At 43.1% G+C, this 72089-nt stretch overlaps 3 protein-coding genes across 4 annotated transcripts in view; 1 reads left to right on the forward strand and 2 right to left on the reverse strand.

Moving 5' to 3' along the window:
* Nucleotides 1-27243: 27243 nt before the first annotated feature.
* Nucleotides 27244-36801, reverse strand: cwf19l1 (CWF19 like cell cycle control factor 1). The gene is made up of 14 exons (XM_084038514.1): nucleotides 36718-36801; nucleotides 36006-36090; nucleotides 35844-35928; nucleotides 35281-35382; nucleotides 34991-35205; nucleotides 34235-34350; nucleotides 33382-33466; nucleotides 31476-31628; nucleotides 30896-31055; nucleotides 29226-29305; nucleotides 28935-29144; nucleotides 28426-28545; nucleotides 28253-28350; nucleotides 27244-28106 (listed from the first exon to the last, which is right to left on the reverse strand). Exons 1-14 carry the CDS (start codon nucleotides 36738-36740, stop codon nucleotides 27962-27964), a joined length of 1677 nt encoding a protein of 558 aa, XP_083894640.1. The 5' UTR covers nucleotides 36741-36801; the 3' UTR covers nucleotides 27244-27961.
* Nucleotides 36802-37649: 848 nt separating this feature from the next.
* dmtf1 (cyclin D binding myb-like transcription factor 1) lies at nucleotides 37650-47433 on the forward strand. Of its 2 annotated transcripts, none has more exons than XM_084038510.1 (17): nucleotides 37650-37726; nucleotides 39691-39806; nucleotides 40432-40527; nucleotides 40651-40736; nucleotides 40970-41081; nucleotides 41990-42066; nucleotides 42162-42319; nucleotides 42410-42442; nucleotides 42543-42652; nucleotides 42852-43080; nucleotides 43177-43328; nucleotides 43416-43598; nucleotides 43692-43774; nucleotides 45262-45450; nucleotides 45528-45737; nucleotides 46687-46792; nucleotides 47363-47433. In XM_084038510.1, exons 2-17 carry the CDS (start codon nucleotides 39698-39700, stop codon nucleotides 47395-47397), a joined length of 1968 nt encoding a protein of 655 aa, XP_083894636.1. In that variant the 5' UTR covers nucleotides 37650-37726; nucleotides 39691-39697; the 3' UTR covers nucleotides 47398-47433. The 2 variants fall into 2 exon arrangements, with proteins under 2 accessions (XP_083894636.1, XP_083894635.1); XM_084038509.1 differs by having other exon boundaries at nucleotides 37651-37726; nucleotides 39688-39806.
* Nucleotides 47434-53562: 6129 nt separating this feature from the next.
* cpm (carboxypeptidase M) overlaps nucleotides 53563-72089 on the reverse strand; it is a 22010-nt gene continuing 3483 nt past the window's right edge. The window contains exons 2-10 of the mRNA XM_084038520.1: nucleotides 71877-72059; nucleotides 69596-69693; nucleotides 65552-65724; nucleotides 60909-61008; nucleotides 60481-60586; nucleotides 59743-59913; nucleotides 58396-58548; nucleotides 56737-56885; nucleotides 53563-56222 (exon numbers count right to left, since the gene is read on the reverse strand). Of these exons, the coding sequence (XP_083894646.1) occupies nucleotides 55968-56222; nucleotides 56737-56885; nucleotides 58396-58548; nucleotides 59743-59913; nucleotides 60481-60586; nucleotides 60909-61008; nucleotides 65552-65724; nucleotides 69596-69693; nucleotides 71877-72045 (1374 nt within the window). The 5' untranslated portion in view covers nucleotides 72046-72059 and the 3' untranslated portion in view covers nucleotides 53563-55967. The remainder of the gene's footprint in view (nucleotides 56223-56736; nucleotides 56886-58395; nucleotides 58549-59742; nucleotides 59914-60480; nucleotides 60587-60908; nucleotides 61009-65551; nucleotides 65725-69595; nucleotides 69694-71876; nucleotides 72060-72089) is intronic.

Here is a 72089-nt window from a genome sequence, read left to right on the forward strand (position 1 = left end):
AGGAGCAGGAATCACCCACGGAGTACTATTGGCGCTTCAGGGCCGCCTATGCTCAGGGCCGTAACTCCCCAGGAGTGGAGGAAGAGCCTGCCTTCAAGGCCCTCTTCCTGCATAACCTACACGAAAGTGTGCGCTACGATGCCACCATACACTTCAGGACACATCGACTCTCCATGCAAGAGATTCGTAATTACGCACAGATGGCTTGGGAAACCCACTTAGCGCGCAAACTTAAAAGCCAGCCCGCTAACTTCGACACATCTGCGTCCGAAACGTCTGCCGCCTTAAAGTATAGCCCTCATAACAGCGCGAAAGGGGGTGAGCGGCCAGCACGCCCCAGGAATCAGACAAAACCAAGGAACGAGAGTAACTCCCAAACATCCGCCGCCTTAAAGCAGAGCCCTCATAACAGCGCGAAAGGGGGTGAGCGGCCAGCACGCCCCTGGAATCAGACAAACTCCCAAACTGACGAAGATAGGGATCTGTGCGACCCGATCGAGAAGCTGATAAAAACGATAGCGCTATGGCGTGACTCGACCCAACCATCACTAAACTCCCCCCAGAAGCCTGGTAAGAGACGGCTTGGGGATACTGAGCATCACCGACATGCCCACCAACTGCGTCGAGATGGGCATTCACACAGAAGTAGTAGGAAGCCCTACTCCGAAATTCTGTCCCAGTCACGTGAACCAGCAGTGTACAAACATGACAACTCAGATAATGACAGCGCCTCTGACATTTCCTCTCTTTCTGGCTACATGGAGCGTTACAGCCCTGAGCCACAACATAGTAAATATGGCTAACTTAAATCTTCTCCAGGAGTAAACCAAACGACCACTAACCCCTTCTCCTTTTCCTCGCTTTCCTTTTCCTCCTTCGTTCCGTTTTCATAGTTGGGGTGTGTCCTGTTTGAAACTACCTGAGTGTAATGACAATGTTGATGTTTGTGAAAATTGTGTCTTAGCAGATGTTTGATATAGGTTAGATGGTTAGAAATCTCTGCCCAGACCGTAGAAATCTCTGCCCAGACCTTGCCTCAATCTCTGCCCAGACAATGCCTCCATCAAAGTTATGGACTTTAACCTGAATGACTGTTTAACCTCTTTTCCATGGAATATACAGACTGTTTGGACTCCCACATGTTTCAAGGAATACATGGACGGTTCGGCCCTTATGTTGCTCCGAAGGTTGCGTCCCACACCTCAACCTTCAGACCAAAAGGGGGACTGTTGGGACCTAACCGTTAGGACTACACAATGCGGCCTACAGAAGCCTACACATGCGGCCAGGACAAAGGGACAAAGGGGATTAAAAACTACACCGCCATTTTAGTTTCACTTCTCACCCAGGTGAGGAATGTGACGTCACAACGGGCGCCCCAGGGGGTCCCCTGGAGCGGCCTGAGCTTTATAAACCGAAGCCGCCCGGAGAACGCTCTCTTATTCACTCTTACTCCGACTCCTACTCTGGCCTCTTCCTACAACCGGCGCAACACCACGTTGCAACGGGAGGCGACCCCCTCCTGCAGCGCACCGCTGCAACAAGAGGAACCAAGCCGGTTCCTGCCTTCCAGCTACCAGACGCTGTCTGAAGTAAGCTGACTAAATCGCCAAGCCGCGATTATATCGCCGCTCGTGGAAGGAGGAAACACCAACTGTTTCCTTTATTTGAGTTTGATCAACGAGAGGAAACCCGCTCCGCTCTCGTCTGGACGAAGCCGACTCATCACGTCCCCCGCTGACGCCGGGGACTCACGAACCACCGCCGTTACGGAACGCCGTCATCGTCTTACGCAACGATACCAGTAAGAGGCTATCAGTCTGGGCAGAGACATAAGTGATAGTGTAGGATATGCTTGTAATTCTTGTTAATGTGTTTTAAGTTCTGATCGCGGACCGCCGAGTCCGTTGGTTCATGTGCTGCTGTATTTGAATACTGATTGTGTACCACGCAGCTGGGTTGATTTCTGTAACAGTGTTTCCGACTAACCTCCGCCATATTCGCAAGCTCAGAAAGCCTCTACTATCAGTTAAAAGACCGGTCTCGCGGAATAAACGCCAGTTCATTCACGCGAGCCCGTGTGATAACGGCACGCTTTCTGTCCCTCCGAATATCGCTCGCGCATCCTCTCTCTCTTTGTTTGTGTCCCGCTAACACATACACACATACACGCCGCACACACGTGTCCTAAGCCAGCTGTTCCCGGCGGACGCTAGGGACATAGCTACATCTGGTGGCTACATACGGCTATCTCTCTCTCTCTCTCTCTCTCGCTACTCCGTCAGACCTCAGTGGCTCCGCCCCTGACCGCTGCGAGGAATAGCTCCACCTCTCTCTCTCTCTCGCTACCCCATCGAACCTCAGTGGCTCCGCCCCTGAACGCTGCGAGGAATAGCTCCATCCGGTGGCCGCCCATAGCCATCTCTCCCTCTCTCTCTCTCTCTCTCTCTCTCTCTCGACACGCACACACACACACGCACACGCACGCACACACACACATACGCACACACACACTCCACGTGTGTATCTCCCTTTGTTTAAGCTTAGCTTTGTGTGTTAGGTAATAAGGCTTTGTTAATTGCAGTGTTATTGATTGTGATCATTATTACTGATTTTAATAAATCTTATTATATTATAACTAGCGGTCTCTTGTGCTTGTTGTGTATATGTCACTGGATAACAGCAGGTTGTGAAGGCTAGTGCTTGAATTTCACGCCTTTTTAATTGTTCGATTGGTTTTGTACTCCTATGCCAATGATCACGATGATTGGCATGTGAGTATAAAACCTTCATATTGAGACTGAATACAGTTTTAGGTTATCTTTTCCCTGATCCCAGGGTGGTGCCCCGTTTATTCATGATTATATCATGATAATATATAAAATATAATTATTAATACCGATAATCATATTGATATTGATAGTTAACTGTTGATAACCAAATCTGCTCCTGCTACAACCCCAACACAGTCATGAAGATGAATCCTACCTGCTTTTCTTCGACTTCTGACGTCTTCAGGTTGTCTTCCAAAGGGGGAGGTGAAAGTACGTCAGTGCATGCTCTTTCCATCTCCTTGACTGATGGTTCATCATGGTTCACAAGGTGAACTATGAGGTTTGGTGTCTTTAATGAATTCTTCTCATGGAAGTCCTTGACTGTGGCCACTATGACATCAGCAGACAATGGTAGGGGCATGTTGAAGATTCCCGAGCTAATGGCTGGAATGGCGACTGACTTGAAATGGTTGAGACTTGTTTTAGTATACTGTGTATGGCTTTTCTTTTGCATTGTACAGTGCCTTTGTGGATGGAGTCAGATTGAGTCGTGGGCCGACAGCATGAATTATTTTTGTACAGGGGAGATAACCAGCGCCTGTAACAATGGCCTCTCCCGTTTTTAATTTTCCAAAGTTCTGAATGTGGAGGTCACTCTCTGCTTTGCTTAATGCCCGTGCAAGCCCGCCTTTGTGTTGCAGGTCCTCATTTGCAGCATTGACAACAGCATCGACAACAAATGCTGTTAGATCGGCCTTCCAGACACAGACTTCCATTTTTTGAGACAGTTTAACTGAAAACCTCTTCACTTGTTGAACCGGAGCTGTTTTTTGTCTTGGAGACTGCAGCGTTGGTGGTGGTGTTGATGCATCTTCTACCAAAGTGTCACCGCCTGCAACAACAGTTGGCTCTCTATCAATCTGTAAACATGTTATGTATCAGGTTATATAAATATTTTGTCTTTCAGAAGTCTTGCTTTCTACCATTTTGAGAATTTTTAACATACACAGAAATGTAATTCTTTGTTTAGCAATAAGCCATAATTTAGTTACAACGGTACATTTACTTTACGTTCTCCTTTGATTTTTGGAAGGTGAATGCTTGCGGATTGGAGTTACATATCTCCCCCTCTTTTTCTATTGCCGTTCCTTCCATTTCTCCATATCCACTCTGAATGTCACTGTCATGTACGGGCACAAGATCTTGAAAGGAAGTACAGTACTCCAGGCCAATGTTTACATTGTTACACAGGTGCACATAACTTTTTCAATTAGGTGAACTAGCAAATAATTTGTTTGCATACACATTTTACATTTCCCTTTCTTTTTGTCAGTTGGCACTTATTTATATTATTTAACATGGTTAATTGTTGACCAGAATAAAAGATAAACAGATAAACGTTTTCTTTCATGAAATTCCGGCACTGTGAAAAAGTCAACTTGTAAAGTGCTAATTACTAATAATCAACTATAATGATGGGGAAAGTCAGCTTGCAAAATTAAATAATGTACCTTACCTTCTACGTCATTTTACTCAAAAGAATCATCAATTCACACCTCCATAGGTTATCCAATAAATTGATTTAGATGTCAACATTTTGCACATGTGCCTGGAATGAGCTCACTCTTGAATTGAAATCTATAAGTGGTGCCAACCTTTCTTTGAGCAACTGTTTTGGAGTCTTTACAATCCTTCAGCAGAGCTATGTGGGTCGACATGCACCACAAAATCGTCCAGTCTAGTGAGCCCGCTTGACTGGAAACGGATATGTTTAAGATCCCACTGGCTCTTCTCCATAATACCCTGGGTCCTGTTGTCTTCGGTTATCTTCTGAAAAAAAAAAAGAATCACACAAAGACATTGTATGGACAACAACATGGACAGTCAAACACAAAGTTAACATTTATTTGAAAGAAAGACAGAATTACTTGTCTCTTCATGTTTCTCAGGACATTGTATCTCCTACTGCACTCTACATATGCCTGTCCTGTGCCATGTCTTCCAAGGTCACCTAAGCATTGAAATATAATACAAATTACATTAATTTATTTGCATAAAATTCATTGCACAAACAGTTTTTTCCATTTCAATTGATTTCTGACGACCAGTTCGTACACATAAAATGGAGGAGAGTCCTTTTCTTTCTTCTTGATGCTACCTCCTGGCATCACTCCTGGTATATCTCAATGCTCCTTTGGGACCAAAGGAGAACCCCTTTCGGATGAAGAAGTACTTTTTGTAGAACTTCTTCTGCAGCTTGGGTTCTTCTTTTTACCATTGCCTGGAGACTTAAAATCTCATTTTTGTGCAGGTGACTTTTCTTCCTGAATTCCAATGAAACGTTTTTCAAAACATTTGGAGTGGGAGCCTCATCCCTGCAGCCAGAAGCCAGTACGTCCTCCTTTAAAGGGCTGATATTTTCAAGGTACATGGCTCGAGGCAACTTTGACTGCAACTTTTCCCCTCCTGCCCTGACTGGTCTTATCTTCAGTTCTGTTTTGTTGTGGACACACATCCCCCCCTGAAAGTCCACTTTGGTTTTTAGGTCCTGCTCACTCTCTAAAGTGACTGTCACAGTGACCGGGCAGTCCTCAAAACTGCAATATCCCAGACACCAAAATTCTGGCCCTGGTTTTTGGGACCCCAAAACCTTGAGAGTGTGCCCTTTGAAAAAAAATTGAGCAATATGGATGGATGCTCCTGATTCCTTTAGAAATAATATTTGTCCATTCAAGACCTTTGAATCTTCTTCGTTGCCGTTTCCTTTGGATTTCATCCCACTCCTTTCTCTCAATAAAAAAAGGTGGGTTTCTTTGGGACTTCAATCTTTATGTATCCATCGCTCATGGTGTCGGTCTCGGTGCCCTAATGAAAATATACAGTACAATACTAGTACAAAATGTATTACATGACTTTATACACTTAATAAATAATGATATATTCCAGCACCCATCTTCATACTCTGTACTTCATGTCGGACCTGGACTAGAAGGAGGACTCAGGCGCAGAGTGAGGACAGTAGATCCAAGCTTTTATTAACAGGTTCACACAAATCCCAATAAACGAGTGACAACACAATGGCTATGAAAATTCACTAGAATCCTAACTTTAGGAAAGGGGGAGAGAGAGGGATGGGAAAAGGGTAAGGGGAGCGGGGATAGGGAAGGAGGCGGAAAAAACAAACACCACAAAGGAAAACGCTCCGCAGGGGAGGATACAAAACAAAAGGCTAACTAAATGTCTACTCTACCAGTGACTAAATTATAAACTTTAACAAAAGAAAAACGCTCCAAAAGGGAGGATACGGGACTGTGAAAAGATTATCTACACTGACTCTAAAGCTAATCGCAAGAACAGAAAACACTCCAAAAGGGAGGACACGAGACTACTACCGGAGGATCAAATAACGAACATGGGAAAAACACGAGAACAAAAAACGCTCCAACAAGGGAGGAAAGTAACAAAGCACTATAAGGCTGCAAACAGAAAACGCTCCCAAAAGAGGACAAAACTACTATGGGAATCTATCTATAAACTAGGAACTGAAAAACATTAACAAACAGAAAATCACTCGTCTAGAGGAATACCTGAAACACTGAACAAAGAAGACTTGGTCGAGATCGAGAGCTGTGGTCATAGGCTAGATTCAGACGTGGAACGAAATACTCTGGCAACGAGACAGGGGAAGACACAGACTATATAGACAACAGGGAGGGGAGCACAGGTGACAACAATCAGGGATTAGGGATGACGTCAGACTGGAGACACATGAGGAAGGGCAAGTGACCTGAAACGAGAGGAGAGTTACTTTTCAAAATAAAACATAAAATTCACAAGACAGAAAACCCAAGACAGGACACCCATCACCGCTGTGTGACACTTCACACAGTTTACACATTTTTGTCATAAAACTATATCTAATTTAAGAATCAGTTGACAATGAATCTTTGTATTTAAATAGAAAATTAGGAAAAAATAATTAGTAGCAATGTGTTGTGAAAAAGGTACGCTTGACATAAAATGCATATGGTAAAGAACATACAGTATATTGAATATAGTGTAAGATGAGATTTATTTTTAAATTTAAAGTTATTAGAGTATTTGTATTATTTTCCTTAATTCAGAACAGGAACTATATTTCAGGATACACTTTGCATTTAATAGGTGATTGTTAATATTGGCAGAGTGATATAATTTATCACATGTTGGTGAGTGCTCAGTTGTCCTATGGTTGAGACGGACATTAAAGTATTCATGCTACCCCGAAGAAACGGTCCCCGTGCGTTTGCTTGACCCACAGCCCATAACTAATTTAATTTAGTCAAAGTCAAGTTTATAGTTAACGCTAAGAGTAATCAGCATTACAATAGCATTGAAAGCAGATCTCGAAAAACAGCTATGAAAATATAAGGTGAATGTACCATCTGTAAAAGAAAATGTTATCAATTATTTATTGTAAATGTGTATTGTATGTGTGTGTGTAAAATGTATAGATGTTTATCAGAGAAGGGGATTTTGACTTAATTTGTAACTCTTAGTGTACAGCAAATCTTCAAAACAAGGACAAACATCTAGAGAAATAACAAAGTAGCAATGGGAGGATAAAGCTGTATAAATACATATTTGTATTTGTATTTGTTGTGGACTACTTTTATTATCAACTAAATGCCTGAAAGTATACACGACTGTTTCATCAACTGTAACTTATCATTACAAATGTCTCACATGCAGCATTGACTTAATACCTGAGAAGACTGTTGACCAGGGTCATCAGTTCCACTAGCTGGTGGAGATGGGGACGATGGATGTGTGCGCTTTGAAAGAAAGACAGCCAACATTTAGTGTAAGGCTTTGTGCCTGCTAAAATACGATGAGACAGTGTACACAGCATTGACTTAATACCTCAATATAAGTACACACCTTTTGAAATGATTGATGTGATCTTCGAAGTCTAGATTAGATCTAGATTTATTTGTCCCGTAGGGAGATTTGTCTTCACTTGACAGTACATTACACATCACAGACGACAACAGACACTACATGCCTCCAACAATATATGACATAAACAACAATAACAACAGACACTTTACATGACACCACAAGAGCGGACAGACAGATCAGCGGGGCCTGCTATTAAGGGCAGCAATGGCTGTATCGATCTGTATCGATTGCTAGCTCGGTTAGGAATGCCAAGTCCCGTACAAACTTGACCCCAGAGTCCATCTCTAGCCGAGGAATTTGAGTTTAGTTTAATGCCAGTCTTTTGCAGGTCCTCACATTTTTTAGAAATCTGTTTGTCCGAGATTTCTTTTGTTTTGTTCTATTGAAAAATAAACCATATGAGTTAAATCAAGAACATGTTGGACATAAATTGTTACTGTAAAATGTTTATAGAATAAAGTTGCTCACCCCAAATAACTTGAAAAAGTAGACTCTATATAAATGTAAAAAGAAGAACATGTTACGATAGCACCATCAATTTTCTTTATGTAGAGTGCATCCTGCTCAAATAAATTCCAGAATTAAATCAGCATCTAAGACAAAGTAAGGACTACAATAACACAGTTTTACAGAAGGGAGTGGGACATAGTTGGACAAAGGGTAGGCCTGCTGTTTGTGCTAAACCATGTTGGGCATAGGATTTACTTTCATGGGTTCTTGTCATCCAGAGCCATTCATTACTGCCCCAAATACTTAACATTTAATCCTACTGTTTTGTGTAGAATATTATAATACATTAAAGGGACCAAATTATTTGTCTTTAATGCAAAGATTAGAAGTATATGTAGGTCAGGATTTAAAAAAGTATCTTCATGAAAGGGATGTGGCACTAAAAACTAAAAAAAGGTTTATTTTATGTCTTTAACATGTCAGACTGCATTATATTCAGGAAAGTTTTTGTATCATGCACTTTTTCATTATTCACATTAGGACCAATATCTTAAATTCTGAACCATATGTTAATGTATGCTTTAATGCTTGCCAGGTGAACAATAATATATGATAAATAAAGAACGGAAGTTTAACTCAATTAAATTCACAAGCTTGCTGTGTGTGTGTGTGTGTGTGTGTGTGTGAGAGAGAGAGAGAGAGAGAGAGAGAGAGAGAGAGAGAGAGAGAGAGTGGGGGATGGGTGAAAAAAAGACTGCTTTTTTTGCACACCATTAGTTACTTCTCATTCTAAAACATTTACTTTGTGTTCCTCTGCATATAGTCAGGGGGCCAAAACTGATATTAAAACTTTGTCGGACACTTTTTGGTACAAGCATACAACCTATCCAGTAGCTATTAATATTTAACCCCTCAACATGTGTTCTAGCCAGGTTGTCAGCTTAGAAAATGTATTTTTGTCCATTTTAACACTATATTCTTAAAAGTGGTAAAATCGTGCTTCCATTTTCTTCCATGTTACCTACTGTTATTTTGGGCAAATGTGCAATATAATCCAATTTATGTGATAGCATGATCATTCAAAAATAATAATCAATAAATACCACAAGAGTATCACACCACAAGGGGCACTGTTGTGTCAGCACACCTGTGATTTGGCATGAGGCAGCAGATCCAGTGAAGGTGATCACAGTGTCAACAGTCTGAACAAACCTTTATAAAGGAGTGAATCACACAATCACACAACAGATTAACTTGGTCTATTTGTGGACACAAACAATGGGTGGATGACAATGATAGCACAATAGACAACAGTTGCTTTGAGTTGGCAGACGCACTCTCCGAACACATACGATGTGGAGAAATTGATGTAAATTGACATTTACCTTCTGGCGACAATACATGGACCTTGTGTCTATTCTCCTGGCTCTCAAAGGCACTGAGATGTGGTGACTGGAAGATTTACATGTCGGCCTTCAAAAGCATGATGCCCTGGTTTGCCGCATATGATCACACCCACTACACAAGATGGGGTGCTGTATTCATAGCAGACATGGAACATCTGGCACAGACGGCACCACGGGTCTACCAGGGCTTCCTAGATGGTGATTTTGTAGGCAAAGAGGCCAAACACAGCTTCAACAAGGTGCCATTTGATCTTTGCCTTGAGCACATCAACAAAACCGGAAAGGTTGCTGGAGGATTGGTAGGCATCACTCGAAATGAGACAGCTAGAAACCGTTGGTCCATCACCTACAATGAACGTGCATCTTTAGCACAGGACACTAGATCCCTGTTTGGACTGACACATGATGGAGAAGATGATGAAGACAACCATAAAGACTGCCTTCCATCAAGACTCAGAAGGGATAATGATGATGTCATTCAACTTGTAGACCAATTCCAGAGATACCATGTCTTCCAACTGGAGAATATGTATGAGTTGGTGTCTTTGACAACTGGTGATGTTGCTTCAGAAGATATACTGAATGACCTTACACATGCTGCAGAGTCTGGGAAACAAATGGTAACTGAGCTGCTGAAAAAAAGAATGAGCACAATGAACACAAACTTCCATAACAGCCTCACTAAGAGAAAACTCAAAACATTCTCAAATCTTTACAGAACTGACAGCAAACTTGGAAAACTCAAATCCAAGTGTGTGAAGCCTGACAGGGATATTTTCCGTCGCATCATTGTATCCATGGACAGCGGCAGAGACGTTATTATGGATGGGCTTCTCCAAGAGGAACTGTGCGCAGTCCCCCTTTCACTTGCCACAACAGAGTCAGTGCTCAGACCTACTAGCCACCATACTACAAGCTGGTGCAAAAGAGACGGGGCTAAGTCCATCTCTTGTGGGAACATGCACTATCATTGATGGGATGGCTTTAGTAAGAGCATTGGGAAAACCTCAAAATGCATCAACCTTTGGGGATTATGCTGACATTTTTGTACAGAAAGTGACTGGCAATCTACATGGGAACATTACTAGAGTGGATCTAGTCTTTGATCAGTACCTACAGAACTCCATAAAGGGTGGAACAAGAGCAAAACGCAGCACAACACAGCGAAAAATTCGCACTATTGTAAGTAATGATGTAAAGATGCCAGCTGACTGGAATAGTTTCATTGAAATGGACGAAAACAAGGCCAACCTGACACAATTCCTTTCAATTGAGCTTGAAAGGCATGTCAGTCAGTATGGTCTTGAAATTGTAATACGTGGGGGATTTGATGATGCTGAAATAGTGGCAACGGCAGCTGGGATCGATGTTTCCCACCTACGGGCTGCACATGAAGAAGCAGATACCCGGATCTTACTACATGCTGTTGATGCCACAACCAAAGGGTATGAGAGGCTCATCATTCAGTGCAGAGACACAGATGTACTGTTGTTGCTTCTGGTATTTGCACACTTTACACACAGAAATTTGGATGAAAGCAGGAACTGCCAAGAAACCACGCTACATTAGAAAAAGTGTAATATTTTGCAGTGGGGCATGTGGGTGTGCCTGTGCAGCTTGGTGCAAGAATACTCAGGTACTCACATCATTATTATTGAGTTTTGCCACATTACTGTATATGCAACTGTATTGTTTCAGATTATTTGGCATGATATTGTTTTTCCTGTTTTGTAGACTAGATTTATATTTTGCCCTTGGATGCATGCATGCATGTTTTGTATTGGAAAGGTATTCATTATCAAAACAGTAAACTCTTCTTTTGTGTCCCTGACCTGGACTCAGACTGAGCCCAGGGACATGGTTCCTGGGTGCCTTCTGTTGGCTGCCTACCTAAGTGCCACTACTTGGATGGGGAAAAAACAAACATACCTTTGCCATACTATTACATAGTTATTACTACTAACTAGTTACTAACCCCTAACCCTAAAGAAGTGAGAGAGCAGTTATGTTAGGATGGAATTAATAACTATAGTGATATGTCAATTAAACATAATTTGTGTTACAACCTTGTATATTAATGAAGTCAAATAGTACCATAGACCACCATCCAGAGTTCTACATTTCCGCCTGGATATTAAAGTATTATAACTTGTGCAGCATTGCACTGTCTCTCCCTACAAGCTTTAAATGTGGCATGACTCATTCCCATAGATAGGGGTACTGATTGATAGAGGTTTTGGGATACTATGTTATGTTTCCAAGCTGATATTCACATTGAAAACCGGTTCTCTTTAGGCGGAGATTGTTTTTTTTATGCTCTAGTTCTGTTTTCTCTTCAAGTGTACAATACATGTTCAATACTCTGACTTCAGCAGACATCCCATGAGTGTTAGCTTTCATTTGATACCATTTTCATGTAAATGGTCCTTGTGGTTGTGGAGATATTCAACATTTATTGTTGGCATGTCGTGTTGAGCAGGAAACCAAAAAGATGGCCTGAAATTGCTTGTACAAATCACAAAAATAAAATGTCAGCTTGACAACCACCCTAATATCTTACCTATGGGTGTCTTCTAAGAAAAAAAATAGGGTGACAGCTTGTACCAAAACATGTCCGCAAAAGTCTTAATGGAAGCCCTTTTCAGAATTGGCCCCCTGACTAATAGAAGAAATCATTCTGGCACAAATGGATTTGAATCTTGTAGGCTTACTACTACTAACAGGTCGAATTTCACCAGAACACGATAGCCTACTTTGTAATAATTATGCATTGTTTATTTATTCTGTGCATGACAGAAAAAGGACACAGACGTGTATATGTCAGAATGACTCATTAACGGAAAGACACTGAATTAACTTTTAGTTCACCTAATAAATAAAAATAAATTCGTTTTTTTGTAACGTTTCGGAAATGTTTTCTTATAATAACTCAAGGTGATAGAATGCCATTGATTGTATTTGTGATGTTGACCGAAAAGAACAAGTTCTGTTTATTTACTACTACTTAATCATAATTACGCATATGTAGCATTGTTTATTTATTCTGTGCATGACAGAGAAGGAACACTAATTGATAGAGTAACAGGTGGAACGTTTTTCTTATGACTCAAGGTGGAATAATGCCATTCATTGTATTTGTGACGTTGACCAAAAAAAAAAGTATGTCTTTGACGAGGTGTTTTAAAAAAGAACGGTTGCTCTTTCTTCGACATAATTCGACCATCCTATGAAGACATAGGTGTGCCATTGAGCCTTTACGGGGCCTTTCCTCTCTCTCCTCCTTGGCACTTTGCGGCTCCACTGTCACTCAACAAGCGCGTGCATGAGCATGCGCAGTGTGCATGGTCGGCTCATGTTACATGCCCGCTATATGGCTACGGTGGAGGGTCTGGCTGCAGCCCTGGAGACCTGCGGTTTTGAGCCCCTGCAGTTTTGGGCCCCACAGATTTAATTTATTTTTCCTAAGTGGGTATTGTTTTTCGGTGTGTAGCCCTGGTCTCTTTTTAAACTTTAAAAATGTTTTGTTGAGATCTGTCAGTCAGTTTTATTTATATAACCAAAAAACATAACAGAAGTCTGTGTTAGTTTCTGTGGGGACAGCCGCACCACTAGATAACAGTATAACACAGAACATACACCCATTGTGAGAATTACATTATTACAACAGGGGACATTTCATATTGACGTTTAGACTATGCAATCAGCATTATTTTTTCGTGGCCCTGCCCCTGACATAATTTTCACGGCCAGAGCAAAATCCTGACACGAGAGAAAAATCCTGACACGAGAGCAAGAAATTGCTTCGAGAGCAAAGGTTTTGAGAGCGAGAAGAAAAACGTTATGAGAGAAAATGTGTTCACACTGATAGCAAAAAAAATATTTTGAGAGAGATTTTTTTTTTCTCAGAAATAATTTTACAAATTTATATTTTTTTATGTTCTATGAGAAAATACTTTCTCTCAAAACTTTTTTTAGTCTCAAATATTATTATCTATAAATATTTTTTTTTCTCTCATCAAATGCTTTTTTGCTATCAGTGTGATAATTTTTTCTCTCAAACATTTTTTTTTCTCTCAGATCATTTATTTTCTCGCATGTAATAAAGACACAAATCTCCATACCATCCGAATGTTGCAGCAGAAATCGAGACTCCAGTTATAATGGATTTTAAATGTAAAATGATGGAATTTATGTAGAATCAACACAAAGGAAGTATTTAAATTCAAATACTATTGTTAAATAGCAGCTTTTTTAACTTTAAGCACAGATTCTCTCATGTGAACTACAGATTTCCAAAGAAACCATCAAGGCCATCAAAATGAACTGTCAGCTTGAAAAAGGCATAATTCTTATATGCACTAACAGAACATTTCAAAAAGGTCCACAATAGAACATGCAAATATGGAAAAAAGAACAAGGAAATATTCTGCTGTGAAGTCAGAATGATAAATCCTTTTCACAGCACACACCACATCTAGTGTTTCTCACGCAGACAAATTACTGGAATAATAAAAAAAAACTGCTCGGCGATCGCTCGCCACAACCCCCCCTCTCCCCGCTGACGCCGCAGCCTCAGCCAAAATCTTACGTTGAACTCCGTTAAAAAACGAATGGCTAACGGCTTTGCGGCACACGTCGTCATAGGTCTTACGTCAGCCGCCACGGGATATAAAAACAAAACACAGCTGCGTTAATTTAGTTAAAAAAAATTAATGCGTTAAATATTTCAAAATGAACGCAAAGATTAACGCCTTAATTTTGACAGCACTAATAAATATAAAAACATTTTCTCCTTGCGCACAAAATTTGGATAACACTGTAATTATTATTAATTATTTTAACTCTTTTCAATAAAAATGTATTGTATTTTATTATTTTATTTTAAAAGGATGATTTACGCTGTTGAAGTCTAATCCACTCCTTAAATATCAGTGGTTTAAGTTTCGAGGAGTTTCACTCAATCTATCAGGCTATGAGAGTATGGTCTGTTGTTATGGCGGTTGCCACATCGCTTCTTCGGGCTGTGCCCGGCCGGGGTCCGTGGCAAGCCCGGCCACCAGGCGCTCGCTGACGGGCCCTCCCTCTGGGCCTGGCTCCAGATGGGGGCCCCGGGCTTGCCAGGTCACTCCTCTTCTTCCTCTGTTTTTCATGGGGTCTTTTGAACCATTCTTAGTCTGGCCCCCTCACCTGAGGGAATTTTTTTGTTTTGTTTTGTTTTTTTGGGAGATGGAGGTGACAGAGATGGAGTGGACGGAGATGGAGGAGGGTGGTGCTTAAGATGAAGGAGGTCTGGATAGAAGGAGGGGCTACCCCCCCCCCCCCCCCCTTTCTATCCACACCTAGAAGAGGAGGGAGGAGGGGTGTCACCGCCGCACCTTTTTGTCCGGCGCGTCAGGCTAAAGAAACCTCTCCTCTTCTCCTCCCATTCTTTCTCCTTCTTTTTCCACTCCTCCTCATGCATTTTGTCCATCATCTTCTGAAGCTGTCTGCGTGTCCTTCTTGGAGGAGAAGACTCCTCTTCACCCCCAAAAAGAACATCCATTCTTCAGGCTCAGACAGAGCTTCTCCAGGTCCAGTTTGTCATCCTGGGCCTGTCAGACTTTGGTCTCAAGTTCCTTTCTCTCGCCCTCCAAGAGTTGGAGCAAGCCCCTATTCCATCTCCCTATTCCAATCAATTTAAGATATGGTCCCCGGATAGGGGACGTATCTTGATGTGTTTTTTAAATGGGAAAACCTGAGCTCCAGGAGAAAACCCTTTTTTTGATTTAAAGGAAAACCTGTGCACTAGGATAAAAACCCTTAAATCGAATGTGGATGTTTCTAGTGGGAAACCTGAGTACCAGGAGAAAAACCCACGTAGAATGCAGGGGGAGGAGGGAGCAGGAGTGGATGGGAGGAGTCGTGAGATACATGGATGAAGGGTGGAGGTGACAGAAATGGAGTGGATGGAGATGGAGGAGGGTGGTGATGGAGATGAAGGAGGTCTGGATAGAAGGAGAGGCCCCCCCCCCCCTTTGTGGTTTTATTTCGACCACAATGGATGGAGCCTCGCTTCTTATTGCCTTCATATCATCCAAGCTCCTCTTCCTCCTCTTCCTCTCCGGTGAGTCGCTTGGAAGAGCTCCGTATTGATCAGTCATCTCCCGCTTCCTTTTCCTTTGTGATTTAATTTGGGCCTCGTTGGAGTCAGCTTCCACTGGAGTCTCTTCATCCAAGCTCAATTGCCTCGTCTTACTGTCTGGGGCCAGGAGGGCGGTGAAGGTGAAGAACGGTGGGTCCTGGCCCTGCTCTATGACTTCCATCGGTTCATCGCAGTCTGATGTCATGCTTGAAGTGATGCCAGTGAGGGTGTAAAACGGCGGGTCCTGGCCCTGCTCTATGACTTCCATCGGTTCTTCGCAGTCTAATGTCATGCTGGAAGCGATGGTGGTGCTAGTGGAGGCCTGTGGGTTCTGGCCCTCCTCACAGACTTGCATCGGAGTCTCGTCAACCAACCTGAATTTCCTCAACATCTGGTCAGTTTTGTTGTTTTGACGTGGTGCTGGACGCCCCCCAGCACCACCAACAAATCTTCTGCTGTTCCCTTGCAGAATTCTTCTATCCATGGTACTGGCTGTTGTTGTAACAACTGGATCGTATACTACTATAATAGTATAATAATTATATAATAATAATTATATAATACTATAAAGTATTAACCGTTTCAAAGTAGATAGTATCTATAATAGATTGTATCTCTCGATCGGTATCTCTCCTGCAACACCACAACAAATGGATGTGCTTCTCTGGAATTTATAGATTCTGCAGAGCCTTGGATCAAAGATGTCACTAAGTGACATCACGGAATCAAAGGCACTCATCAGAATGGTCATCACTGAAGGGGGGGGTGGAAGGTGGGTGGAGGGGGGGGGGTGGAATGGATGGAATGGATGGAATGGAATGTGTTCACCCAGGGAATTTGTTCAGGTACAAAGGCACACAGGTTCGTCGTTACTTAGCCGGCAAGAGACGTGGTTCAATGTTTTAAAATACACTTTATTTTCATATTTTCTTTAAAACAATCTCTAATAGCTCATTCACACAAAATAAATGGGCAAACCTAAACAGGGCTGAGGCCGAAGTGGATGGATGAAGACTAGTGCAGGGGAGGGATCCACCAAAATAAAGAAACAAACTGAAGTCACCCGGCACACGTGGCAGACACACTCTCAGTGAAGAAAACCCACTCCGAAGGACACAGCACGACAAGACGGGAGGATGCCACCACCAGATCACCAGCACCGCCACCATCGGCCTACAGCAACTGAAAAGGGAGGAGATAACAAATTAGTGGGGTTGCACACACACACAAAAAGAAAGAAAACCTAACAAAACCATAAGTAATGGACGGATCACTTAAATAATGTATCAAATAACTACACAAAATAACCAAAGGAGAATAATGAACACAAAACTCAATTACTTAATTTACAACACAACTCAATTAACGGAGTGAATGAAGTAGAATTACATAAACAAAATCCAGAAAGAACCCAAACACATACAATGACATGTTCATACACTCATTCACGCAACATGAGGGGGAGCAATCCCCGGTATATAAAACGTGATCGTGCCCGGCCCGCGGCGTGCGGCCAAACAATCGTCCTGTAGGCTACGATAGGAGAGACCTCTGACGGCCGCAGGACAACGCCGTAGCGGCACGCAGCAGCAGCAGATACGGATCGTAAACAGTAATACCAAAGCAGCAGCAGCCCAATGAGGTGGTTATAATAACACCTAATTGGAGGAAACACCGTTAGCATTGGCTAAGTATGTAAAAGATTGATGAGGTTACATGTTAAAATATAGGCTACATACCTTTTTAGTAACAAAAGGCACTCACACACTCACGAGAGGAGGGAAGGAAAAAGGACGCCCGGCATCCGCCAGCATTACCACCGACGAACGATCACAGCGGCGCACACACACAGGAAGAGGGAGCACGGAGCAGCACACAATCGCCCTACAACACAACACTATGACTTGAGCATAATTATCAAAACAAGACAAGCAGCGAGGTGAAGCAGCGTGTGGCCATACCTGTCGGGCACACAACCTCCGACCCGGAAGTGACGCAGGTGACATTGGAAGCGCAGAGGAAGAACCGGTGGGCGGACTACCGCTTTTGTACCGGCGCACCCCGATGCGTAGCGGGAATGAGGAACGGAAATCATAGTAACTAATGTAAACAAAAAGAACGAGAGGGAAAACAAGACAAAATGCTCATCCTGCTACAATCTACCCCCCTTTTCTTGTATCGTCGCCCCGACGATGAACTAAAACCCTAACTAGCTCCAGGGCCTAAAGAGAGCAGTGACAGCCTGTGATACAGAACCCTGAGAGTTTGCAGCCCCCAATGCCAAATCCCTCACTGGCCTTGGGATACGGTGGACATTGGGATGCTGACCAGCAGTTGATCACGCTGATCTCCGTGGTGCCATGGTGCTGATGTCAGAGGAGCTGGTGGAAGGAATAACCATAGATGCGGATGGCTGAGCGGGGCCTATGACAAAAGGCCTGGAAGGACCTGGCTCAGTGGGGACCAGGTCAGCTGAATGGGGTGGCACCCGAGGGGTGGTTTGAGTCTCTGCTACGGCTCTGGTAGCTGGCAAGGTGGAAACAGAAACAGTTTCGGGGACCAGAAACAACAGGTCATCATCACAGGACAACTCATCATCAGAGACTGACTTATGCAGGAGAGGTGGATTACTGGCAGCAGCACCACCAGGGGTCCAATCACAGCCTTTAACAGGGTACGGTGAACGTGCTAGACTTTGGACTGATCATCCTTTGGGGCGATGGAATACACAGCTCCCCCTTCCTTAGGTGCTTTGGTGACCCGGTACACTAGGTCTTGCAACTTGTGCTGGCCTCTAGCACTGAAGTCACGCAGCAAGACCAACTGACCTTCCCTCAGGAGTTCACCTCGAAGGCGTTGATCATGAGCTTTCTTTCTGCGCGCTGCAGCAGTCTTCAAACGTTCCTGTGCACCATCGAAAGCCACTTGCAATTGAGCCTGATGCTCCTGAATCCATTCATGAACATCTCCACTCACAGGGTCTGGAACTCTACCCAACAGGAAGTCAATGGGGAGTCTGGGCTCCTGCCCAAACATTAAGAAAAAGGGGGGCTCCCCAGTTGCCTGATGGGGGGTAGTATTGTAACAGTAAAGGACTTGAGGGAGGCAGGAGGACCAGTCTCTTTTTCGGGATGGAGGCAGTGTGCGCAGCAGGTTGTGGAGGGTTCGGTTGAATCGCTCACACTGGCCATTGCCGGCTGGGTGGTATGGGGTTGTACGAGACTTCTGGATGCCATAGAGACGGCAAAGCTGCTGGATGAGGGCACTCTCGAAGTTACGTCCCTGATCAGAGTGTATCCTGGCTGGGACCCCAAACTTTGAGAACCACTCTACCACCAAAACCTGGGCCACGGTAGTGGCGTGTTGATCACGGGTGGGAACGGCGAGCGTGTACTTACTAAAAACATCCGTCATCACCAGGACATTTTCTGTACCATTTCTAGCAGGATCCAACAGGGTGTAGTTGATGGCCAGAATCTCATTTGGCCTGGATGCCAAAAGATGTCCCATGGGGTTCCGTGTGGTGGGTTGGTTGCCCTTGGCAAACTGACACCGCTCACACGCCTGGCACCACTGCTCAACCTCTGTGGACATACCTGGCCAATAGCACCTGGATCGTAAAAGGGCTAGAGTCCGTTCCACACCTTGATGGCCGTGCTCTTGGTGGACCTGGGTTAAGACCTCCTTGATTAAAGCAGCAGGCAGGAGTAGCTGGAACATCGGCTCAGCACCATCAGGGCGGAAGATCTGCCGATACAGGATACCATTCCTCTCCACGAACCGGCTCCATTGACGCAGTAAGATGAGCCCAGGTGAGGAAAGTTGCTGCCGCTCTTCATAGCTGGGACGCCGCCCTTGTTCCCAGTAACTGCGGACTTCCTGGATGACTGGGTCAGCCTGTTGAAGGGCATGGATGTCTGAAGGCATTTTGTGAGGCAAAACAGTCACAGATGCTTGGGTCACCACAGTCTTTTCCATGTTCAGGGCCTGCTGGAGGGGTTTGGGAAGCGAGGTGCCAGGGAGCATGGCTTCGAAGTCTGATGGGCCAGGTGAGTGCTGACGGGACAAAGCATCTGCATTTCTGTTGCTTCTGCCAGATCGATACTTCAGCTCGAAGTCAAACGAGGCCAGTTGGGCTGCCCAGCGCTGTTCTACAGCACCAAGCTTTGCCGAGGACAGGTGACTGAGTGGATTATTGTCCGTGTAAACAATGCAGCGGTGGCCCAACAGATACTCTCTGAATTTCTCGCTCATTGCCCACTTAAGAGCCAGGAACTCCAACTTCATAGAGCTATAGTTAGACATATTACGCTCTGTGGGCCTCAGTCCTCGACTCGCATAAGCTATGGGTCTCACCTTACCTTCGTGCTCCTGTGAGAGCACTGCTCCCAACCCACCATGGCTGGCATCGACCTCAAGGATGAAGGGCAAAGAAAAGTCTGCATAGGCAAGCACTGGGGTAGTAGTGAGCTTGACCTTCAGCGCGTCAAAACTTTCTCGGCATTCCTTTGTCCAGTCCTCAATGTGCTGTCGGGACCTCTGCTTGGACCTGGTGCTTCCCAGTGTAGAAGAAAACTCTTCAGGTCCAATTCAGTGGCTGGTTCAAATGAGGTTTAATCACTGACAGTGTAGAAAAGAAATTCACAGTGTATCCATGAAGATCCAGTCTGTCGAATGGCCTGGCCGAGTTGGATTTATACAGAACATTCGAGAGAACAAAAGGGAAGGCGTCATGAGTGGATTTGCATTGAATCAACACATGTCTCTCTGCAGAGGAAGAGACATCTGTTGATATCTACAAGGTGTGACCGTTCTCGGGAGAGCTAGACGATGTCACTACAGGGGTCACTCATCGGGCCTTGATCAATGTATGAAAGACAAATGTTACGGCGACAGTTCAGAAGAGGGAAAGATCAAAGAGTCTTTTCATCAAGACTGCAAGGGTTAAATTCAATAGAAACAGCTCAGCAGTACATTTGATGTTCCCGAGAGAAAGGAACATTATAAAAAAACAAATAAGAAATGTAAGGTAACACATTTTCTCCTACACCAGCTCAGCTACCAGTCGGTGAAGGGGAGCTGCCAACTTTGCGAAGCCCTCCACAAAGTGGCGGTAATAGCTTGCAAAACCCAGAAAGGGCCGGAGCTCAGAGACCGTCTTGGGAGGCGGCCATTTTGCCACCGCCTCTATCTTGGATGGATCTGTGGTGACACCATTAGCAGAGATTACATGGCCCAGATACCGCACCTCAGGCTGGAAAAAGGCGCATTTGGAGAGCTTTGCCTTTAGTCTCTCCTGCTGAAGCCGACCCAGTACCACATCAAGCCGCTGAAGATGCTGCTGTACAGTGGAAGAGAAGACGACAATGTCATCAATGTAAAGGAGCAATGACTGACCCTGTTGATCACCAAAGATTCTCTGCATTAGTCTTTGAAAGGTACTGGGGGCGTTACAGAGTCCGAATGGCATACGGTTCCATTCGAACAGACCAAATAGAGTGCAGAATGCAGTCTTGGGCTGATCCTTCTCAGTGACTGGGAACTGGCCAGGTCCAGGGTGGAGAACCAGCGTGCACCTGTCAAAGCATCCAGTGACTCCTCGATGCGTGGCAGCGGAAACGCATCCTTCCTGGTCTTGTTATTGAGCTGCCGGTAATCAACACACATACGCAGACTCCCATCCTTCTTCTTAACTAGCACAATGGGGGAGGCGTAGGGGCTGCTACTCTCTCTGATCACCTGTGCGGCAAGAAGCTGGTTAATGTGGTCTTTGACAGCCTCATAATCAGAAGGAGGGACACGCCTATAGCGTTGTTTGACAGGGGTCTCATCTACAAGAGGGATGTCATGAGAAATTAGATTGGTGCAACCTAAATCGCTGTCATGAGCAGAGAACACCGGTGTATATTTCCTAAGTAGAGCCCTCACTTGACCCTGCTCTTCTGAAGACAACGAAGACAGATCTAAACCCTCCATCTGGTCCTGCACTGTAGGAAGGGCTGTATGAGATGCTACAGTGGCTACGGTGGATGGAACCTCTGTGACTCCTGTAGGTAGACTCACGACATTCACCTGTTTCAGAGTGCCAACAACAGTGCGTGAATATAACAGTACCTCGATGGTACCAACATTGACAATAGGTATGTATGCTGTACCCCTAACCACCCTAACCAAAGATGGAGAAGCCAGCAAGCCAGCAGGTAAACCAGAGTCCAGGGGTTCGAACAACACTGTAGTATCAGAACACTGCTCTGAGCATGTGACTGCTACTATTTTCATCACTATAGCTGTGTCCCAATTCAGGGTCTGCAGCCTTTGGAGGCTGCATTTGAAGGCCGCTTACGTCACAGAGCTGCGCGAAGGCTGTCCCAATTCGTCTAAATTCGGAGGCTCCTCCAAATGCGGCCGACAAATGTGTCCTCCTTTCCCCCGTATTCGGAGGATGCACCGCTACTATCCTTCGCGGCCTCCCATATCCCTAGATGCTTTGCACGCCGCTGTTCAACCAACAATGGCGGCGAAAGACGGCAGCAGCTCCGGCACCGGCAGCAGTGCCGAATACACATTTAAATGTAAGTAACGGGTTTTTGCTTAACGTCGGACGTTCAAGGGGCCTTAAAACACATTTGAGTGTTAAAATGCGTGAAGTTTATAATGCTAATACGTGTAGCCACCGGAATGTAGGGCCAGCTACGTGATGTAGCTTAAGGCTGTTGATACGAGGAGCTCAGTTAACGTTAGTCTTTAAACGTAACGTAAGTCTAAAACCCTTCACTTTTAAATGCTATAAGCTCCGATGGTAACTTATATGTTATTGTAACCGTGGAGCTGTTAAGTTAATTTGTTCTCGTTGTAAGTTGTGTAGGCTACAGTTCGCTCCTCTCGCAGCTGAATATATAACGTTAACGATGGGTTGTGAGCCCCGCTGTATTTCTAGGCTGTAAAACTGTAAACGTTTGGATTTAATACAGAGCTAACCTTAGGATCATTATTACTGTTAATATCGTTATTATATCGTACAATGATTTTGCATGTTGACATAACAGGAAATGTGCTTTACATGTCGTTTTGTTGTAGAGAGCAAGGAGCAGACGGAGGATTTGATCAAACTCCGGGTCCGGGATGAGAACGACCACCTGTTGAGGCCAAGAACACAGGGCCACCGACAGCAGCAAGAAAGAGGAAAACAGATGACTTGCTGGATTTGATCAGGGAGGACATGAAGTTACAGAGGGAGAGCGAGGAAAGGAGAGAAAGAGAGAGGATGGAGAGACTTTCTAGTTTATTGGAGAGAATGGCTGAGAGGCGTTGAATTTTTTGGGGGGTGGTGGAGGTTTTTTCCTCTTCGATTAAGTTCTGTGTTGATTTGTAATTTAAATTGTTAATTAAAAATATTGTATTGTACCATTTTCTTTGGCTGTGATCCTGTGCCCCAGGTAGGTCACGCTTGATGCCAGGAACACACACTTGCTGCGCTTTAACCGCAGTCCTGCTTCCGAGAGCCTCCTCAACACCTGCTCCAGGTTAGCCAAATGCTCCGCCTCTGTGGTCCCTGTGATCAAAATATCATCCAGGTACACCGCTACATGCAGAATCCCCTGCAGCAGTGTGTCCATTGTTCGTTGGAAAATGGCAGGGCTGGACGCCACTCCAAACACCAGGCGATTGTATTTAAACAGTCCCTTGTGCGTGTTGATGGTGACATACTCCTTTGACTCCTCGTCAAGCGACAACTGCTGATAAGCCTGGCTCATGTCCATGTCCAAATGTCTGCTGTCCAACAATCATCAAAAGGACAGAACCATATGCAAATTGTAATGAGCAGCAAATGTCAGCCTGGTGTATCAGTTTCCATATCGGTGGAAGAACCAGACCACGAGGCAATAAATAGCAATCAGATGTGGTTCACAACAGGCTGCAGACTGAACCTAATCGGACAGGACTAGAAACAGTCCACTGGAAAGATGCCCACATAATCTGATCAGACTGTCGTGGTCCGAGCTGCTGCATCCTGTGTGGGCGCTAAAAGGAACCTCCTTCATCGACTTTAGTGATGAAACTCGTTTTCAGCTTGGATGCAGATCAGTAAGTCATAACTCATGTCTCAGAAACTCTTCCTAAAATACCGTTGAGAGTTTGCTGAGGACGTCTGTTTGGAAAAAATGACTTCCAAAAATAAATCTACATAGTGAGTCAGCTGATTGGCTCCAGGCCACCATGACGCTGCTTTCACTAATGGATGAATCCTATCCAACACCTGTTTGTGGGTCTGAACAGTCATCTACATGTCATGGTTAAATCGTTGACATAGATTTCTAATCATAATAATGGATAAAAAGTTGAAACAGTTAGTAGAAATAATAGATACACAGTTGAAATAGTGAAGTATAAATGGTTGAAATAGATGTCTAAAAGTGACCTGATGGATAAATTGTTAAACTTGCTAACGGGTGCATAAATGGTAAAACAGCTTAAAGCATAAACTGTTGTAATAGTAAGAATAAATAGACAGAAATATCAAAAACATAAACGCTTAAACCAGCTTTCTCGAAGTGACGCAACTTCAAACTTGACCAAACATTTCAGTATAAATAAACTATTTTTTATCTAATCAATATCCAGCTAAGATCAATAAACGTCAGCACACTTAGAAAATGATGAAGAGCAAAAAAAAAAAAAGCTAGTTGTATTTATTTTCCTTAAAAATTCATACATTCAGAACTCAAAAAATGTCCTAAACACCACACAGATGTTCAGATGTTTGTTTTTATTTGAAGTGTTGTCATCATATTCTGATAAATGTATGTACACGAATGTATTGGGAGGATTATGAAATATGGAACGTTTAAGACTGCATACTTTTTATGAAATCTGCACAGGATGAATTAACAGTGAACTTAGGTCTTATGTAGGAATAACATGTGCAGGTCCATCGTGGCTCGTGGAACGATAATGAATCATTGTGATGTGTTTTCCATAAGAGATATTAAAACAGAAAGGAGGAGGGGCGACGCTGCTCTTCGGTTGTTGTTCTGTTACTCCAAACACACAAACACACATGGATGTTGCTTCTATAAAAGTACAAGATACTCCACGACGTGTCAGATCTGAAGAAAACTCAGGAATAAATCAGCTTTATTAATCGTTCTGTGCAGAAGAAAAAGTACAGTAAGTCTGACATTCATGAATTCCAATAATAACGTCTAGATTCATAAGCAAGGAGCACACATAGAGTGCAGTGCAATGATGGATCACAGGGCGAAGCATATAAAACCAACAAAAAAGCACTGAAACTATGTGGAAATATACAATAAAGAAGATAACATTGTACCAATAAACCCCAAATGCAACATGACAGAGCACCATGACCAAGGACCGCCATGACTGAGCAGAGATGAGGAAATATGGGTATTAAAAGTGTAATAAGTTGTGGACACTTTGGTTTTATTTGCAGAGGTTTGGGGATATCCACACACAGAGGTGGACCAAGTACTCACGTACTTCAAAATCTTACTTAAACGTGTAGAATATGGAACATACTGCTTTGAAATATCTACAAATGACTAGACCATGTTATTCACATTATTTTATTGACTTATGTATTGACATTATCCCAAATGTTTCCAACACTTTTCAAACCCAGAAAGTCCCGTTTAAAACGAGGTAAAGATCGGGTTCATTTGGCCGCCTGTCGATGGCATCTTTATTCCTGCGTTCATGGTCGTCTGACAGAAGCTGCCATGAATCTACTTTTAATACAGTTTTACACAAGAGGCAACCTCCGGCTCTGAAAAGTGAAGCCAAAGCTGAAGTATCTTAAGCCTGCATTCTCTCTGCTGGACATCAGGGGGCGCCTCCTCTGGTTGCAAAAAGAAGTCTGGTTGTATAGAAGTCTATGAGAAAAATGACTCTACTTCTCTCTTGAAGTATTATCTCTGTAAACATTGTAAACATGAGTTTATGGTCTCAATCTCAAGTCTTCTTCAATCCAGCATGATGTTCATTTAGTACATTATGATTCATTTAGAGTCAAATAGACCAGAAAGCAGGGGATGCTTTAGGGGCGGGGCTTCCTGCTGATTGACCAATGCAGTTAGCTACTAAGATGACTTTAACACTTAGCTGTAAAGTTGACCCTGAATTATGAAGCCAACTTTGTGAGCAGCTTCACACCAGAATCCACATGGATCCAGATCCACCAATGGGTGACGTCATTTTGACGACACACTTTTGTTTACTTTACACTTTGCTGATTCTCAAAATGACAATGGATTCATAATTAAAAGTTTACATGCAAAGATTTGAAGCTCAGTGCACCAAATGTCGAGTCGATGCTGAATGTTACGGGGACGAATGCAAATACAGATTCCACATTTCTGAGGTGGTGTGTTCTTATAGTATGATGACAGTTTTGGGAAATCGACAAAAAATATACACGTACAAGTATTAAAGTAAATGTACTTAGTTCCACCACCATTTCTGCTTCTACCAAAGTACAATGGAGGAATAGCTGTGGTGCTCAGTCACTAAAGTTTGGATTTCTGAAAAATAATGTCCACCAGTCTCTGAATAATTTACAGACTTCAATGGGTAGTATTCAGTATTCAAAAGTATTTAAAAGTATTCATTCTGACCTATTTTCTGCCAGAGGTCTAAAAAAGTGAAAAAAGTTATTATTATTTTTTTCCAGTCTCAGAGCACCACATGGGTGGTTTGACTTAAATCACTTGAAAACACACAACAAAAGGCTGTTGAGAAATAACATCCCAACATAACATCACCCCCTAGTGGTTAAAGGAGGAAACTGTAGCACTAAATGACCACACAGTGTATGGTACGGGCCAGATGGACAGTATAAAAACATGTTGCTATGACAACACTGTAAAACACCAACGCCTCTCTTCATGAAGCTTATCAGAGCGATGCTGATTCAACGTCATGCCATTTTAAAAGGCTGCTGTTGAATTTTACTGCTGGCACAATATTGGGTTTCATTGCGGATCGCGATGAAATACATTCCATTATCAGGATCCTAAATCATTTTAGAAGTATCGAGCTCTCCTATCATAGTAGAATTACAGCATGTGGGATACAAAAGTACATTTTTAAAAATGTTTTATACTACTGCTGACAAGCGTTTCTATTAAAGTATAAGCAGGAATGTAAAAACGGCATTAATAATCATAATGCAGAAATAAATCTAAAATGGGCCATTCTGCATAAGTATATTTGGTACTTCAAGTATATGTTGATGCTAATATTTTTGTAATTTTACTTAAATATCTTTGAATGAAGGCCTTTGATACTGTGTTATTGGTACTTTTACTGAAGTAAATGATCAGAAAACGTTCTATTTCTAAGTTACTGAGTAGCATTAAAACCAGACAACCGTCATCATTTTTCCATTCTTAAATAAATATTAAATATTAGAATTGTTACAAACGGCAAGTTTGTCTTCAGCAAATACTTTTATTTGATGCTAAATCTTGAATGTAAATCTTTGTATCTATTTCTGAAGGACATGGAAATAAAGAACAACATGATATCGAAACCCAAAATAAGAGTTTACTTTTAGTTCATTTACAAAATACAAGAAATACATTTAAAAACAATTTACTCCAGAGTTGAGTTTTTAAACATAGAAACTATAGAAAAGTTTGCTGCGTTGTTTTTACAGTGTTTTATTTATCAATGTTGTTTAGAGCCTCAGTCTGTTTGGATTCCAGCTTTTATTGTGAAGGATTTGCACAAACTGGAACATGGATTTTATGGATCAGAAATAAGTAACTTCCTGTTGCCAGTGTAGCGTGTACAGTAGTACAGTACTAGCCAATCACAGTACAGTAGTACAGTACTAGCCAATCACATCACAGTAGTACAGTACTAGCCAATCACAGCACAGTGGGGCAGGACTAGGCAGAAAACAAATGACAAGGTAAGCACATAGCTGGAGCTGGTTAGTTTAGCTTAGCATAAAGACTTGAAAAAGATAGAAAAAGCACCAAAATTCACAGACCAACACCTTTACAGTGTACAGAATAAACAAAGGAGATACAACACGGTAGTTCTTAGTTTCAGATATGTGGCTAGGTTGGTTACTTTGGACAGAAGCTAGCCTCTTCTATCCGTTTCCAGTCTGTATGCTAAGCTAAGCTGCTGCTGGTTGTAGCTTCATGTCACTGTACAGATATTGACGCCATCCTCCATCATCAGAATAAACAAAATAATCACTCAGCGGTTTAAGGCAGGTGTGTGTGTGTGTGTGTGTGTTAGTCTTCCCAGGCGAAGTCGTACGGCTGGAAGTCGTCTCTCAGCTGTTTGCAGCTCTCCTCCTCCTCCTCCCGGCTCTGTTTGCACTCCCTCCAGTCCGCTCGAGTCGGGATGTTGAGCACCGCCTCGCTGGCCAGGACCTCCCTACCACACACACAGGAGGAGGAGGTGATTCATGCTCTTTATATGGGATGGAGTGTCAGCTACAGGCTGCTACTGATATTCTCTTCAGAGTCCGGCTGCTTTTGGCTTTGATAAGTTCCTGTTTACAGTGATATGCGGAAGGTTACCTTCCAAACTGCAGAGGGAAATGCTTCTGGATGCGGTAGTAGAGTTTCTCCCCGGAGTCCAACTCCACGTAGAAGTACGGCGTCCCCGGAGGAGCAATCTGAACGCAGAAACATTCATATGATAATGTACGACAACAAAAAACAGTGGGCTAGTTATCTGGGTGTGAGTGTACCTGTTTGAGGTCGGTGTGTTGAGGAATCTCCATCAGCTCCATGTGTTGCTCCTGAGCCTGAACCATGAACGCCTCCTTGATGTCCTCGGTGGTGCAGCGGTCCAGCGGCACCGGGACAACCTGCAGGGACACCAGTTAAACCCGTGCTACACCCCAGCACTCCAACCAGTCATCAGTGATATGGAGAGTCCTACATCAATACATATTGGTCTCTCGCCATGGTGGACTCAAACTATATGAAGTGACAAAACAATAGAAACAGATGCCAGTATAATGCAATACAATTCAACCAATGGACAAAAAATAAACATTCTTCCTCCTATTTTTGGACTCCTTAGTTATCTTCTTGTCGCTGGGTCACATGACGTTGCCTAAAATCTAATTATCACTGAATATGGTTCAACGACAGGACCGTAACGTGACGTAGTAATGGTGATGATGTCGTATTGCTCTGCTGACTCCGAACTGAAACACCCATATGAGCATTGATGGTGTTGGAGCGTTTCTACCTGGAGCTGCAGGTGTTGGCTCCTGTAGTTCCTCTCAAACAGCACACAGCGCTCCCCTTTACTCTTGTAGAAGCTCGTCAGAGCCGCCTTGTACTTCTCCATCTCCTCCACCACCTCGGAGCTCAGGTCCACCACAGACTGGTAGTGGCCGATGGGGAGGATCAGCATGTGGTGAGGCGTCAGGCTGCCTTTAGCCAGAGCCAGGTAACACTGCAACAGAACAACCCCGGTAAGTGTGTTTTCATGGAGTCGGCCTCTCCGTTGCCGTTTGTGTCGTGGGTGTAAACTCACGTGTGTCCCTATGCTGATGACCAGGTGTTTCTCCACCTGAGGACTGGCCAGACAGAACCAGCAGGGACCAGTGGGCTGAGCTACACACAAGAAAAGACACAACTTTGAGTTTACAGGAAACATTTTGACCCTTTACAAAAGGCTCTTTTGGAGTCCCATCAGAATAAAACAAACGGCAAGACAGAAAAATGTCCTTCTATTCTTTGTAGTAAAGTTGTCGCCGTTGGCATTCAGGAAATTAAAGGGATAGTTCGGAATTTTGGACATAAGACCTATTTTCCAACTCAGCCGGTGTGTTCGAGACGTCTGGCGACGTTTTCAAGATATTTCATTCAGTTCTTCTAGTTGCCGAGTTCGCTTGTGCTATGGCTCCAGACGTCTCGAACACACCGGCTGAGTTGGAAAATAGGCTTTATGTCCAAAATTCCGAACTATCCCTTTAACATGCATTTTATATTAAAAGGAAATTACAATACTTTATTCCGCCATCCATTATTCATTGTCTTTTCGTTTCCAGACGTGCAGCTCCACATTTCCTCCGTGCACGGCAAGAAGAACGCGTGACTTTTCTCCTGCTTCGATGCCGACTGTATTCTAATGAGTGATTTGATTTGGATTCATTTAGAAAGATTTCAGATTCAATACCAATTTTTCTTGGTTATGAAAGAGATTTTCACAGAACTAATGCTCTAACCTGGTGCGTTATTGAAACTATTAATGTTTACCTTAAAAATGGACTTTAATTTAACAAACTATAGAAGTCAACAGATCAACTCTACAGTCGATGATTCATCATTTCAGCACTGAAAGGTCACATGATGAGAGGTCACATGATGAGAGGTGATGGTCAGAAACCAATCTGTTGCTCTGGATGTCCAGTTAAAGTAAAGTTTCACTCTGTCTTAATGTTAGTGATCGCCACTCCACTCATATGTTAGCAAGCAGCTAACACGTAGCGTGGCACGACGAGCAAAAGTTCACCTCCCCTCCAGCTGATCGGATTTCTGACGCTCATTTAAGACGTCACACAACCGGTGGCGGCGACTTGTTACACGTCACGGCCTCTCTGGTTCCACAAAACCGGCGTGAAGGCATGATTTTAGCGTTACCTCTGTGTAAAAACGCCTGATCTAAATGTTCCATCCATCCATTGTCTACCGCTTATCCTGTATTCAGGGTGGCGGGGGGGCTGGAGCCGATCCCAGCTGTCATTGGGCGAAGGCAGGGTACACCTGGACAGTCTATCACAGGGCCAACATGTAGAGACAAACAACCATTCACGCTCACATTCACACCTACGGGCAATTTAGAGTCATCAATGAACCTATCCCCATCCTGCATGTCTTTGGACTGTGGGAGGAAGCCGGAGAACCCGGAGAGAACCCACGCTTATACTAGCTTTTACTATTATGAGCGTTTCTCCTGCAGCACTGCTCTGATGACACGTCGTAGTGCATTTCTGCCATGGGGAATAACTATGTTCTAACTATTGTCTTATTCTGAACACTTCTATGGTGCTTCGGTGGTTCCTGGTAGACGGACCCTCCTCATGTTCTGAGGTTTTTGAGACTGTGTCCTGATCTGATGGAGGGTCCAGTTTTTAGACTGGAAACCCTCCCCATTTAGAAAACACAGCACTAGAGCTGTTCTCCCAGACCGGCTGGACTCACGGTGCCTGCGGGGCTGCTTGGTCTGTCCGTGAGGACCCCCGTCCCCTCGGTCACGCTGCTGCTCTCGTCCGTCTTCGTCCGGATGTCTCTTCCTGCCGCGGCCCCGGAAACCCCCCGCCTGCTTCTGGCTCAGGTCGAAGAAGAACTGATGGGCCGGCTCCTGAACAGATGACAGGAAGGACAGACACAGAATACAAATGGATCACATGACCACATTCAGCACCTCTAAGTGACCTGGAGTGTCATTTTCTTTTTAAAGGATCTCACTGGCAGTCATGATAAGAGCTGGTTGAAATAATAAAATGCTACTAGATTTTAAACCCTATACATGTAAATGAGGTAGGTTAGTTCACGTGTATTTATTAAGAACCTGAGCGGTTCAGACAGGACACGCCCCTCTGAGAGCCAATTAAAGAGCAGGCTTCAAAGCAGACAAACGAGTTGTGAAAACATTTCCACAAAGATTTGACGAGTCATCAGATTCGCTGACCAATCAGATGGTTTAGAACGACTACCAGCTGATAACAGTCAGTGGCTGATCAGCTGATATTCATAAGAAAGGCATGAAAGCTCTCGGTACCTCCTCCTGTGCGGCGCTGAAGTCCACCTTCAGTTTGTCGGCCTTGTCTTTGGCCGAGGCTCTGTACGGGTTTTCTGTCACGTCCTTCGGCTGCTTCACCAGCTCCGACGGATCCATGGACTTCATGGGGACGATGTTGAAGGCGTACAAATACTGCAGCAGACAGACAGGCAGACAGACAGTTCTGGATGTGATGGCGTGTATCGTACGGGCCCGTTCAGTCATATTACTGCCATGTTCCATCATTTTGAGTCTGTTTACAATTTGGCAGCGATACGATTATGTAGAAGTAGCTCCTCACTGGATCACTGGAGACTGAATATTCTGATTCTCTAACCGTGCCACCACCTGCTCCCTTGACCCGATTCCCTCCTCTCTTCTCCAGGACATCTCACACGACATCTTGCCATTCCTCACCACCCTGATCAACTCCTCCCTCACCTCAGGTGTCATTCCAGCGGCTTTTAAGACAGCTACAGTGAAGCCTCTCCTTAAAAAACCCACCCTAGACGCTACTGACATCCAAAGCTACAGACCTGTATCTCTTCTTTCATTCTTCTCTAAAACCTTGGAACGTGCCGCCAACAACCAACTGTCATCCTATCTCTCGCAGAACAACCTCCTTGACCCTAATCAATCAGGATTCAGGACTGCTCACTCCACTGAGACGGCCCTCCTCACAGTGACCGAGTCCCTGCGAGACGCCAGAGCCTCGTCCCACTCCTCCGTTCTCGTTCTCCTCGACTTATCTGCTGCATTCAACACAGTCAACCACCAAATCCTCCTCTCCACTCTGGCTGAATTGGCATAACTGACTCTGCTCTCACCTGGTTCACATCATACCTGACAAATCGCACCTTTCAGGTCACATGGAATGGCTCTATGTCCAAACCCTGTTCTCTGGACACTGGTGTCCCTCAAGGCTCAGTATTAGGACCGCTTCTGTTCTCACTATACACCAGATCACTAGGTTCTGTTATCACATCGCATGGATTCTCCTACCATTGCTATGCAGATGACACCCAGCTATTCCTCTCTTTTCCCCCAACCTCTGACACTCACATTGCAACTCGCATCTCGGACTGTCTGGCTGACATCTCCGTCTGGACAACTGCACATCACCTCAAGCTTAACCTGAATAAAACCAAACTCCTCTTCATCCCAGGGAAAGACTGCCCTCGGTCACTGTCGAGGGCATCACAGTATTGCCGTCGTCAACTGCGAGCACTGCACGCCTCATCTTCAATCTACCCAAATTCTCCCATGTGACCCCCCTCCTCCGTGACCTCCACTGGCTCCCTGTTGCAGCACGCATCCAATTCAAGACGATGACACTGGCCTTCAGGGCCATCAATTGAACGGCACCTATCTACATTCAAACACCTCATGCCCCGAAGCGAGCACTTCGCTCCTCTACTTCAGCTGGCCGGCTGGTACCACCATTGCTGAAATCAAACAAATGTCTCTCAGCAAAGTCCAGACTCTTCTCTGTTCTGGTCCTCAGTGGTGGAACGAACTCCCGACTAATGTCAGGACAGCTGAGTCATTTGCCATCTTCCGAAAAAGGCTCAAGACTCACCTGTTCAGACTTCACCTCGACTCTGCAGAGCATGACCCACTAACAACAACCCCCCCCACACAAAAAAAAGCACTTGTTCTAACACTTGTTCTATTTTTAGCTCTTACTTTATCAGCAATGATACGTTGTGGTTTCTTTGTTTCCTTCTTTTGACAAATGTACTTATTGTAAGTGGCTTTGGACAAAAGCGTCTGCTAAATGACCTAAATGTAAATGTAAATGTAAATGTAAATGTAAGTTCAGGAGTCACCCAGTGCGGCTCTTTCAGATTTCTAAGCAGGTGTTCTGGATGTTTCCACGGGAGCGATAACGATGAAAACCACTCACCTTCTTCTTGGCCGGGTTGTTGACGGCCGCCAGAGCGATGAAGCGGCTGACGTGCTGAGCGTTTTCCTGGAGAATAAGGTGATTCCTGAAACACGTGTGCAGTCATGTTAACAAACACTACGGCAGCGTTTTAGAGGGCCGATGTAATAAATGGAAGTAAATAATACAAGAAACAACTCAAACATTTAGGAGAAAAGCTCAAATAGTCTCACTTTAGGTCAGAAATAGTTGTTTTCTTTGGTCAAGGAGCCAGATCTCTTCAATGCCCGAGGAGATTAGAGCCAAAACATAAACTCACAAATTTAGGAGGAAAAACTACTGCTATACCTGCAGTCCATGAAATTATACTTTAAATCCTTGTGATTTCAGCCACAATCAGCATATCATCAGAAGCATCCAGACAATGAAAAGACACCGTCATGAATTGAGCAGAAAACATTTTCCCAGAAATGTTGTGATTTTTTTAATTGAATTTTTTTGTTTCTTGTAAATTTCTGACTTTAATCCCAAAGAATATCTGAGCTTCGTTCTTACACATTGTTCACGTAAATGTACCACTTTAATCTTGAAAATTCTTAGTTTTCAACAGGAATATATATCCCCCTACCCCAGCTCTGTATTTGTAACTTTTCATGGCATCTTAGCGTAGAACACAGTGAAGTCCAATAATATAAATATAAATGAGCAGTTCTAAGATTCTATAATTAAAGTACAAAACTATGTAAAAAATACTTAATCAAAAGTCCTGTTTTATAACCCAAACTAAAGAATGACCAGTGAACAGTCAAAGCACTGATTCCACAGAGACGTGTTGGTGCTGAAAGCCATTAAAGGTTGACAGAGTGCCCTTCACCTGTATGGGAGTCTCTCGTAGTGAGCGCCCTCTAGTGCAGCAAAGTGGTATCGTGGTTTCAGCTTGTCGGCAAGGGCGGCGACGGCGGCGCTCCCACACAGCTTCGTGTTCACTTCCTGCAACACGAGACGCCAGATCATTCGCACACAAACCACCTCCACGACACCGTAGCTCTTCTGGAGCTTTCAACTATATCACACAGTCTTCTTCAACAGATACAGTTTACAAATTCTTTAAGAACTTTTCATCCACGTCGGTTTAAAAAATGTTAATTTCTGTATTTATGAATTAATTCTGCATTTTGAGCTCAATAAAGACGGACATTTGTGGATCTACGAACAGCAAGGTGGGATGTTTTGTCTGTTTACTCTGTTCAAGGAACCTGAAAGAAGCTCCACCATTAATTAAACAATTCAATATAATATTGTGTTGTTAAATTTGGGGGAAAAAAAACATTTGACAGCAATGTTTGACAGTCCTGATCTCTTAATTAAAAGCTCTTAATCTTAATGTTTTTAACCAGAATTAAACAACATCCAACGTTGACACATTGTTCACCGATCGAGATTTTATCGTGGATTGCGATAAAAAATCGCTCAAATAAGTTGATCGTGGTGAACGGCCATTATTGGGAGGACTGTAAATATCTTCATGATCATGTGTCTGTTCTGTGACGCAATAAAAATATGAGTTTTCCTTCACAAAATGTGAAATGTGTTTCAAGCATATTGTGATGGATATTGTGAGTCTGGTTACCGGGTTGTTTCCGTAGTGAGACACTCCGCGGGGCCACTGTGACGTCAGCAGGATGTCGACTCCTCTGAACTTGGAGCTGCTGGTCAGCGGCGCCACGAGGGCCGACAGGTCTTTGGATGTGAAGCAGTGAGACGGGGCCGGTTCCTGCGAGGCCTCCCGACCGCTGACGTAGGCGATCTGTAACCCCGACACGCCAGTGAACACACCGCGGCGACCTAAAGACACACAGATGGTTCAGCGACGGGGAACTTGTGTGTCCAATGCACAGCCTCGAGCCCTGAGAGTCTCACCCAGATACGTGATGCTGTCGGCCAGCTCGCAGCCATCAGAGCTGGGGAGACGCTTCACCGTCTCCTGGCTCGCTGCCCCGAGGATGTACGTGTGGATGGGAGCTGGGGAGGCACAAAACAAAGACTTCAGGTCTGACTCATCAGCGGATCAAAGTGTGGAATCCAAAATGTATCAGCCTGGTTTACAGCCGTTTAATACAAATAAATAATTTGTCTTGGATACGCTAAAAGGAAATCCTCGTGGCAAAACTCATGAGGAATTATAATAATTGAATTATTCAAAGAAAATGTTGCTTTTCTCTTCAGCTGGGTTGTAAATGTGTTTCACTCATTAAACGTCAGGTTCTTCACCTTTCCTTCACTTGTTTTAGAGACCAAATAACGTAACTTAGCAACAACGTCATGTACAAACCGATGATGGGTGAGAATACAGTCCAACACGGGGCAATTGTTCCATACAACTTGTGCAGTAAAGTTTGAATCCAAACGTGTAGTGAATTCCTAAAATGAAAGGTTGGTGTGGTGGAAGTGGGTGTGACGGCCGGGTCTCCAGATGTTCGCACCTTTCTTGGCTCCGGTTTTGTACTGCTGCCACTCGGCTTCGGCCTCCGGCGTCGTCCCAAAGAACTCCCCGACACACAGTAACAGCTGCGAGACACCGGACATCAGAATCACACTCGTTGTGTTTCCTGCAACTTTCAAACTTAAACGTCACACCGACTCACATCAAACTGGCCCGTCTTCTTCTGGATGGCCTGGACTCGACTGAACAGAGAGTTCAGCCTCCCTTCAACGTCTCCACACGCCAAGCTGCAAACAGACACGTTGATACTTTAGTCCAACAACACATGAACCGACATGAAGAGGAAGGAAACATAGAAGACAAATAACTGGCTGCTTCCAGCTTGTCTGAAAAAGTAAGACTCTATGACGTCGTATTCGTTGGTTAGCATGTAGAGCTGCATATTGAAGACAACGTTTCACTTCGGCAGACAAACACCAATACGTGGACATTGGAAAATTAAATAATATGCATACTCAGATATTATGGTGGCGTGTATGTACGCCGAATTGTTCAGTCCCCACTACGGATGTTGTTTATGTTCCTTCATCAAGTTTTATGACACACAGAAACGTGCCGATGAGCAACAAGACTTTATAATATCATTTTTTTCAATTAGGTTCGGTGAATGTGATCGCTTCTTATCGGGTTCATTCAAACTAAATGGATTTGTATCACGTTTATTTACGTAGAAAGCCTCCCTTGTCCAGCAGATTTGCTGCTAGCATAAACCAGACAATGAAATCTGACACACAAGCTGTCACACCATGGTCCTGATGAAATACACATTTTAAAAAGGACCACATATTCATGGTATTTTAACAAGATTAAGTGCCATTGAAGTTTATATGAAGTATTTCTACAGTTAAACTTACACTCTCACTGGTTGTTCCGCCATATCTTTACTAAACCTCAGCTGCAAGCGTGGGGTTTGTTTTTTGGAGCTTGAACATCTGGTTCGTCGCTAATAGTGGTCCGATCGATATAAGAGCGGAACCTTTCTTTTGTTCTTTTCCTTATAAACTATAGTTGCAAAATGTATTTTAAAAATAAGACATATGTATTTAGTATTAATGTAGATTTTTATGTCTGCTCCAAATCCTTTAAGTCGATCAAAAACAACAAATAAATAAGTCAGGCTGTTAGCCGGAGAGATTTTAGAGCGGAGACAAAGGTTGCCAGGTGAGATTCTTTCACGTAAATTAAGTTGCAAATAATATACCATTTTATCCGTATAATCGCAACGAAATGTCCACTTACTATCTTTTTGAAGAGCTTTCTATCACAATCTTCAAAGGTGATCTTGAGTCAATATTATTTCCAAGGTCAAATATGTACTTTTCATCTCATAAATCACAAATAATTAATTTTCAATTAAACCATTTTTGATTGTTTTCTATTAAATTGTGCTAGTATTTGATTATGTACATGCATGTGTACAAGTGCATTTTCGTGTTACTGTTAAAAAGCTAAGTTCATTAAATATCCATAAATTATATTCATGTTATTTAAAATAGAAGCGATAAGATAAGTGTTATTCCCCCCGCTGCAATAGAAATAAATACTAGATGACACTGCAGTGTGTCATCTACCAATTAATACTACCTTTTGCTCGAAAAAAAAATTCTTGGCATGTTTTTCAATATAGTATATATAATATAATATCCCGTGACCCTGAATACAGGATAAGCGGTAGACAATGGATGGATGGATGGATAATATAATATTATATATTATATTAAATGTTCTTATTTTTTATTGACACACAGTTTTACGGATAACCATCATATCTGGCAACCATACCGGCCCTCGGAGTGCCGATCCTCCATCCTGGCACTTACCTTCATCCTGGTAACTCACAAGTCCCCGGACCAAAAACAGGAAGTAAGTAGTCAAATCAAAAGTAAAATTCACTTTCTCTTTGGTAGTCGGAGCCAGGGCAGCGCACGGAAAGCTCAAAATGGGGAGGAAAACGAGAATAAAGCGCCAGAACATCGTCAAATCGCACAGACGCCATAAGCTTCACCTTGTCGAATAACATGGCGTCGGAGATTTTTCGTCTTTCATTTAGCTTGGTAGCTTGGTTGATGCTAACAGTTAGCATCAGAGCTTTTATCGATAGCGGCACAGTCTGTCTCATGGAAACATCATGCAACGCCTATATAACTATTACGCTAATGACACCGATTTTTAGAATTCACAATAGACTGCTTGTTGAAAGGGTTTCTGAGTTTACATCGCGTTATGTCACGCATCTATTCCTGCGCTAAATCCCAGGTTTTTCGGCAGTGTTCCAAATAGCGATGCATTGGACCTTGCGCCAAACTCCATTTAACAAAAGCCGAATTCTACATCGTCTTGCTGATTACCGACAAATCCGTACATGGTTGATTTTATCTTGGAGCAAAACCTTTTGAAAGTGATCATGCCTGCAATTTGGCATACATACTGTCCAACAAGCAGCCTGTATCGTCTCGAATTTTGGCCAAAATCTACTGGCTGTCCTGCGTATTCAGTTCCCTCTGGGATGATGAGTGAAATGTCACCATTAGGTGATGATGTGGAGGGAGAATGCCTTTGCTGACATGCAATTTGCTTTTTAATTGGTGTATTTGTGAACACCGTATAAGCACGAGGATGTACAGACAAATAAACATTGTTTTAATATTCTGATATACTCAACTTCTATTAGGTGTCTCATATTTCTGTTGTTCTGCTGGATTCAATAAGTTTGAATATTATCAGCCATTATTTGCTAAAACACCACAACATATAAGTGCACTCATGTACACACATTTTATAGCATTGCTATTCAATACTGAATTGAATATGGAAATTCTTATATATATATATATATATATATATATATATATATATATATATATATATATATATATAAATATAAAATAAAAAAGTAGTCCTGCATAATATTTTATGCTGAATACTAAAATGTAATTAAATATTGCTCAGGTATTTTTTTCAATAGGCTACATGCTGGCAGGGGAGAGAGTGTTTTAAAAGTCTTAAAACATAAGATTTAACGCATTTATAACAATTATTGGTGAAGTCAAAGCGATTCATTCTATTTATTTATTTTAGCAGATCGATTTAGTTGAATCGGTAGGACTGACAATCGATTCATCGCATGAATTGTTACACTACTAATATTAAAGCATGCAACACTTGCATAAATGAATCTTATTTTTTTTATAACTAGCAAAATAATGTAGTATTACTTTAATGTGCAGTTTATTAGTAAACATTTTAGCTTGTTTTTTAAACTAATATTCAACAAAATCGTCTTCCATTTTCTTCAGAATTAAATATTTGTATTGTGTCATAGATAAGACATCTTTTTTAGTGAACATACTTTTAGTGAAAAACTATCAAATAATCTAAAACAAGATTATCACAACTCATAAGGTGCCACTGCATAAATAAAGGATAAATACATTTTTAAAATGTATTTTCGTACCCTGTATTTTTTTAAATCAGGCTCAGTTTATCACTTGTCCATGATAGGGAACTAGACAGCTTTTACAAGTCATGATATTAACGATTATCCTGATAATCTAAATTCACAACCATCAACTTATTGTAAGTATTTATTTTATCCAGATCTTCGATACAATCCTATATCGTCCCGTCTCGATCAGGTACACCTGTAAAATCAAGTGCTCTGCCATGAATTCTACTTATACAAACATTTTCTGTTTTTCACTTATTTAAATACAAATTCTGGATGATGAAAATAATCATTGGGTGCAGCGCCACACACACCTTCCTGCTCCTTCCAACACAAACCTGTGGCCACGAGACAGCAGTCAGTATGTCTTATTTATCAGCAGGTGCACAATGAGTTCAGCAGCAGAGGACGAGGAGGCTGCAGCGCTCGAAACCGTCAAGTCTGTCACGCTCACTCAGGACAGCGATGGAAGCATCATACTGCACTGTCCTCCCACCGGTGGGTCAACACACACACTGGTCTTATTACCAAGCAAAGTCCCGCTGGCATCAAATGTGTCGTTCATTACCAATCATAACACTGATCAAACCATCGACTCTATGTAAAAGCGGAATTTTGTGATGTCACCAATTGGTTTGGGGACTTCTGACTCTAAATGGACCATCAAATGAACATCATGCTGGATTGAAGAAGACTTGAAACTAAAGATTGAGACCATAAACTTATGTTTACAATATTTACTGAGATAATACATCAAGAGAGAATTAGGGTCATTTCCTCAAAGACTTCTATACAACCAGAGAGGAGTCTCCCCCTGATGGCCAGTAGAGAGAATGCAAGTTTAAGGCACCTCAGCTTTGGCTTTACTTTCATTTACTTTCATGTCATTTCTCAAGCAAATATTTAGTTTTTATCATACGTGATAATAATCTGAGTATCTTTGTCCTTTTGGACAGTTGATCAGACAAAACACAAAATTTAAATACGTTATATTTAAATTGACGTTGTAATTGTAAGAACATTTCATCACTTAATTGTGAAAAAAAATGGACAGATAGAAAATCAGCTGTAGCTTTATGTCAATACCCATATTTTAATTGTGTGTGTGTGTGTGTGTGTATAGACGAGGACTCGGAGCCCCTTCAGAAGAAACTGCGTCTCTCTGCGGTGGATCAGGATGACTCGGACACTCCTCAGTTCTCTGTGGTCACCTTACCGAGTGAGACGCAACACGTTGCATCACCGACACAATGTCAACAACGAGCCGTCAATCTTCAATCCGATTCTTTATCATTATAAACTTCAAGCTTGTAGCTCTAACGTTTCCTTTCTCCCTCCTCAGTGTCAGAGAACGACGAAGGCTTCGAGGTGACGATGACGGCCACAGCAGACGGCGATCTCTCTGAGGAAGGTGTCGCTCAGATTCAGGTGCAGATGCAGCTCCTCTTTTTCCTCCCCTCTTCTTTAAGAGCTTCTGTTTTTTATTTACCTTTTTTCAGAGCTGCAAAACCGTAGTTGACCATGATGTAGAAATGTCGGGGGTCGGGGCCAGCATTCACACCGTTCCACTGACAGAACAGTTCATGGACTGGTTGTTTCTGTAGTTTATCCAAGTATAGTGAGGATATTTGGGTCTGAACAATGCCTTCATATTTGTGTAGATTCTGCAGGAGGATGAAGACTCTCTGTCGCCCGATCAGAAGACAGAGGTGTCTCCGGTCAGTCAGGCCTGGTTCACAACCAAAGAGGACAAAGACACGCTGACTAACAAAGGTACACACCAGGACACCGTCTCTCACCTGCAGACAAGCATCGTTGATGGAGGTCCATGGGCCCTCATGGAGACTGGAGCAAAGACTCAAAACATAATCTTTAATCTGAATTCCTAGTTATAGCTACAGTACCTGCAGCCCAATCAGGTTCAAAGGTAGTCCAGCTCCTCCAGGATCCACATCCGTACATGCGGTCACAACTTCTTTGGTGGTGGGTCAGTGATGGTCTGGGGAGGTTTGTCCTTAAAGGGTCACACAGACTTCCATGTCATAGTCAACGGTATCCTGACTGCTGTTAAGTACCGGGATGAAATCCTTAGAGGGATTATCAGACCTAACGCTGGTGCAGTGGGCCTTGGGTTCCTCCTGGTGCAGTGGGTCCTGGGTTCTTCCTGGTGCAGAGGGTCCTGGGTTCCTCCTGGTGCAGGACTATCCCGGCCTCATGTGTCCAGAGTGTGGAGGTCGTTCCTGGATGATGAAGGCATTGATACTATTAACTGGCTCTTACGTTCCCTAACCTAAAGCCATCAGCACCTATGAGACGTTATGTATCGGTGCATTCAGATGCCCTGATCCAGGTCTCGGAGGAGATCCCCCAGGACACCATCCGCTGACTCATCATGAGCCCAGACCGTGTCAGGAGTGCATACAGGCACACAGGGGTCAAACACACTGCTGAGTCACATTAAGAGTTGGAACAACCTGAGATTTCAATGTTTCACTTTGATCTTCAGTGTGATTTTGAATCCAGCCATTAATGGGTTGATGATTTGGGGTTCCATTGACTGTTGTAACATTACTTTTTCAGTGAAGATTTTGAAACTGAACGATGATGACTGCAGAGTAAACCGAGGTCTTTATCAGGGAAACAAGTTCAAAGTGTTTCATTCATCATCTCTTCCTCTTTAGGTCACAAGTGGAAACAGGGCATGTGGTCTAAAGAGGAGATCGACATCCTGATGAGCAACATCGACCGATACGTAAAGGTACATGGCTTTCTGTCTGCGTGTCCTTCCTGTTCCTGTTCCACGTGTTTATGTGACCGTGTTCCTGTTCCACGTGTTTCATGTTGGTTTCTCAGGGCCGAGGCATCGAGGACCCGGCAGAGATCATCTTCGAGATGTCCAAAGAGGAGCGGAAGGATTTCTACCGCTCCGTGGCGCTGGGATTAAACCGGCCGCTGTTTGCCGTCTACAGGCGAGTTCTACGAATGTACGACAACCGCAACCACGTCGGAAAGTGAGTTCACGAGGAAAAGATGGCGGAAAACACGTCACGCCTTCTTGTTTTCCCCAGTTTTAATTTCATTTTTTAATATATCTCCCGAAGGTATACTCCCGATGAGATAGAGAAGCTAAAAGCGTGAGTAAAACATCTGGTTCTTTAACATTAAAGAAATAAAATGTGTGTTTTGTTTTAATGGTGTGGTGTTAATATCTGGTGTGTGTGTGTGTGTGCACAGGTTGAGGGAGAAACACGGGAACGACTGGGCGACGATCGGAGCAGCACTGGGTCGCAGCGCCTCCTCTGTCAAAGACCGCTGCCGACTGATGAAGGACACCTGCAACACAGGTACAGACCAGAGTGTACAGATACAGATGTACTCTAGTATAGATGAGTGTATACTAGAGTACAGACCAGAGTGTACTCAAGTACAGATACAGATGAGTGTGTACTCTAGTTCCTCACAGTAACTTTAAGTAAAGTCATCCTCCACCTCTGATGTTTGGTTTCTATCCAACTCTATTTTTCACAAATAACAAAAAAACAGGGAAATGGAGCGAGGAGGAGGAGCGGCGTCTCGCTGAGGTCGTGTACGAGATGGCGGGCGCCTCGCCGGGGTCAGCGGTCACAGTAGGCGTTTCCTGGGCGACGGTCGCCGATCAGGTCCGCACGCGCTCAGAGAAACAGTGTCGGTCGAAATGGTTGAACTACCTGAACTGGAAGCACAGTGGAGGGACGGAGTGGATGAAGGACGACGACCTCAACCTCATACGCAGGTACGCACTTGTGTGTGTATGTATGTGTGTGTGTGTTTGTTTGCATAAATCCACTTCATAAACTATGCATATTTAAAAGTTCAACACGTATTCCAGGATATCGGAGCTGGAGCTGGAGGATGAGAATGAAATCAAGTGGGAGGATCTGGCCGGCGGGTGGAGCAGCGTCCGGTCGCCTCAGTGGCTGCGATCTAAGTGGTGGAGCATCAAGAGACAAGTAGCCAATCACAAGGAGATCCCTTTCAACGGTTTATTATAAATGTGTTATTTGCATCTTTTATTATAATAAATCACAGAAGACACTCCACTCACTCTGTGTACCTTTGTGTCCTCAGTCCTCCTGAAGGGTCTCCAGGAGCTGATGGCGTCCTCACAGACCGCATCCGGACCAGGGAGTCCCTCCTCGCTCCAGATCCGGCTCACCCGATTGGAGGAGAGCGGCGGCGGCAGCCCAGCCCCCAGCTCTATGGCGGCGCTGCAGATTCCCATACAGATCCCGCTGCAGATCACACACCTGGGTGAGACCCAAGTCTTACTATGTAGATTTAATGGACTTTCATAAGGACTCCGGCCTTGTTATCCTTTACTAATTCTTTGTAATTCTCCGTCAGCTTCAGATTCTTCAGCAGCAGCCAACGACAGTGAAACCATCACTCTGAACACAGGAGCCCTGCAGACCTTCGAAATCCTGCCTGTAAGCACAACACATATTTACACCGCTACAATGTCAATACACTCGTTTTGCAGCAGCAATTATTTTCTAAATTAGTATGCATGGTTTGTAGATACCTAGATAAGCTTAGATATACCTAGAAATACCTGGACACATTTCTAGATTGTAAATATTAGCATCAAAAGACGAAAATAGAAACAAGGTTAAAAGGATGAAGTTGCTTCTCAGTGAGTTGTAGTGATTTCAAAATGAAGCCATGAACCAACGAAGCCTTCAATCCTGAGTCAATGCTTGAAGCTTCACACTCTATGGCGACACCTGCTGGTGAAAGTTAAAGGAGGCACTGTCATGAATTCACATCCACATTTATTAGCTCCCATATTCTATCTTTGGGTGTTGGGTATGAATGAAATATATCACCGAATAAATAAGCATACATTGGACACTTCATAAATTGAAACAAAGAAAATTATAATAACTTCTTCACAAAATCATAACAAAAATCATAATAAAGTTGCGATTCCGCATGTGAACATTTCCTGTGTTTGTTCATTGTGGAGGTAGATAATGCTTGGCACGGAAGTGCCGTATCATGCTAGAGATAAACCAGCGTGAAATGAAGCTCCGGATGTCACTGATCAAGTCATTGAATGAAGCTCCGATACAAGCTTTGCTTTAGACTGGTTCATTTTTTCAATACAAGCTCCGAAGCAGAGGAATTACAGGCAACATCACTGGTTGCATGCAGTTAAATATTGTCATTTTCATGAGAAACCCAATTTCTCCACATTTCATTGGTTTAATTTTTTTTTCCATCCAGAGACGTACTCTACCTCTACTGACACTTTTAGATCTGCAGACCATCTGTTTCATAGCAACCACACGCAACCAAAGCTCTCGGCTGGAAAAACAAACGCTGCATCTCTCAAATGCTCCCAGCTGAGAGAAATCCCAGTTTCATTATTTATCTTCAATTAAAGTTGGATTGTTGTTCAATAAAGATGCTTGAGGGGATTTGAAAACAGCAGTCAGCTCTGTGCAGTTTACTCCATTTTAATGTTGCTTTTTTAGTACTTTGGGAGACCCCATCTCAGCTTGGTAGCCATGTTTCATATTTACATGAAGGAAGATAGAATTCCTCTGTTTTTCTTCTTGGGAGTTTGTAGTTTCTTTATTTTTAAACCCAAAATCAATTGGTAAAGTAGGAATCAGCTACTATAATACATCACAGGTCCTTAATAGTGTATTTAACCCCTGAACTGAGAAGAGATGCGTTTCCATCCACCTGTTGTGTCGCTCGGCTGAGGTGTCATGTTTCCATCAGAGCCGATAAATCTAATTTGCATTGGGGACGAATACAGATTGAATCTCCCACTAGACCGAAGCCGGATGTTTTTTAGGTCCAGTGGGAAAAGGGACGTCTTGGAATAAAAAGTCATTGGTGAACACATTCAGTCAGTTTTCATGAACGGATACATGGAAAATGAGAGTTTTCTTTTTCTTCACAGTCCTTCCACCTGCAGCCCACCGGCACCCCGGGGACCTACTACCTCCAGACCACGTCCAATCAGGGCCTGCCACTCAGCCTCTCCACCAGTCAAGGCCTCCCGCTCAGCTTATCCAATAACAACACGGTTACCCTGACGACGGGCTCCTCGCCTTCATCACATGAACACATCATCCTCCACAGTCTCTCGGTCAGTGTGAGACGTTGTCTGTAACATGAAGTGTTTCTTTTTTGCATCACACTTCATCCTCCAGTTTCCCTCCTCAGACCGACGGCCTCTGCTCCAGCGACGGTGTCATCATCCAGACGGTCACCTCTGACGCCACCTCCTCGGATCCTCTCAGCCAATCACAGCTGGTTGTGGAGACAGAGGGGCGGGGCCAGGACGACCACCTTGACGCCACGAGTCTCCTAGAGGCGTCTGAGAACGTTGTCACGGAAACTCAGGAGTCAATGACGGACGGCTTCAGTGACAAGGTTGATCCAAAATCCAAAAATATTATTGACTATTATTGACATGTGGGGAAAAAAATTAAGATGCTAAGTTTTTATTCCAATTACAAGCATAATAATAAACCTCAGATGACGGGGTTAATGTTAAATGGAGTTTTCTCTCTTTTGTTAGTCAATTTTCAGTTTTTGTTGGGAGTCAGAGGTGAAAATTCTGTTCAGAGAAAACAATGTACGAGATGGAAGTTTTAGTCCATTTATGAGATAAAGCTCACACATTTACAATCATTTATTTTATATGATCTGAAATGGTAAAAAAAAAACCTTGAATATTCTCTGGGGTCATAAAGTCACCCACAACAAGATGAAACACAAATGTACAAATGTCAATAGTCTCTGAGATTATAATGGCATACATCTTGCGAGTAAAAAACTGAACATTCTCTGAGATAGTATTAAATTATATAAATATATATATATATATACAGTATATATATATATATATATATAAACACAAATTTCAAAGAAAAATACTTGAATATTATCTGAGATTAATCCAACATCTGAATTTCTCTGAAATGCTCCTATGTTAGTGCTGTTAAGGTAAGGAAAGCCTCTGAGTGAGGCAATGACGTTGACCCAACATTGCAAAGTGAAGCAACATAGGAATAACACTTGTAGTAAAACAATTTAATAATTTTATAAATGGTTAAAATATTTATAAAAAATATATTTCTTAAAAAAGTAAACAAAAGTTGCTTGTTGATATCGGTTACTTTATTATAAGAGAGTTTGAAATGTTTCTTGGTAATTTATGACTATCACCTCCCTCCCCTGTATTTCTTGATGTTTTTAATCTACGATGGCCCTATTAGGCCACCGTACCTGTGAACAAACAGAACATGGAAGAGCTGTACATTTCTAGATTGAAGTCATGTGTACAGCTGTGTAACGACGACATCTATCTGTGTGTCAGGAGCTGAATTCTCCATCTGTTGAGGGTGCACAGGTGCATTCTGGGATAACATCCGGCAGCACCGTGCTGATTGTGTCACCTCCCAACATCAGCAGTACACTGACAGGTAGCACACACACACACACACTCCTATGGACCTCTGACCTTAAGGGCTGAATATCACTTGTCATTTTTCTAAATGTATGCCGATATTTTCAGCACTAACAAATGCTAAAATAACAAATAACAAAACATACTTCACAATGACTTCATAAAAGAGATAAACCAAGAATAATAGCTCATTAATCAATCTGAATCAATCAATCTGTATCCACAGCATTCTATTTAATATAGCTGCACAATACAAAGGTAAAAACAAAAAAAACAAAAAGCTGAAAATTCTGAGCTTTTCAAATTAAAAGCATAATAATAAACCTCAGAAGAATATTAGAGAAAAAAAAAGATTCTATTTTCTTTAACTGTTGAACGTTGAATGACGTTTTCTTTTTTATTAGTCGCTTTCCAGTTTTTTTCAGCCATTTATGCTGCCAGAGATAAACAAAACATTCAACCTTATTTAAATTGAATCTTTTTTTTTTGTTTTTTTTTGCAAAAATCAATACTTTTATTCAGCAGCCTTGAATGTATTGTATTTAAGAATTATTCCTCGACATAAATTGTTTGTCTGTGTCCTCAGATCCGATCCTGGAGAACCAGGAAGGCTGCGACTGATCTGGACGATGGGAGGACGCCACTTCCTGTCCCTCTGTGTTGGACCCGGTGACGCTGCTGCAGCAGGTCAACAACGAGGGTCGCCTGTCTGCTCTTTTAAACCAGGACGTGAACGCGTTGAACAGACTTGCTGGTTGTAAATGAACTGTTTAACCAGTGTGAGCGTGTTTGAGGCTTCGTGCTGAACCCTGGATGAAATGTGAACGCAGCGCTATGACGCCGACGGACGTCCTGCAGCGCCAAAGAGACTCTGCAGACGGAACCTCATGTTCATACATGTGTATGGTGAAATACACAAGACGAGGCAAACTGGAGGATTTTGTCTTGTGATTCTGAAAATAAACTATTTCAGGTCATTTTTCTCTTTCATTTAAGATACCCCTGATCAAATTCAGCAGGTGATATGTCTTAATAGGGCCCCTTAATCATACAAAATGGGTTATGATGTGTGAATGGGGCCCGTCAGATAAATGGTTGTTATATCACTTTCAATGTCAAATTGACATCTTACTCTATGTCAAGTGACATAGTGGTCAGTTGATATACTGTCATACTTATAGTGTAGTATGAGATTTACTTGTATAAATAAACATAAAAATGACAGAACTTTATGACAATTGACATGGTCATTTTGTATATCTGTCAAGTATTACATCATCAGTTTTGAAAAAAAAAGAACCTCCTAAAAATGTTACAAATTCCCAATAATGTAATAAGGTATTACATTATTCGTCCATCACAATAATTTGACACGACTCACTCCCATCCAGCTGAAGCGGCAAACCACTTCCCTGAGAAGAGATGCTCCCTCTCTCTCCTCAGGCAAATCAGGCATCCAACATCGTCGCCAGTCCTTAAGAGATTAAAACACATTGACAATTGACATTTATCGACTGTTAATGTGTCACACTTATGTAATCTAGCTACACAGGACTTTGACAAATGTGTGTCCCATCTAGGGTTCTCACGATACTAGAATTTGAAAGTCGATACCAATACCTAGGAAGATACTCGATACCACAGGGAGAAAATTAATAACATGAAGAGGTGGATTTTTTAAAATAAAGATTAGAACAAAACAAGCAACATCAATTACAATTTTTAAAAAGTCCTCATCCATGAAAAAAAAAGAAAACACGTTAACATAACTTGGGGTGTGTAAACATATTATAAGTATTCAGCTAGAGTCCTGTTTATTTCCTGTTTCTGGTGACTTGGCACCATATTAACGTATAATAACAATAGAGTTGGTAGAGCAGGCTGCATCGTTTCTGTCTAAAAAGTCGAAATTATGAGATAAAAAAAGTCCAAATTAGATAAAAAGTCGAAATAATGAGATAAAAAGTTGAAATTATGAGATAAAAGTCGAAAAAGTTGATAAAAAGTCAAAATTATGAGATACAAACTGCGCATGCGCTGCAACGGCGCTGTCTTCAGAGGACCCTTCATCACCTCGCCAGAACAACCATGGCATGCGTGCTAGAGATACGCAATTTTAAACAATGTAACCACTACAGCATTACAGGTGAAAAACTGCATTGGCCGAACATTATCTGACTGGGTCTCCTCATTTCTGGACGCCTCGACCGCTCGGGCGACTTGACAAGTGGTGTCAGAAGAAAGGTTTTGAGAACGCATGAGGAGGAAATAATGACCAGGGGAAAGAAAGCGGAGCAACTTGAAGAGCCAGGTACTACAGCTGATCAGCAGGGGGCAGCAGCAGCAAAGAAGCCCGACAAGCTGGAGGAATTGAGTAACCTGGTAAGGTCACTGGTCTCCTCCCAAGCATCTAGAGACCAGCAGATGGAAAAAGAGTCTGCACGCCAAGATCAGAGATGGAGGAGCATGCAGCACCAGTTTCCGCAGATCCAAGCACAGGTGAAAGACTTACGAGACGAAGTGGAGAACAGCCAAGAAAATAATAATGATGGTGATCATGAGGATGCAGATGATGCTGGTAGTGGAACGCGAGGGGGGATGGCCAGCCAAGCCATCCAGCAGAATGAGTTGCCACCGGTGAGGATGCCACACATCCATCGTGAGCCTAGGCTGATTCCACTCTCGCCTGATGATGACATTGAGCACTATTTGACAATGTTTGAAACAATGGCCGCTGCCTGTCGTTGGCCAAAAGAAGAGTGGGCTATTCAGCTGATCCCTCTGCTCACAGGTAAAGCACGTAGTGCCTATGTTCTCATGGACATGGCTGATACAGAAGACTATGGGAAAATCAAAGAAGTCATTTTGGCAAAATATGAAATCACAGCCGACACCTACAGAAGAAGGTTTCGGTCCCTTGACATCAATGAAGAGGAAACCCCATGGGAGCTGTACGTCCGCCTGAAAGATCTGTTTAATAAGTGGGTCAAACCAGAGAACTCCACAGTGAAGGGAATCTCAGAACTGTTGATTTTGGAACAATTTTTGAGGATGGTCCCGTTCACGGATCCACACCTCCCCTAACGTCTGCAGAAGATGCCGCTCGACTGGCAGAGGTATTTCTGTCTGCAAGGACGGGGTCCAGGAGAACCATCTTTGGCCGAGACAACTACGCCGGACGCAGTAAGTCCACTGGGGGTGAAAGGGGTGGTCCAAATTCCCTCTGATATAGCCACATTGCAGCAAGCTGACTCAACATTAAAGCTGTGGTTTGACAGGGTCTCAGAGGTTGAGGGTGTGACTCAGGGCGAGGCAGATTGTTTAACAGACACAAAATATGTTGTTAAAAATGGGATTCTTTACCAGCGTCAAGGCAAAATTGAGGCCTTGGTTTTGCCACAGGCGCTCACACAGAAGGTAATGGAGCTAGGGCATTCTATCCCGTGTGAGCGCCTGTGGCAAAATTGAGGCCTTGGTTTTGCCACAGGCGCTCACACAGAAGGTAATGGAGCTAGGGCATTCTATCCCTTGGGCAGGTCACCTAGCGTTCCAAAAATCACTCAGCCGGATTAGCAGTAGGTTCGTGTGGCCGGGCATGTACACCAGTGTCAAAGACTTCTGTGCTGCATGTGAGACATGTCAGCTAACATCGCCTAGGGGAGTAGCTCGGGCTCAGCTTCGGCCACTACCAGTCATTGATATACCATTTGACAGAATGGGCATGGATGTGGTGGGGCCCCTTGAGAGGAGTGCAGGGGGAAATCGGTACATCTTGGTTATATGTGACTACGCCACTCGATACCCAGAAACTTTTGCCCTTAGATCTGTTAAGGCCAGGCAGGTTGCCAACTGTCTTCTCCAGCTTTTTTCAAGGGTGGGCATACCTAGAGAGGTCCTCACAGACTGTGGCACAAACCTTCTGTCTAAACTTTTGAGGCAGGTGTATCAGCTGCTAGGAGTGAAGGGTATTAAGACCACCCCATACCACCCCCGTACGGACGGTCTGGTGGAGAGGTTCAATCAGACTCTTAAGAGCATGCAACGAAAGTTTGTCTCCCACACAGGCGCAGATTGGGATCAGGGGCTGCCGTACTTACTCTTTGCCTATCGGGATGTGCCACAGTCTTCAACAGGGTTCTCGCCTTTTGAACTGCTCTATGGGCGGCAGGTGAGGGGGCTGCTTGATCTCCTGAAGGAGCACTGGGAGAACCCAAGGGCCGAACAGGAGAATGTGGTAGCTTATGTGATGAAGATGAGAGAACGATTGGAGCAGATGACAGCTCTGGCAGAGGAACACATGAAGTCGGCACAAGCCAATCAGAAGACCTGGAATGACAAGAAGGCGAGAGACAGAACTTTCCATCCGGGCCAGAAGGTGCTGCTGTTGCTTCCCACCAGTGACAGTAAGCTGTTGGCCAGATGGCAGGGGCCTTATGAGATCACGCCAGGGTAAAGTCACCTATGAACTGTACATGCATGACAAATTGAAGAAGCATCAGTGTTTCCATGTTAACCTGTTGAGAGTTTCAGGAACCTGAACAGCCAACCCAGCAGCTGGTCCAGCAGCACCTTTTCATCTGTCCGGGCACTGAAGAGGAGGGGTGTGAGCAATCATTCCCCACAAAGGTTTCTGAGACTGCTGGGATGGATGTGTCCCATCTACAACCTGTCCAGCAGAGGGAGATAAAAGCATTGCTGGATTCAGAGCTGTTCCAAGAGAAACCGGGCTTCACAACCCTGGTCCAGCACAAAGTGCACCTGAAAGCAGATGCTATATCCCGTCGCAAGTCCTACAGGATTCCTGAAAGGTTGGTGCCAAAGCTCAAGGAGGAGATGGACCTGATGATGCAATTGGGCATCACAATTGGGCTCCACACTCACACAGGTAAGGGGAGGTGAAGGGGATGAACACTTCCACCTTCACTCATCTTTTGTTTCAAGTCCATATTAGAGTTGTGTGGCGCCGGAGTTTACATGGTCGCATACTGCCGTTAGCTAGCACCTCTGGCAAATAACACACTGTGGCAGCGGAGCATCGTCAGGACCAATGAAAGAAAAACCAAACTTTAAATAATCAGAGTCATACTTCCTCCGTTTTCTGCTCGCCTCTGTACTCACTCTCACTTTCACCTGAGGTACTAAAAATCGATCCATTTTCAGCTGTAGTTGGTGTAGTTAGCTGTAGTTAACCAGATGATAGAATTTTTTCCTTTCTTTTCGCGCCTCCCCTGAAGTCCTCTCGCGCCCCCCTGGGGAGGCGCGCCTCACACTTGGAAAACCGCTGAGAGGAAATGCAGACACAGGTGTTGGGAAGCAAACAGTTTTCGACTGTGCCTATGTGCCCTTGTAGTTTGATGTGGTTACATGTATTATGAGTTAAAGTGATTGCCGCTGAATGATAAACAAAGGAAAATAAACCTACAAGATAATTGTAACATTACTGAACTCTCCGTTTGCTATGTTCGAGCACACTGGGCGCACGTCTAAATCTAATCCAGCGTAATTGCAGCCAGACTAGATGTCATGTAGGACTTAGTCAGTACATTGGGGTTGAATTGTTATACAAAGACATTTACTATGAAAATTACGCAATTATTTAAACAAAACAATCATTAAAAAAACAAAATGTTCTTTTTAATATTAGATAGGGCTGTCACAATATCAGATTTGTACTAGGCAATTATTGTGACGGAAATAATATAACAACGATATTAGAAAATCCATCAAGAATATTAAAAATATCTACAAAATTGTAAAAAAAATAATACTATCAGTCAAACTCATCTTTTCCTCTGTTTGTGTGTTTTATTTCTGTTTTGGACAAATGGAATGGATTATCTTCACAATATTGTATAATATTAACATGATATGAATATTATATTAAATATCAGTTATTGCCAATATATGTCACCCACAGTGTCGTCACATATTTATACATTATAATAATTATTCAAATGAATAATAATAATAATAATACTAACAACAATAATAAGAATAATATGCATATATTCTTGATAATAAAATGAATCTAATTATAATATAAGTTGATAATATGGACTTATTCATTTATTTATAAAATAATTATTACTATTGATAACTGGCTGATCATCAGAAATATCAGATTTAAAAAATGTTTTACTGTCAAGATAAAGACAGGAGTAAAACCTGAGGATGTTGTGTTGCATTTAAATACACTGTAAATATCAGCAGTTTGCCCTCTGTGTTGTATCAAAACAGAATAAATGTCATAATTACCAAAATGCAGAAGGAGGTCTTGGTGAAACATTGTCACACGTCAGGAGGAAGTTCTGCAGAATTAACTTTAATTCCCTTAAAAACAGAGTTTTGATCAGCTTCAGATTATTTTCGTTGTGAATGAACTCAACAGAGTATAAGAGAATACTTTCTCAAAGGTTGAAAGATTGAGCTACAAAATTAACAACATTCTTTCATAATATGTAGCAGCAAATGAGCAGCAGTGAATCTAAAGCCACGTAAAAGTAAAAAATAATAATGATCACAAAACTGAAATCTGATGAACTACATGATCAGACTTTACAGATTACATTTCACCTGAGTATTTTTATTTTTGGGTGCTTAAGTACACTTTTTTCATAGTATTTCTTCTTGTACGGAATATTGTCATGTGTTTCGTGTGTTGATACTATACTACTTGATAGAAGCATTTAGATGATTCTATAAAAAATAATCAGAAGAATGTGTATAGAAGTAGTCTACTCACTGTGCTGCACAGCTGTTATTCTTTTTAAACTTTTTTTATGTGCTGACAGATGAATGGATAAAATTGCTTATGTATCAAACAAACATCATCCAGTGTGAGGATTACCGGTTGCACTGATTCCTCTCCTGCACAAACCGTGTTTGACGTTGTCAGACGTTGTGAAAGTGACAGTGATCAGAAAGTTAGAATTGACACCTAAGTATTTATTTTACTTCTCTCTTGATATGTTTTATTTATTTACTGCTAATGATGATAATTTAGGTTGTTTATCTGCAACACCCACATTTCCCCTCTGGAGATTAATGAAGGCTTATCTTCTTTTTTATTGTCAACCTTTCCTCCAGATTAAAAAACACAAGAATTCACAATGAGAACATTTAAGTAAACTTCTTTGTATTTTTTCAGGGTTTTTTGTACTTTTAATGCTCTTCCTTTGAGAACCAGTTCACCGGCCCAGTAGGATTCAGCAACACTGTGGTGTTTTACAGTTCAATGAAACATGAAACAGAAATGTCAAATAAACATGAATGAGGTCTAGTGTTTCAGGTGTGACTGAAGCCCGAAGTCACGACAGTTACAACGTGGCATTTTGTTACCGGATGATAAATCACATCACACGGTACAAAAGTAGAAAAAATAGTCAAAGATATTTAGCAAACGTTAAAATGAGGAGGAGAAATGTGCAGAAGGCCACAGGATGAGTTCACTGACCTCTGATAAAACCGGCATCACACCTGTTGCGTCGTCATTGGAGCTGCTCTGAACATCTGTGTGTGAATACTGTATATAAATATATACTGTATATAAATATATACTGTGTACAGATACTGTATGAGCTGAAGGTTCAGCTGTCTCACCTCGCACACAGAGGTCACACATCACACATTCAGGTTGTTTCACTTCTGTTCACCCCCTCCCCCCAACCCCCACAATCTGTCGATGACGTCATTTGGAGTGATAAATCAAACGCACCTTAGTGAGTTCAGATGGATGATTAATGTGCGGCATCCCCTGGAGCGCTTAATTTCAACACTCGACGACTGTAACCTCCTTTTTTCTAGTTGCCTGCAAGTGGTACTTTTAAAACGCTCCCCCTCACATATAAAACGACAAGATCGAGCTCCATCACACTTAATGACCCTCATCACTAGCTGGAACATTTACGCAAGGAAGACACAATCCTCAGGCACTAGTTTCTCCTTCCTGTGATCTATTTAAATACAATGCTTTGGATTCCTGTGGAGAACTTGTTCCTATGAAGTAGCAAAGTGGCAGTGGAGTTATGCAATTATTCTCCTGAGGTCTCTCTTTGTATTTCCCCTTGAATCCATTTCTTTTCTTTTGGAGTTCTTCCTCGTGTTAGGGTGGGACTGGATTTATAAAATATATAAAAAATATATATATAAGTACTCCATTAGGTAGAAAGTGTAGAAATGTGCACTCAGATCGGATGTGTCTGTAGCGACAAGTACTGTATTGTGTGATCCACCCACCCAACCATCCATCCATCCATCCATCCATCCAACACACTTCATTCAAACTACAAAACAAGCGCCAATGAATGCAGGCAATTCGTTCAAAGTCGTAGTATGTTATACAGTCTGACAAGAATACAAGCTAACTAAACTGACCAGGTTGGTCTGCCCGTGTGAGTGAGTACTGCTAGTTATGTTAGCGGTTAGTCAACACACCGTCCAAAACAATACAAGTAAGCAAACTGTGTCTCTGGTCTCTGGCAGCAGCTCTGGGGGCTGGTTCAGAGTCAGCAGACAGTCGATGGCAGTATAAAACAAACCAAAAGCTGCTCTGCCGTTAATGATCATAAGGCGACTTTTGATGTTCCCATAATGATGGAAGCATTATTTGGAGCACTTTAATACTTTAGAAGAGTAAAATGTCATTTTTGGTAACACTTAATGTGAAAATGTGCTAGAGGATTCCTGTGGTTTTTCTGAGGGGAGATTCTCGAGGTCATTGCTCTGTGTGTATACAAGAGCATGTCACCGTTGCACGTGAAGTTCCACCTCCTCCATCTCCCTCTCTCCATCACTGGCCACACAAAATACTAGAAAGTTAGTTGCAGCAGAATGAAAGATTAGTCGTGGACAGACACAGAGGTGCACAGTCATGCACACACACCGACCAACTGCATGATCCTCCTGTTAGAACTAAGCCTCAAAGTTGCCGATCACACCAGCATTTAAAGTGCTAAAAATGTGTCCGTAGAAATTATTTTCACTCAAATGGCTGCAAGTAAATATGACAGTGCAGTTTATGTGAGTGAATTTCCACCATTCATCAATAGCAAAAGATTTGAGGTTGTTTGAAGGAACGGAGAACCGCCACAGCCCGCCCTCAAAGTGTGGCGGCTGTGGCTCAGAGGTAGAGTGAGTGGTCCTCCAATCGGAAGAGAGAAGTTTTTGTTCGTCACAATGAGCACCGGGCCACTTCACCCGATCAGGGACCGTAAGGTCGCCACCAGGCCGAGACCCACGCCCAGCCCTGTCCACGTGGGCCTGAAGACGGCTCCTCCTCCACCCAGGTGTAACGTGGAGGTACAGGTGGGAGTTGGGGTAGTCCTGGTGTGACTATTAGTCGTGGTGGTGCGCCGTAACAGGAAGTTATGTTTCATGGCGGAGTATTGATCAGGACCATGTGGGATGTTAAGAGTCTCCGTCAAAACCTCATGATCCGGATATGTCACCTGTCAATCAAAGAGAGGCCAGAAGAAAGGTCACATGAGAGTGTAACTGGTGAACATACACAGCGTCGAAGTCCACTACTGGAAAAAAATATGTTTCAGGGGAAAGCACATGATCTACAAACAAAATGTGTTCTTTTAGTTTTACAGTTTAGAAAGTTGAAGTGAAACCCAAGTGTTGACTAGAATCTGCAGACGGACTTGTCAGTAAAGTTTCAGTCATGTTCTCTGTGTTCTCCCTTGTGATGACTTTGAGACAGCGCTTTTTGAAAACAACATCAAGCTGTGCGTGTGTTGCATTCCAGCGTGATGATGTATGTCCAACAGGCAATCGGGCCGAGGCCAGTTTGGGCTGGAGCAGTGTGAGTGCAAACCGGCTGGGGAACCCCTGTAGGGGGGCAATCGTGCCATGGCACAGTACGGATCGAATGGCCCTGGTGTGAGTGCGCTCTAACTACACATGTAGGGTGATATTCCATCCACCACTAGAGGTCGCCGTATCTCTGTGTGTGTTTACCGTGAAGCTGTAGTTTCCAGGCAGCAGGAGTCTGTAGTATTCTCCGTGTCGGTTGGTTCTAAACGGACACATATTCCTGCGACCTTTGACCTCCACCACCGCATTCTGGACCGGCACTCCGGAGCCATCGAACACACGACCTTTGACCCCTGAACACAAACACACACACAGATAGTACCAGGTGATGAATAAGCATCACTCTGTTGTGAGGCCCCCACGTACCTTGATACACTGTCAACGATCTGATGCATTAAAGATACGTATGCAACAACTACGATAAGATATCATTCACACCCACGATCACAATTCAACGCATAACAACAAATAAAATTATCAAAACATGAAATGATTGGGTCATTCACATTTCTAAACCAATTAATAAAACAATAATCTAATAGATGGTATTTTACCGATGCAAACATTTAATAACCGGTGCTCTACTCGCATCACTCAGAGCCTGTCCACACGAAAACAAGTCTTGTGCGTTTCGCCCTGCCGTCCATACGGATCCGGTGTTTTTGCGGCCTGAAAACGCACTTTTTTGAAACCAGCTCTCAGGGTGGAAAAGAAAAAAACGGCACCCCTCCATTTCGTGTTCGTTTTCATGTAGATGGCGAAAATGAATATGCTGACGTCATCGCCCCGACCCTCGAGCCTGACTTCTTCCCCTGCGACGTCTTGTAACAACAACACCAACAACGGCAGCCTCCGTGCTCGTAGCAGATATTCTGCTCGTCTGTACGACGGCCTATCAGGGCCACTGTATGAAAATAAAACGGAGCCGAGAGAGGGGGGTGATATTCCGGGAAAAAAGTTGCAGATATGCTACTTCATGACGATGCTAACAAACAACCGCTATTTAACTTCCCATGAATGTAGGCATTTATTTGTCTAATTAATCCATCCCAACGTGTGACAACGCCTCGTCAAGGTCCTTAGGGTGACGGCTGTTGGTGCTTATTGTTGGTTTTATTTATACGGGCCAAATTGTCATCTTATGGGTGTTTATTGATCGGGTGGTCGGGCGGAGATTAGCCGTAACTCTCACGTGTTGCCATAGCAATGGCAAACATCCGGTCAATCTCCGTCTCTTCTTCATAAGTGCCTGGAATACGTACTACAGCGCTGAGTCGTTTTCAGTGGATTCGTCTGGACGCAGATTTTCTTGAAACGACGCCAAGGCAAAACGGGAAAAAAAAGTTTGTTTTGCTTCGTCTGGACGGCCTCTGAGCTTGTTCCTGTGTCAATACGCATCGTTAATCTTTCCTTGTTCCAACAGGTATAGAGATGGAGAGGAGCACAGACAGGTAGAAACGTAGACAGCAAAGGAGACATACGGGTAAACTCACAAATACAGTATGTATACAGACAGACAGGCACATGGTAAAAGACAGATAGACAGACAGGTAAAGTGAAAGGTACTGATCCAGGTGGACAGACAGTCAGGTATAGAGACAGGTAAACAGATAATTACACAGACAGGCATTGACTCAGGTGGAGAGACAGATAGGTGAAAAGAGATAGATAGACAGGTAAAAAGAGACAGGTAGACAGACAGGTGAAGAGAGATTGGTAGACAGGTAGGAGAGAGGTAGAAAGACAGGTGAAGAAAGACAGGTAGACAGACAGGTGAAGAGAGATTGGTAGACAGGTACTGACCCAGGTGGACCTGCTGGATAAAGGCCAGTAGAGACTTCCTGTTCTCCATCCACAGAGCAGGAAGTTGATTGGCTGGAGGAAACTTGCAGCAGGAAACCTCCATAGTCAACTCCAAACACTGAGACCACACATAGTTATAGTCCTGCATCCCGCCTACACACACACACACACACACACACACACACACACACACTGATTGTTACACCATAGTGTGTGACCACTGAGGGAGCTCTTACATTAATTGTTGTAAAGTGATTGTTGCCTTTAATGTAATTCAGTCGGTCTTTTTTCTTCTGAATCTTCACTTGTGTTAAATCTACGAGGGCTAATTTAAAACGTCTGGCTGCAGCCACAGTGAGCTATTAATAGAACAGAGAGAGCTAGAAACGGCATAGAGGGAGAGAGAGACAGAAAGAGAGAGAGAGAGAGAGTGGCGATTTTGATGAGTTTTATTTTGTTTCTGTCGTGTTTGAATGGAGAGGTAAAATCGCTGTGTTTTTCCATGGAGTCTGGTGGTTTTGGGCAGAGACTTTCACATCTAACATGGTGAATTTGCAGTTTCTGTTGAGTTTTTTGTTTTACAGTCAGCAAAAACTGCATCTAGCGCCTTTGAGGAGAGCATATTGTGTGTTTTGTATGTTTATAAATGATAATAATTGTAATCATCCATTTATTTTTCCAAATGCTAATGTATTGAATTACTCGTTTATGACATGACACAACCAGAAGGGGAACACAATGAAGTATCAGTAAATGATTTGGTACAGCAGCGGTGTTCAGGTAAAGTCCCCGTCAGCGAGGCGATCGGGTTGCAGTGATCAGGTTTCTGATGCAGGGAACCAGAAGAGGCAGATCAGTTGTGTCTTTAGTTATGCATCTCATCCTCTGCAGGCTTCCCACTGTGCATGATCAACCTCTAACACCAACATTCAACCTCTAACACCAACATTCGGTCGTAGGAAGCCGTGTGTCCTTTATGAAGACATAGGTCGCGGCTTTGGAGTGTTTGTCTTGTCACAAATCGACAAATAAAGTTTATTTATATCCTTAAAACCATTTGTTCTTGTGTTTGATTCAAAGAAGTCTGTTTGGGTTCAGGTGGAGGAAAGGAGAAACACATCTTTGACATAACACTGAGATCAATCAACACAATAAATGATAAAATGGACATATAATCTAAAAGTGAAAATATCAGGACATAAATAAAAGTTTTACCAAAGAAGTTATCCAATGTGTGACATGTTTACTTCTTTTTTTCTCTTAATATTTTTCTTTAAGATAGAATTTGGCAGCACTGACTCATATCACATCTTTGAATAAAGCACGTTTTGAAGGCGGCATGCTGACCTGCCAGAGGATACCACTGGTATCCGTTGATGACGCCGTCCTGGAACATCCGGCTGTTGGCGCAGCGGTTACCCTTGTGCATGGAGGCGTGGTTAAAGGAGTACACCTTGGCCAGGTGAACGAACACGTCCTGGTCAGGGGTGACGCTGGCCCCGCCCACCAGCTCACTGCCTGCAGAAACAGTTAACGTATTTTTAAATCTTCAAATATAACAGACTTATTGAGCAAGAGCATATTTTATACACTGGATACATTGAGTTAATTGAAATTCTAAAATTTAGATTTCAAAATAATATATTAGAACATACCCAAATAAAACCACTTAAGTTGGGTTCAACCTTTATTTTATAATATGTTATTATTTAAGTGTGAGGGAATTTTCTCTCATGTATTAAGATTAATATACACGTCACCTGATGAGTTGGTTCATATTTAATCTGAGTTATTAAGTGTCTGCTTCTCCAGTCGATGACAAACAAGACACTAGGTTTGGGCCGGGTTAAACATTATCAAACCGGTTTGATATTAAGCCAAACACTGGACCGGTATACCGACCTTTACCACTAGGTGTCGCGCTTGCCACAGCAGCCCCTCCCGTGTGAAACATAAGGCCTTTTTACACAGAAGGTTCCGCCGTAATCACGAACAGGAGAGTCAAAACTCAAGGTCTCAGGTCTCGCAATAATGCAGAAACTACAATGAAAATTACACCTATTGTGTGTGTGTGTGTGTGTTTACCTCTGTTGCTGTTGTCATAAGGATAACTGACCACCAGCGCTCCTCCATGAAGGTTGGCAGAGAGAACAAAACTCTCAGTCTTCAACCAGCCAATCACAGCTCTCACCTGAAACACATCATATTAGACATTGTTTAAAGGCTGGGGCTGGTGATGGTCTGTAGCTTTAATCTAACAAACTAATAGGGGGAAATAGTACATTGTTTGGGACTATATTTAGCAGCGGATGGATCCACATTTGGTGCTCTGCAGCAGCAGGACGGTTTTCTTCTAAATTCACCACAAGTTAGCATTAGACAAAGCCTATATTTAAACACATTTCAGAAAACTTGTAATACAAAAACCATTTGTCTCAATGTGAGTAATCAGGTTTCATGGCGAATACCTGTGTCTCTCCTAAAAGTGAACCTAATGACGTCTGAACACCAACCTCGGCCTCCCTCTTCTGCTCGTCCAGCTGCTGCTGCCTCCTGAGACCGGCGAAAGCATCAGGGAAGTTCCTGTTCAGGTCCACGCCATTAAAGTTGAACCTGAAAAACATGCAGACTGCTTATACTGGGAACAGACTAACTCCTGGAGCTCAGTGGTCAGCAGTATCATCACCCAGAGAGAGATGAGAGGATGAGGGGTGTGGAGAGAGAGAGGAGAGAGTAAAGGGAGGAGAGGAGGAGGAGGGAGAGCAAGGAGACGAGGAGGACAGAGAGATAAGGATAAGGGAAATATAATTAGTGAAAAATAGAATAAATTAAGTGAATATAATATAAATTAAATGATCAACAACATACAAGCATTTCTGTCAATTGTAAGCACATCCAACCTTTCAAAGGAATGTAATATATAATGTGAAAATGTAAATACATTTCTAATCTGTGGGTCAGTGGATGTTTCAGGGCCACAGACTCAAATACTCTTTACAACTTCTAAACTAAAGGTTGTTGAGATATTTCACTAAAAAACAGGATTTTTCCTCAGCCAAAGCTCCCATGGGCAAGGCAATCGTGTTTCCCACAATCCCTCTGCCTCCAGGGAGCGTGTCCTTATTTATACAGCCAGAGAGAGTCTCAGGAGACAATTTATTCTGGATAATCTTCTGTACATTTACATGTAATTGAGTAGAAAATACCACTGTTCTGGTAGCAAGAGTTATTACACAAACACTGTCACACTGCTTTGACGCTTTCTTTTTTACCATAAGCCTTCTCCTCCCTGACTGGTTCTTCTCTAGTTCTGGGTTCTACTAGTGTCCTTGTCACTACTTGTAGAATGAGGTGGTACCTACAGCCCAATCAGGTTCACAGGTAGTCCAGCTCCTCCAGGATCGGCATCCATACTGTGTCTACCTGCACAGTCTCAAGAGCCTGGAGGAGGACCAGGAGACCGGCCGTTAGACCAGGAGAGCTGGACAGGAGCATAGAAGGGCATCAACCTAGCAGGACCAGTATGAGGAGGACCAGGAGGAGTACTGACAGAGTCCATGACCTCCAGCAGGCTGCTGGTGTTCATGTTTCTGGCCAAACTGTCAGAAACAGGATCCATGATGGTGGCATGAGGGCCTGACATCCTCTAGTGGGACCTGGTCTCACAGCCCAGCACCCTGCAGCTCCATTGTCATTCACCAGAAAGAGTCTGGAGACTCTGTATGATGGTTTGGTGGTGGGTCAGTGATGGTCTGGGGAGGTTTGTCCTTAGAGGGTCACACAGACCTCCATGTCATAGTCAACGGTATCCTGACTGCTGTTAAGTACCGGGATGAAATCCTTAGAGGGATTATCAGACCTAACGCTGGTGCATTGGGTCCTAGGTTCCTCCTGGTGCAGTGGGTACTGGGTTCTTCCTGGTGCAGAGGGTCCTGGGTTCCTCCTGGTGCAGTGGGTCCTGGGTTCCTCCTTGTGCAGTGGGTACTGGGTCCTCCTCTTGCAGTAGATACTGGGTTCCTCCTGGTGCAGTGGGTCCTATGTTCCTCCTGGTGCAGTGGGTACTGGGTTCCTGGCCTCATGTGTCGAGAGTGTGTAGGAATTTCCTGGATGAAGAAGGCATTGATGCCATTGACTGGCTCTGACGTTCCCCTGAACTAAATCTAAATGACCACCTATGGGACGTTATGTATAGCATAGCAAAAAGCTAGCTAGCTAACTAGCCAGTTCTATGCTAGTAGGCTGTAGCCTATGCGCAGTTTTATTGAACAGGGCCTGGTGCCTTGTCTAAGAAATCTCTGCTTCACTCCCTGCAGCTGCAGCTAAATCTGTTTGCTTCATACTGTATGAGAAGCTTTACCTGTAGTTCATGAAATCCCTGCAGCATCTGAATGTAGAGCTAGCGCATAGCCATGTGCAAGTGGCCGTGATTCATGTGCATGCAGCTCTCTGAGGCGGTGACAGTGTTGTGATGTTTGGCAAGGGCGCACTCGTAAAGGATCTACCACTTCCACTAAAGTACCACTTCCACTAAAGTACATTGTAGTCTTGTTATTCAATCCATCACCATAAAAACAGTAATTATTTCATGTAGTGACCAGTTTTTGTCTTATCGATATATTTCTATATATTCTTTTCTGACACATTGTGCCTATATCTTAAAAACAAGACTAGAAGCTCACCAGAATAAAAAAAAACTTAGAGTTGATTCAATAACCTTGTTAAGTTTGTTTCTGCGTCAAACTGAATGTGAAACGTTTCCATATATGGTTTGGAAAGCACTGACCTCAGACCGACCCCCCCCAGTCACACACACACCATTTTAAAGGGACGGGTGTGATTACATCTGAAAAATAGTGCAGCATGAATTTTGAGTAACTTCTAGGATTAAATTGATTGAGAGTTGAATGATGTCTGGTTCTTTAGGATGAACACAAACTTTTCTTTTAAACTGTTTTCTTTAAATCCAAATGTCAACCCTACAATGTATCATTCGTCATCTGTTTGTGAGTTCCATTAATGAGTCTGTGTGAACAGATTTACATCCCCACAATATGACGAATACAACCACACACACACACACACACGCGCGCACACACAAGTCTCCTATACCTCACATGAGAAGAAGCCAAAACACCTCTAATGAGATACTTAGAGGCCTTAACTGTGACTGTAATCTGTGTGTGATACACATCTACAGCGTGCGTCTGGTTTCCTGCTTATCAGAGAGTTTTGGGCGTTGGAGCGTCACGTAGTTTAGTCTAACACATAAAAAATGTCGGCTTCAAGTAAGTGTGTGTGCTTCGTCTCAAGTCTTTAAGGTCTTGTTTTGACATTTGGGTGCACGCATACACACACACACACACACACACACACACACACACACACACACACACACACACACACACACACACACACACACCAGGAGCAGTTTTTAACCTTGAAAAAGCTCTTTAAAGAGCAACTAAACCCCAGAGGTTTGGCTGAAGCTCCTCTATCCTGGAAATTAAAAAACTGCCCTGCAACCATAAAAAAAAGGATCAACAAGAACAGGGCTGGGACAGGAAGAAACTCTGAGTCACATCTTTCGTGAGCTTTGTCCCAATTCAGTGGCTGCATGTCAAGACTGAATGCTGCAACAATGTCCCATTTCAAAAGACTCCTTCAAATGCAGCCCAGAGGACGTGGCCTTCTCTTCCTGATTCAGAGGATCCAACTGATGTAGAGTTCTCAACGGGCCTGAAAATTACAGCCCGACCCGACCCGGCCCGCGGGTTTTTAAACCCGAACCCGACGCAGCCCGACACACCAGCATGAATTGTCGGCCCGAACCCGACCCGAACCCGACCCGAACCCGACCCGAACCCGACCCGAACCCGACCCCCCGCGCGCCTGCATTGTTTTCCTCATACACTTGTTATCACGATCAGACAGACAGCAGACGTGAATTCAAATGAAACTTACTCTGCCCCATGAAGCAGGCAGCCAGATTGACCAAACGTGAACAGCGATGATTCACAGCAAACAATATATAATTTACAACCTACAATTTTTTGTATTTTGTATTTTGTATTTTTTAATGAAATGTGTTTTATAAAAAAAGGAAGCCCGAGGCCCGACCCGACCCGGCTCATTTGCGTATTTTTTCGGCCCGGACCCAGCCCGAAACTTCGGGTCCCGTCGGGTTTGTCGGGCTGGGCAAACCCGTTGAGAACTCTAAACTGATGGAACCCTCATGCCCCGTCTTATCCCGAGATTCATTGAGTGGAGGTAACGATTGGATTGTCTACGAGTGAATCAGCAGTGGGACTCTCTCGGCCTGAAATACACCATGAAGATCCTCCATGACATAAAATATTATCTCTTGCCTCTCATTTTCAAAGAATTCGGCCAACGTAGACCTCCTTCGAAGGGTTCGGCCGGTGAATTTGGACACAACTGGCTAATGTTCTGCAACCGGTGTATCATTAAAATCACAACACGGACCTTTTCTCTCTTTTCCATGGACATGAAGTTAAACCATAAGAAGTTACCCAATCTGGTGAGTCAACGTTATTGACTAATCTGGCAACCGCAATGTACTTTACTACACTGTGACAAGAGTTTGTGGATGAAGCATTCATTTATTTACTCATTTAGCAGCTGGCTAGTTAGCTAGCATATGTGTATGTGAACTGCTGAGCTCGGTCTACATTACGTTAACACAAAGCCAGACTTTTCCGTTACCTTTCAATCAGTTTGAAGCTAATCGCTAGCACAAAGCTAATGCTCATTGCCTGCATGCTGACTATTGGTCTGCAAAGTCTGTTAGTGACAAAATAGTTTATCTTATAAATGTTTGTGAATTTGAGTCAATATAAGCACTAGCGAATGTGCTGTTAGCACAAGGTAGCCACGCCCTAAAGCAGCGACCAGAGGAGTTCGAAAGAATGCAGGTTCACTTTTGACAACCGGCGGTTGTTGCCTGAGCCTCACATGCACTCACATGCACGCATAGAAAAGCTCTGATAACAACACACACAGAGGGACGACTTCATTCACCACTCATGGAGACATTACTCCATTGTTTTTTTACATAAGAAATATCTGTTTGCTGCTATATTAATGTTCAAACAGTGAACCCTTAATAAAACATAGCGTGTTGTGTGTCTTGGAGTACCTGCCCTGGATGTAATGGCAGTTTGTGTCCGATGCATCGAAGCCGTCGGGGTTCATCGTTGGCAGGATGTGAATGCGGGTGCTGCTCAGTAACCGCAATGACCATGTTTCGTTGCTTCGGTAACCACGTACCAGGTCGTCGATGAGCTGTAGCAGCAGCACCCGGCCGAGAACCTGCCCACGCACATAAATGTATTACTACACAATTGAAGTGATTCAAAATCGCATTAAATACAATGAAACTTCATTCATTCCTCAACCAAACATCTGTTCTTTCTTTTTTTTTAACATGACATGACATTTCAGCTCGACGCGTGTTCTGTCCTGCAGGGGAGGAAGTGATGTTGTGAGTCAGCGCGAATCAGAATGTGATGCGGAGACGAGTCAGAGGCTGTTAGGATAAAAAAAACAACTTTGTGAATGAATGAGGGCCTCAGGAGGCAGAAAGAGAGAAGGGTGGGAAAATGGGAAAGGTGTGTGTGCTTACAGAGCTGCAGCACACACAAGTCGGGGCTAGCGTTGCCTCCGGCCATCATTCTGTTCTCCCCCAACAATCGTCTACTGTCTCACACTTTTCTCTCTCTATGACACACTACAGTCCAGCCAAAGCAATAGCGTATGTATCTCCTAACAGGTAGTGTGTGTGAGAGCCACAGAGCTCCATTAAAACACATCAATGTGCCTCAATGTTTCATTAACTGACTAAAACACCGTCCTGCTGCCACAACTACTCACAATAGATTGATGAGGATTAATCCACAGCTAAAATTAGTCCCCCAACAGTACACTATTTACTCCTGTTTGAGCCCATAATTTGTCTTTTAACATTGATACCAGAAGAAAAGATGTCATGTTAGATTATATTTTGGGCATATGAGTACTCTTCTTGTTTGATGTGTGACGAATAAATTATGAAATTGCGAAAATACTTGGTTACGATGCAAACTTTCTACCAACTTCCAGGATCCTGTTGTTCCAGAGCAGCGTCTGGCAATCTGTCTGATGGTAAATTGTTATATAGTCGACGCTACTGTAAGATATTTTTTTGGAGTTTCCTTTAATGCTCCGAGTGAATGTGAGTTCCCTCTTGTAAACACTTACAGTGAAAATGTCAAGGGCTTTTATTGTGAAAAGAAGGAGTGGATCTGGTCTTTGTCAAAGTTAAAAGGAGTAATTAAATTTGCCGTCTTGGTACGGACTACAAAGCCTTTGTGTTGTTGCTGTTCACTATAAGTGTACATTGTAAATGTGTCCGTTCCATACAACATGATTGGTCGATTCAAACAACAGTTATACAAAGATAGACGCTGGGCGCCAACCTCAATTCAATTTCATTTATAGTGTCACATCATAATAAAAGTTCTCATGACCCTTTTCACATAGAGCAGGACTCAAAGTCAATACATTTCAGTCCCAACATCACCCAGGAGCAAGAGTTACAGCACGACAGTGGCGAGAAAAACTCCTTTAACCTCCAGTTATGAAAAGCAAAGCCAATGCTTTGAACTTGCATTCTCTCTACTGGCCATCAGGGGGGGACTCTTTGAGAAAATGGTTCTACTTCTCTATTGATGTATTATCTCTGTAAACATTGTAAACATGAGTTTATGGTCTCAATCTCTAGTTTCAAGTCTTCTTCAATCCAGCATGATGTTCATTTAGTACATTATGGTCCATTTAGAGTCCACCAGAGCAGAAAGCAGGGGATACTTTAGGGGGCGGGGCTACCTGCTGATTGACAGGTCGGTCCCACAGCGTTGTCCGGTCCGTGTTTTCATCTTACAACACTACATTTCAACTGAGATTGTTCTCAGTTATCCATTGTAACCCTTGAAAGCTTTGTTGAAGCTAACTGGACGTGCTTCAGGTTTTCGAAGATAGCTGACTGGTTTGCGTATTGAACCACTCGTCGAGTCCTCCCTCTCACATGCCGACTGTGTGAATGTGCAATAGACGGGCAGGTAGCACCTTGCTCGGCAGCCTCTGTCGTCAGTGTAGGAGTGTGTGTGAGAGCACTTTGAATGGCCGGAAGACTAGAAAGGCGCTACATAAATACAGATCCATTTACCACTTACTACGTCCACTTCTCATATACATCGTCTTAAATCCCGACTGACAGTGCTGTCATGGAAGCTTAGCGCCCACCCTCCAACCCCCCCTCAGATCAACACTGTCAGCACTGGTGCCTTTGCTTTCTTTGCTGGTAGCATTGTTAGCTCCTAGCTGCCGGCTCAGCTGGTGGCAATAGTTATTTTCTAAATTCTATAAAGAATCTTTATGCATTTTTTATGTCAATACTTTTGTTACTTTTGTACTTTTACTCAAGTACAATTTTGAATGCAGGACTTTTACTTGAGTTTATTTTGACTTCAGTAAAAGACCTGACCCTTTCTTTCACCGCTGGTAAAGAGTCACATCACACAGAAAGACATTTTCTGGGAACTGCCAAACTAAACACACAAAGATCTCTACACGACACCTTCTTAACTTTTCCACAAGGCAACATTCCTGCTGATAAAGAGTGTGTGTGTGTGTGTGTGTGTGTGTGTGTGTGTGTGTGTGTGTGTGTGTGCGTGTGTGTGTGTATGTGTGTGTCAGTGGACTCAGTGAAAAAGCCTTTTTCTGGATGTTTCCTCCGAAACCGACACACTCCACTGACTTTGTTTGCTGACTGTGTAACACACTGTGTGTGTGTGTGTGTGTGTGTGTGTGTGTGTGTGTGTGTGTGTGTGTGCGTGTGTGTCAAGGCGTGACTTGTCTATTTAAGGACATTTCCGTTAACTTTCACACACATGCAGTGTGATCGGCAGTAGACCGTCACCGTGGTAACCAGATGCTTGTCAGGGGTGGCGATGAGTTTCCTACTGCTTTTTTGTAAATGTTTTATATTTTTTTTTACCTCTTAAACTCAGAACACGTTAAAAGGTTTATTATTAACATCCTAGTGCAAACTCTGCTCTGTTTCTATCAGGAAAACACAAAGTCGAAAGTCAGCAACAGCATCATGTTGCATTATTCATTCGTTACACTCAGAAAGCTTTCAAAGTTATTGTTAGAACTGTAATGGTATTATTAAGTACTGACATCAGTACTCGGTATTTGAGTAATAAAATGTATGTACTTGTACGTGGTCTGAAAAAGTTAAAAGTGGTATCAGTATTTTATTCTGCCAGAAAAAGGCCTTGCATGGACCGAGGCCCTAAACTGAAGTTATTTTAAAGCCAACCACAAGGTTTTTTTCCTCAACCTAACTTTCGTTGTGTAGCGTAACATCGTCCCGACTCACAGAAAGGAAAAAATGTGGTGTGGGCACGAACGATACTTCCACTTGAAATACATTAGTTTGAAAGTCGTGCTGAGCGATGCCAAAAAAATTGGAAATTCATGTCCATGTACATGAATCAGTAGATTTCAATTTGTGTCTATGTCATGAACTGCCGTGAGACTGTTGTACAAACAGAACTACTAATTATGCATGTCCGCTGACCAGCCATGAGAAGGTAATAACTCAACAATTCATCCTGAGGGGAAGATTAATGTCCGTCCATTTATTCCTCCTCGCTGTTTCCTGTTTGAACTGCAGTCAATAAAGTCCGTTTCTGCTGCTGCTGCTTCCGTTGAAGTCATGCATCCATTTGTTCTATAATGGTGTCTAATACTTTAATGTGACTAAGCATACTGTCTATTTTCCACTGGGAATCACACACACACACACACACACACACACACACACGCACACACACAGACCGAGTCTGTCGTCTGAATACAAAAGTGTGTGTGGAGTGCGTTTGACTTTGAATAGCTTTTGTTGATCTCTTTAGTCTCCTGCTTCCTGTCAACAGGGAGGGGTCCTGTGTGTGTGTGTGTGTGTGTGTGTGTGTGTGTGTGTGTGTGTGTGTGTGTGTGTGTGTGTGTATGTGTGTGCATGTGTGTGTGTGTGTGTGTGTGTGTGTGTGTGTGTGTGTGTGTGTATGTGTGTGTGTGTGTGTGTGTGTGTGTGTGTGTGTGTGTGTGTGTGTGTGTGTGTGTGCATGTGTTCACTCACCTCATTTCCATGCATGTTAGCCACATATTTGAACTCGGGGATGCCAACGGTGTGACGGCGAGGACTGAGACCCAGAGCCAACACCCACAGCTGCTGACCTGAGGGACAAAACAAGGAACCCAGTGAGGGGTTTTTTTTACGTTCATGCAATTTACATCGTTGGTCCTGCTGTGAACAAATATTTTGCATGACTTTGCATAATTTAAATCTAAACCACTGGTTTGGAAGGACTTATTCCACCTCCTCCAGTGAATGGTAAACACTCGGGAGGGCCAAGACCTTGAAGCTGCATCGGTGGACCAGTACACTCATATGAACACCATGCAGCAGGTGATGGAAGATGGTTTATTATAGTTGAATTAGTAGTTTAGTAGCTTTAACTTATAATATTCCGGTGTCATGAGTTTACCTGTACTCCCTTTACTCTACACTTATGTAGCATGTTATATAAGCTGTAGAATGAACCTTGGACACCGGTGAGCTGGCTCTAAAAACATGGACAGCCTTGGACAAAGTTCGCCGACAAACAACAGACTGATGCTTGCCCAAGGACACACCACCAACATGTGTATCAAAGGACCGGCTCAGCATTGGAGAATGGTCAGACTCTTGAGCCAGCCTCGGCGAAAGAAGCCCGTCCCCATTCAAGCTGGATAGTTTGCTCCGGCTTGTCTGTCTATAGTGATTTCTAGCCGGTTTAAATCTTATTGGACTCCTTCCTGAATGAATTACTCAAAACTCTGTGAAGTGTAATGTTCTTATTTCTCACCAGGAAATCATACACTCATTTCCACCACAGCCATGACAATGGTGAGCATAAAAATGCAGCAAAACCGTTGCATAATGACCTGTAAATATTAACATCTGCCCCCCACATCTTTGCGTGAACAAGTACAAGAACATTCTGAAAATGTTCACAATGATTGAACAACAACTGATGATTGATGATGAACAGGGTTCGATGGTGGAGACGGTTGCCAGTTTTTTTTTTTAGAGAAAGCTCTGTGACTTCAAATCACTGTGGAGCTCATGTTTAGCAAGACCATGAATCATTCTCGGTTGGAAATTGTGTAATCGGCTTCTTTGACTGAAAGTACAACCACATGCGTTAGATTTAAAGGCAGCACAAGTACAAATCTCTGATTAAAATATGCAGCTATGCCAATTTTGCGGCATGGTCAATCCTTCCTTTATCATTGAATCCACCTGATTTTTGCCATGAATGCTTCAGTAAACAGATGAAAGTTAATGTGGTAGTTGGTCGAATAATCCGGAAGGTAAAATTATAACCAGAAAGAATAAGTTCATGACTTTGAATTCTTACTATGACTTTTTATTCTTTTTGCAGAAGTGAACTTTCTATTTTCACCGTAAAAGCTTCCATGTAAACACAAATAATGTAACTATTCAGATTCAGATTCAGACAACTATACTGGAACCCAAGAAAGGCAATTAATTTGCAGCTTACCTCGTCCCAGTCACACAAACAACATCAACACACAACAGCAACGTGTCAAAAACCCACAGGTCAGCAAACAAACCAAGATCCTTGACATATGCGACCATATTAAAGGCATAATGCATAAAGGAAAAAAAACTAAAAAGTAATAATTTAAAATGGCTACTGTCTAAATGTAGCAGCCTTATGGCTGAAGGAATAAAACATTTGGAATATCTGCTGGTGTTCCTCAGAGGAACACGATAAAGGTGGCCTGAAGGCATCGCAGAGAACTGACAAGACAAAATGTGATCATTTACAGATTGATGATAATGAGATAATGAATGAAGCACTGCAAGCCAGAGCAAGTCTGTAACACACACACACACACAGGTTGGATGCAGGCCAGCTGGCGTCCTAGATCAGAACAGATTAGTTGTGTGTGTGTGTGTGTGTGTGTGTGTGTGTGCGTGTGTTTGAGTGATTAGCCAGATTAAGACGTCTCCCAGATTAAATTAACCACCATTCACAGCCCCGATACGCTGTCATACACTGACGGACACACACCGATCGCAACGAATACAATAATGAGATCGCATTCTTGTAATTATGACAGTACTGATTATGAAATATGGAAGTCATAATTATGAGATAAAAACTCCAGTTGTTTTTCTCTGCTGAATTAAATGCACTTCAGTCGTTTCATTTTTGGCGATAGGACTGATCGGACAGACACACGTTCACATGGACAGACAGAGAGACATGCAGACAGACAAACATGCAGACAGACACACAGACAGACAGACAGACAGATGGACAGAAGACAGACAGGCGTGCTGGTACCTCTGGCAGACTGGCCGATGCTGTACAGGTGTGTGATGTCTGGATGGGAGCTATTGATCTGGACCAGGTACTCCTCCATCTCACGGTTGTTGTGATAGCGAAACTCCAACGCCGAGGCCGGACTGAGGATGAGGAGGAAGGGCAGGAGGAAGAGGAGTAGCGATGACATCACTGCAGTGCGACCTGTGGTAGGAGCAAGTCAACGGGTTTAGA

The sequence above is a fragment of the Eutrigla gurnardus genome, assembly GCF_963514095.1.
Source record: "Eutrigla gurnardus genome assembly, chromosome: 21".
Classification (NCBI taxonomy): domain Eukaryota; kingdom Metazoa; phylum Chordata; class Actinopteri; order Perciformes; family Triglidae; genus Eutrigla; species Eutrigla gurnardus.

Coding starts and splice junctions, on each gene's coding strand:
- dmtf1 (XM_084038510.1), top strand. CDS start 39,698: ATGAGTTCAGCAGCAGAGGACGAGGAGGCTGCAGCGCTCGAAACCGTC. Junction 42,067..42,161: donor ACATCGACCGATACGTAAAG/GTACATGGCTTT, acceptor TTGGTTTCTCAG/GGCCGAGGCATCGAGGACCC. Junction 43,081..43,176: donor GACCTCAACCTCATACGCAG/GTACGCACTTGT, acceptor CACGTATTCCAG/GATATCGGAGCTGGAGCTGG.
- cwf19l1 (XM_084038514.1), bottom strand. CDS start 36,740: ATGGCGGAACAACCAGTGAGAGT. Junction 35,929..36,005: donor AGAAGACGGGCCAGTTTGAT/GTGAGTCGGTGT, acceptor GGTGTCTCGCAG/CTGTTACTGTGTGTCGGGGA. Junction 35,383..35,843: donor CAAAACCGGAGCCAAGAAAG/GTGCGAACATCT, acceptor GTGCCTCCCCAG/CTCCCATCCACACGTACATC.